This window comes from Salmo trutta, chromosome 28 (assembly GCF_901001165.1).
Source record: "Salmo trutta chromosome 28, fSalTru1.1, whole genome shotgun sequence".
In the NCBI taxonomy this organism is placed as follows: domain Eukaryota; kingdom Metazoa; phylum Chordata; class Actinopteri; order Salmoniformes; family Salmonidae; genus Salmo; species Salmo trutta.
The window spans coordinates 38,509,469-38,581,014 of NC_042984.1; the positions used below are offsets into that span (position 1 = coordinate 38,509,469).

Below are 71,546 nucleotides of genomic sequence, written 5' to 3' on the forward strand. Positions count from 1 at the left end.
ATCACTTACACACATTTACAGCTTTGCAGAGAAAGAAAAAGCACAAGAACCCCCCCTGTCCATGCTGGATGAACAGCCATAACTGCGACATCCGTCCCAGAACAAAACCTTTTCAATACTCCCAGCCCGGCAGCTGCCTTGTCTTGATGTGTCACTTCATCATTTAGCGTATTCGGATGCAATTTAAATATTCTATGAATAACAACAACAAAAAAAGCAACATCCATTATGGCCCAAAACAGTGACTGCTGAGCTGATTTCAGAGTACACAAACGGATGGTCACAATACTTGGAGTGGTTTGGATGCAATAAAGTGGAGGAAAAAGTATCCAATTGTCATACTTGAGTAAAAGTAAAGATACTTTCATAGAAAATGACTCAGGTAAAAGTCACCCAGTAAAATTCTACTTCAATAAAATATTTGGTTTTAAATAACTTAAGTATCAAAAGTAAATGCAATAGCTAAAATATATTAACTATTAAAAGTAAAAATAATTTCAAATTCCTTATATTAAGTAAACCAGACGGAAAACTTTTTCTTTACGGATAGCCAGGGGCAAAACTCAGTGCATGTGTTTAGTGAGTCTACCAGATCAGAGGCAGGATGACCGTTCTCTGTTTAGTGAGTCCTCCAGATCAGAGGCAGTAGGGATGACCAGGGATGCTCTCTTGATAAGTGTGTGAATTTTCCTGTCCTGCTAAGCATTCAAAATGTAATAAGTACTTTTAGGTGTCAGGGGAAATGTATGGAGTAATAAATACATTATTTATTTAGGAATGTAGTGAAGTAAGTTGTCAAAAATATAAATAGTAAATTAAAGATACCCATAACTACTTAAGTAGTACTTTAAAGTATTTTTACTTAAGTACTTTACACCACTGGGTATATACTTAGTTACTGTAGCTAGCCTCATTCACGGCAATAATTCAGCAAACAAGAAAGTTTGATTTTAGTAGGCAAGGGTTTGTATGCACAAAACTTAAACAATGGATGGCTCAACCAGGTTATAGTGTTTTATTAAACCACTTGGGTATATGTTAGCAGTACAGTATTACAAAGGAATAGTAGTGTTTTATTAAACCACCTTGGTATATGTTAGCAGTACAGTATTACAAAGGAATAGTAGTGTTTTATTAAACCACCTTGGTATATGTTAGCAGTACAGTATTACAAAGGAATAGTAGTGTTTTATTAAACCACCTGGGTATATGTTAGCAGTACAGTATTACAAAGGAATAGTAGTGTTTTATTAAACCACCTTGGTATATGTTAGCAGTACAGTATTACAAAGGAATAGTAGTGTTTTATTAAACCACCTTGGTATATGTTAGCAGTACAGTATTACAAAGGAATAGTAGTGTTTTATTAAACCACCTGGGTATATGTTAGCAGTACAGTATTACAAAGGAATAGTAGTGTTTTATTAAACCACCTTGGTATATGTTAGCAGTACAGTATTACAAAGGAATAGTAGTGTTTTATTAAACCACCTGGGTATATGTTAGCAGTACAGTATTACAAAGGAATAGTAGTGTTTTACTATTAAAGGAATAGTAGTGTTTTCTTCAACCACCTTGGTATATGTTAGCAGTACAGTATTACAAAGGAATAGTACCTGTTTTCTTCAACCACCTTGGTATATGTTAGCAGTGGTATTGAAAAGGAGACTGGGAAAAACATTTAGATTCATTTAGGATATAAAAAGTGGTTTCCTGAGTTAAACCAAAAGAGCAGCTTGTGATGGTGTTCCGTCTTATCCCAGATACTACGCTGATTAGCAGATCTGATTGAATAGGGCCCTATATCTATGTTACACCATGCATTATCAACACAAATAGGACTTGGTAGTGGTTGTCCCTAGTGAGATATTCATTCTGCTCCACAAAAAGAAACTAGTGTTGTTTTACATGAACATTGTTGTGATGATCCCAATAAAGTACTTCACTAAATCCCAAGATACTTATAGGAGATGACCCTATCAATTTGCTGGAATTTTATAGTTAAAATCTGCAAGTGACTCCATCTGTTTACTTTCAGGGAAGAGAAAACCATACATTTTGTTTTCCTTGCATTAAGTTTCAATTGGAAAAGCTGCCTTTGAATAACATCAAAAGCCTGTAAGTCTGTACTGTAAGTCCTGAAAAGCCTTCTGAATATTAGATACGCATAAATGAATAATTGTGTCATCAGCATACAGATCTTTTTTTTAAGTACTATACTGTGTTTTTACATGAACATCATTGAGATGATCACAGTAAAGTACTATACTGTGTTTTTACATGAACATCATTGAGATGATCACAGTAAAGTACTATACTGTGTTTTTCTAAAGTACTATACTGTGTTTTTATAAAGTACTATACTGTGTTTTTATAAAGTACTATACTAAATCTTCAGATTACTGCATTACCACGATGATGTTCTGGACTGAGAATAAAAATACTTGATTATATTCTGTTAAATCATATTATACATAGCACACAATGGAGAGAAATAATCATATGTGCAACGTTAAATACGTAGAAATAAAATAGAATGAAGTGCTAAATGAAGACTATATGAAAGAAAACAGGCAGCTAAGAGGAAGAGGAAGCGATTTCAGAAAATGCACGACTTCTGGAAAGAAAAACGGCCCTAACAATAAAGTAAACCCCAAGATGTCCTTCATTACAAAATCAATTCATTCATTACCCTGTACCATTAAGAGCAGCGTCTTTGACTTCAGTCCGGAGTTCTCTCTTGACGATGAGATGGTCACTCTCTTTCTCGTCTGGAACTCCACTGATGATCTGAGACAGAGGTTTACAACCAAAATGAATCAACAAGTACCTCTTACATGACACCCACCATATCAACCTCAAATGAATGGGAATCACTATCCACAGGGCAGGGCTGAGCAGCGTAGGACCTGAGCCTCTAGGTTTGCCTTCGTGCATACCTTTTTATTTGGGTACACATCTGTGAAAAACAACATACCCCCCCCTAAAATGTATTAACAACCCTGCTGATGAATAAATTTAAAAAATGAAGAGCTTCTATCCCAATAGCTCTGTTATCCCAGGTCTAGAGCAGGCCTACCAATCATATATATTTCCTGTTTGTAGTAATCAGATGTAGGGCTGGGCCATATATCATACGGATGGACCCGCATACAGGTATGGGTTTTTACAATACCGTCTATAACGACTTCTTGATACAATATTACATAAATAAGTTCTACTAATTGGACTACTTCACTGTCAGTTTTGGTTGAGTATAAACCAATCAGAAGAGAGAAAGCCCATTAAAACCATGTAGAATTGATTTGGAGCCATCCTAGGGTCCTGCACTACTCATCAGGGGTTGGAACAGATCGTTTCATTCTGAAGAGAACCGTTATTTTTAAAATTCCGTTCCACTGTTCCAATCGGCAAAATAAAGTTCTGAACCGGTTCGAACACCCAAAAAAGTACCGGTGTATATTGTTCCATTCTGTTCCTTTTTTTATTAACCTGTGAAAAATCGACAGTTGTTTACATTTAGTTAATTAACTGACTTCACCAATCAGTGTGGATAGAGCAGGCAAGCTAGTTGTTTACATGCATGATGGACAGACAAGTGTAGCCTATGGCGCAAGATGCAACTATAGAAAAATGCCCGTAACCTAAAAGAACGTTATTAGCTGGTTCCCATGCTTTTAAAATAACGGTTCTGTTCCGGAATACTATGGATCACTTTCATTCCCGGTTCCGTTTCTGTTCCTTGAAAAATGTCATTATTTTCCGGTGTTCTGTTCCCTGAACCGGTTCTAACCCCTGCTACTCATAAAACATATTTTAAACTAGTATTATTCAGAAACATTAAATACAGCTATACCATCAACAATAAGACAAATATTGTGATATACTTTGGCCATATTGCCCAGGCCTAATCAGACGGACGTGCAGCTGGCTGTGGGTTCTCACCGGGTGGGAGGAGAAGGAGATCAGGGAGGAGATCTCTGGTCTGTACAGCTTCCACTTGGACTTCATGGGTCTAACGCTCATGGACGACCCCCTTTCCGTCTCACCAATCCCATTATCTTTTTAGCTGCAGAGAGAAAGAGGGACGTAAGGGCTTTTAAAAAGCTGAGCAGCATAGGCCAATAAAAAGTTAAAGCCAGAGCAAGCCATTACTGTAGGCCAGAAAAAAACTAGCCTGGGTGCCAGTCTGTTTCCGCACTCTTGTCAACTCCTTATGGAATTGAAATTCTTGACAAGGACAATGGAGTAGGAAAAAGAACAAACAGATCTGGGACCAGGCTACAGAAAACTGCCCTGATGGCAGCATCCATGGACTAGCTGTGGAATGAGAGAGACCAGGCAGCATCCATGGACTAGCTGTGGAATGAGAGAGACCAGGCAGCATCCATGGACTAACTGTGGACTGAGAGACCGGACAGCATCCATGGACTAGTTCTGGAATGAGAGAGACCAGGCAGCATCCATGGACTAGTTCTGGACTGAGAGAGACCAGGCAGCATCCATGGACTAACTGTGGACTGAGAGACCGGACAGCATCCATGGACTAGTTCTGGACTGAGAGAGACCAGGCAGCATCCATGGACTAACTGTGGACTGAGAGACCGGACAGCATCCATGGACTAGTTCTGGACTGAGAGAGACCAGGCAGCATCCATGGACTAACTGTGAACTGAGAGACCGGACAGCATCCATGGACTAGTTCTGGACCGAGAGGGATTGTGGCAGGTTATATTGAACTTGACCATTAAGGTGCGTTTTGTTCCACTGAAGATGTTACTTTGACCCCAGTGTGGTTTCAGTTTCTGGCTCTTTGGTCTGATGATGATGATGCTGATCATATAGTCTGTGCTCAGTGCTCTATACTCCGCAGTGCTGTTCTGTGTGGGATAGACGGTCATGCTGTCAGTGCAGAGTTGCACCAAGCCATTCCGTGCTACTGTTAGTGTCAACTCTTACCCTTGCTACCGAAGACTCCGCAAGCTGGACTGGGAGTCCTGGGGCCTTATGGATCCCGGGTCTTTACTGCCCTGGCCGGAGACGGCTATAGATGGAGGAGAAACCATGTCATAACTTTTGATTTATTTAACTAGGAAAGTCAGTTAAGAACTAATTCTTATTTACAATGACGGCCTACCCCGGCCAAACCAATCACAGCCGGTTGTGATACAGCCTGGATTCGAACCAGGGTGTCTGTAGTGACGCCTCTAGCACTGAGATGCAGTGCCTTAGACCGCTGAACCACTCAGGAGACCCAAAGTAAACCAATAAGTAATATAAAGACTAAAGGTGAGATGCTATACTTTATTATCCCCGAGGGGAAATCTGACAGAGCTTCCACATAAACACATAGAATCGACACATAGAAACACATTGACACAACGTACATTGTTAACGCTGTCATCATAATGTACACTGATGTACATAATGTACACATAATGTCCCCACCCACACAAACTGCCATTAGTTCATGCCAGGCAAGGCTGTGACGAGGTGACACATCCACATGATGATGCCCTACAGGCCAGGCTCCAGTCCATTATCATCAGCCTCTGTGTCTCCCCTACTGTTTAACAGTTTTATTGACAGGGGGACAAAGTCATGTTTGTATCTGTTCAAACATAAAAGCTGCGTGTCTCACCACCTCTTGATGCACAGCCAGTTTAGGAGCCAGTCTGGTTCTGGGGTTTCTATGGTTCTCCTTGTGCACCGCATCCTGAGAAACACCAGCGCAGAGATGAGAGTTACGAAACCGGGGAGAGAGGAGACCAGGGAAAGAGAGATGAGACTTAGGAGACCAGGGAGAGAGAGACGAGACTTAGGAGACCAGGGAGAGAGAGACGAGACTTAGGAGACCAGGGAGAGAGAGACGAGACTTAGGAGACCAGGGAGAGAGAGACGAGACTTAGGAGACCAGGGAGAGAGAGACGAGACTTAGGAGACCAGGGAGAGAGAGACGAGACTTAGGAGACCAGGGAGAGAGAGACGAGACTTAGGAGACCAGGGAGAGAGAGACGAGACTTAGGAGACCAGGGAGAGAGAGACGAGACTTAGGAGACCAGGGAGAGAGAGATGAGACTTAGGAGACCAGGGAGAGAGGAGACCAGGGAGAGAGAGATGAGACTTAAGAGACCAGGGAGAGAGGAGACCAGGGAGAGAGAGATGAGACTTAGGAGACCAGGGAGAGAGGAGACCAGGGAGAGAGGAAACCAGGGAGAGAGGAAACCAGGGAGAGAGGAAACCAGGGAGAGAGGAGACCAGGGAGAGAGGAGACCAGGGAGAGAGAGATGAGACTTAGGAGACCAGGGAGAGAGAGATGAGACTTAGGAGACCGGGGAGAGAGGAGACCAGGGAGAGAGAGATGAGACTTAGGAGACCAGGGAGAGAGAGACGAGACTTAGGAGACCAGGGAGAGAGAGACGAGACTTAGGAGACCAGGGAGAGAGAGATGAGACTTAGGAGACCAGGGAGAGAGGAGACCAGGGAGAGAGAGATGAGACTTAGGAGACCAGGGAGAGAGAGATGAGACTTAGGAGACCAGGGAGAGAGGAGACCAGGGAGAGAGGAGACCAGGGAGAGAGAGATGAGACTTAGGAGACCAGGGAGAGAGGAGACCAGGGAGAGAGAGATGAGACTTAGGAGACCAGGGAGAGAGGAGACCAGGGAGAGAGGAAACCAGGGAGAGAGGAAACCAGGGAGAGAGGAGACCAGGGAGAGAGAGATGAGACTTAGGAGACGAGGGAGAGAGAGATGAGACTTAGGAGACCGGGGAGAGATGAGACTTAGGAGACCGGGGAGAGAGAGAGAGGAGACCGGGGAGAGAGAGAGGAGAGTTAGGAGACCGGGGAGAGAGAGAGAGGAGACCGGGGAGAGAGAGAGAGAGGAGACCGGGGAGAGAGAGAGAGGAGACCGTTGGAGAGAGAGAGAGAGAGGAGACCGGGGAGAGAGGGAGAGATGAGACCGGGGAGAGGAGAGATGAGACCGGGGAGAGGAGAGATGAGACTTAGGAGACCAGGGAGAGAGAGAGGAGACCAGGGAGAGAGAGAGGAGACCAGGGAGAGAGAGAGGAGACCAGGGAGAGAGAGGAGACCAGGGAGAGAGAGAGGAGACCAGGGAGAGAGAGAGGAGACCAGGGAGAGAGAGAGGAGACCAGGGAGAGAGAGAGGAGACCAGGGAGAGAGAGAGGAGACCAGGGAGAGAGAGAGGAGACCAGGGAGAGAGAGAGGAGACCAGGGAGAGAGGAGATCAGGGAGAGAGGAGACCAGGGAGAGAAATTAAAACTCCATGGTGAGGATTTAGTTTTATGAATGGATAGACATTGAGAGATCAATTTACATTTTAAGAGTCCCATGTAATTTCAGGTTGAATAAATCAGTAGGTTTCCAAAATGATTGATGTGGATTAACAATGTATGTTTCACAGCTCCAGTGTAGGCCATCCCTGACACATCTAGTTTGAAATGTTCAGCTCACGGCAAAAGAAACCCTCATCTAAATGTGTACTCCAAAATAAAAGCATCTTCAATAACTTATTGGTAACATCTGTCCAACTCTGCATTTTGCTTTTAAATAGGATGCTGTATTAATCATTAAACATGTTTCAAACTTCTGGACTTTGTGTTTCTGTATTTTATATGTTATATTTAAGCAATAAGGCACGTTTTTATGCTGCTCTTACGCACGACGCAATGCGGAGTGCCTGGATACAGCCCTTAGCCATGGTATATTGGCCATATACCACAAACCCCTGAGATGCCGTATTGCTATTATAAACTGGTTACCAACGTAATTAGAGCAGTAAAAATAAATGTTTTGTCATACGTGTGGTATACGGTCTGATATACCACAGCTGTTAGCCAATCAGCATTCAGGGTTGGTACCACCCAGTTTATAATCTTCAATAATCAATGGGTATATATTATTTATAGAAATGACCGCTGAACAGCAGGAAATAGCCAACGCTGAAACAACCCGGCATTTTAAATCACACCCATTCCATATCGTCTCAGAGGACATCCATAGCTTTGCCATTACGCCAACCGAGGTATTACCGACCAAAGCAATAGAACACTTGAGAGGGATGGCGATGGATGGGGTAACAGGCATGAAGAGGGGAGCGGTACCTGAGATGGGAGTTCATGCGTTGCTCTCCTTTTAGCTGGACTGCGCCATCCGCTCTTCTTAAAAAAAGAAAGAGGTTTGTTATAAAGTTAGCAAGAATAACCTGAGTCGAATACAGCGAGGGCTCTGTGTCAACCATGTACCAGGTAACTAACCAACCACAAAGACACCTAGAAGATTTGACATTGATATTATATTGACACGTGAATTACATCAGGACTAAAAGGCTACAAGGGCGTGTCATAATGTGAAGATAAATACTTCAAGAACACATTTAAGTTTAGATGATTCAACTTCTGGTGCTTCAAATCCATTTATCTTTAATACTAAAACCATTGCCCTGTTTATGTGTTTGTTGTGAACCTTATATAAAATAATTAACCGTCTAAAAGATTTAATGGCTGTTTTTTTTACACCTGGATCACTGAAGGCAGAGAGAAAGCTGATAATACCCACATAATGAATTAAATAAAACGTTTATTACTAAATAGAAATCATTGTGAAAAATATTTTAAATTGAACTCGACTTTCCCTTGTCGTCATCTCTCAACATATCTTTCTTCATATCTCGTGTTCAACAAAATGCTTGGCATTTTATTCCCGGCAGTGGGGAGTCAGAGACACAGACCTCAGGGAAAGAGTTGTTTTTGTGTCCCATCAGATAACAGAATGGCTGAGTAACACTAAAGATAGGACTAGGAACATCAGAGCTCCCAAAGACTCCCCCGCTGTGTTGTGTGGGCTTTAAATCAAATCAAAGTTTATTTGTCATGTGCGCTGAATACAACAGATGTAGGTAGACCTTACAGTGAAATGCTTACTTACAGGCTCTAACCAATAGTGCGAAAAAAAGGTATGTGTGTGTGTGTGTGTGTGTGTGTGTAGGTAAGTAAAGAAATAAAACAACAGTAAAAAGACATTTGAAAATAACAGTAGCAAGGCTATATACAGACACCGGTTAGTCAGGCTTATTGAGGTAGTATGTACATGTAGATATGGTTAAAGTGACTATGCATATATGATGAACAGAGAGTAGCAGTAGTGTAAAAGAGGGGTTGGCGGGTGGTAGCTAGTTACCATGTTGTTAACTAGGGGCAGCAGGTAGCCTAGTGGTTAGAGCGTTGGGCCAGTAACCGAAAGGTTGTTAGTTCAAATCCCCGAGCTGACAAGGTACAAATCTGTCGTTCTGCCCCTGAACAAGGCAGTTAACCCACTGTTCCTAGGACGTCATTGTAAATAAGAATTTGTTCTTAACTGACTTGCCTAATTTGATTAAATAAAGGTTAAAATATCTATATATTTTTTTAAGTACAGGCCATGTTTAAAGGCAGTGGACCAACCCCCTCTCTGCCATCAGTGTGCGTCTCTCTCTCACACAGACACACACCTTTCCCAAGTCCTCGGGTGAACCTCAATAGTATTTCCTTGTTTCCTCATCTCAAAGCACATTGGACCAAAAGATCTGGGTCGCCCCCAGACCCCTACAGACAGACAGGGGTACACAGTATGACAGTGAGGGTGAGTTAACCTAGAGGAGCGTCTAGTCAGTTGGGTTAACCTACAGGAGCGTCTAGTCAGTTGGGTTAACCTACAGGAGCGTCTAGTCAGTTGGGTTAACCTACAGGAGCGTCTAGTCAGTTGGGTTAACCTACAGGAGCGTCTAGTCAGTTGGGTTAACCTACAGGAGCGAGTAGTCGTGCTGTTCTTCGCTCCGCGGGTAATATTAAATTTCCTTACATTCCTTACATTACATCAGAACGATTTGATTAGTGTAATGTTAGCTAGTTAGCTACATAGTTGTCTTTGCATCAAGGATAAAGGTGTAGCTAAAGGTGTAGGTGTAGCTTTGAGAAACTAACTTTGAGAACCTAACAAGGTTAGCTAGCCAGCTGTATTCGTTCGTTTGCGCCGTTTTCCAAACGGTGTCAACATCACAACACCACAGCCACTGCTAGCTAGCCAACTTTACCAACTAGCGGCACTGTAGAAACTAAATACATTACAACGGAACGATTTGATTAGTGTAACGTTAGCTAGCTACATAGTTGTCTTTGTATCAAAGATAAAGGTAAACGCAGCCACTGCTAGCTAGCCAACTCTACCAGCTTGCAGTACTGAATCATTTTTAGTCAATAAGATTTTTGCAACGTAAGCTTTCGAGTTGTGTAGTCCACTTGTGTAGCTAGCAGGACTGACTTTGTGTTAGCTAGCCAACGTTTAATTACTTCTGCGTTATGAAAGGAACTAGACACGGACGATCCATTGGTAGTTTGTTGTAACCAAGTATTGGTGCTAACCGTGTGTTTTTGGATGCTAGCATGCTAATTAGCTACGGCGTCATAGGACACGGTGCACTGGGTGGGTTTCACGGAAGAATACTGTACCAAGTTATCTAGCTGAATAAACTAAGTTTGAGCCTATTCCTGGAAACATTGAACCACTGTAGTTTACATCAATTATAATTTCTAAGTGGAAGTTGGAATAGTTATATTTGAGTGTTTCAGCGAATGGTTAGTGAGGGAGGCCCTGCTCTCTCGCTTCCCCAGTTGTTTAGTTAATTTTCTTTCCAATCTCCTTTGCATTAGCGTAGCCTCTCCTGTAGCCTGTCAACTATATGTCTGTCTATCCCTGTTCTCTCCTCTCTGCACAGGCCACACAAACGCTTCACACCGCATGGCCGCTGCCACTCTAACCTGGTGGTCCCAGCGCACACGACCCACCTGGAGTTCCAGGTCTCCGGCAGCCTCTGGAACTGTTGGTCTGCGGCCAACAAGGCAGAGTTCATCTCAGCCTATGCTACCCTCCAGTCCCTAGACTTCCTGGCGCTGACGGAAACATGGATTACAACTGAAAACACTGCTACTCCTACTGCTCTCTCCTCGTCTGACCACGTGTTCTCGCATACCCCGAGAGCATCTGGTGAGCGGGGTGGCGGGACTGGAATCCTCATCTCTCCCAAGTGGACATTCTCTCTTTCTCCCCTGACCCATCTGTCTATCTCCTCCTTTGAATTCCATGCTGTCACAATCACTAGCCCATTCAAGCTTAACATCCTTATCATTTATCGCCCTCCAGGTTCCCTTGGAGAGTTCATCAATGAGCTTGACGCCTTGATAAGTTCCTTTCCTGAGGATGGCTCACCCCTCACAATTCTGGGTAACTTTAACCTCCCTACGTCTACTTTTGACTAATTTGTCTCTGCCTCCTTCTTTCCACTCCTCTCCTCTTTTGGTCTCACCCTCTCACCGTCCCCCCCTACTCACAAGGCAGGCAATACGCTTGACCTCATCTTTACTAGATGCTGTTCTTCTACCAATCTCACTGCAACTCCCCTCCAAGTCTCCGACCACTACCTTGTATCCTTTTCCCTCTCGCTCTCTTCCAACACTACTCACTCTGCCCCTACTCAGATGGTATTGCGCCGTCGCAACCTTCGCTCTCTCTCTCTCCTGCTACTCTCTCCTCTTCCATCCTATCATCTCTTCCCTCTGCTCAATCCTTCTCCAACCAATCTCCTGATTCTGCCTCTTCAACCCTCCTCTCCTCCTTTGACTCTCTATGTCCCCTATCCTCCCGGCCGGCTCGGTCCTCCCCTCCTGCTCCGTGGCTTGACGACTCATTGCGAGCTCACAGAACAGGGCTCCGGGCAGCAGAGCGGAAATGGAGGAAAACTAGCCTCCCTGCGGACCTGGCATCTTTTCACTCCCTCCTCTCCACATTTTCTTCCTCTGTTTCTGCTGCTAAAGCCACTTTCTACCACTCTAAATTCCAAGCATCTGCCTCTAACCCTATGAAGTAGCCATATCTTGGAAAACCAAAGTTCCAAAAACTGGGCCTAATATTGTGTATAAGAGGTCATAAAATAAGTTTTGTGGTGATTCCTATGTTGTTGATGTGAATAATATCTGTTGGTCCGTGGTGTGTAAGGACGAGCAACTAGCCGCTGCACTTGACACATTTATGAAATTGCTTAGCCCAGTTACTAATAAGCGCGCACCCATTAAGAAAACATCTGTAAAAACTGTTAAATCCCTGTGGATTGATGAGGAATTTAAAAATTATATGGTTGAGAGGTATGAGGCAAAAGGAATGGCAAATAGGTCTGGCTGTACAACCGATTGGCAAACATATTGCAAATTGAGAAATCATGTGACTAAATTGAATAAAAAGAACTGATAATGCCACTCCTATTTGCCATATCTTCAATTAAAGCCTATTTCAAAAACTAAAAGCACTGTATTTGGGACAAATCATTCACTAAACCCTAAACTAAATCTTGTAACAAATAATGTGGAAATTGAGCAAGTTGAGGAGACTAAACTGCTTGGAGTGACCCTGGACTGTAAACTGTCATGGTCAAAACATATTGATACAACAGTAACTAGGATGGGGAGAAGTCTGTCCATAATAAAGTGCTGCTCTACATTCTTAACAACACTATCAACAAGGCAGGTTCTACAGGCCCTAGTTTTGTCACACCTGGACTCATGTTCAGTCATGTGGTCAGGTGCCACAAAGAGGGACTTAGGAACACTGCAATTGGTTCAGAACAGGGCAGAACGGCTGGCCCTTGGATGTACACAGAGAGCTAATACTAATAATATGCATGTCAATCTGTCCTGGCTCAAAGTGGAGGAGAGATGGACATCATCACTACTTGTATTTATGAGAGGTGTTGACATGCTGAATGCACCTAGGTGTCTGTTTAAACTACTAGCACACAGCTCAGACACCCATACATACCCCACAAGACATGCCACCAGAGGTCTCTTCACAGTCCCCAACAGACTATGGAAGGTGCACAGTACTACATACAGTCATGACTACATGGAACTCTATTCCACACCAAGTAACAGATGAAAGCAGTAAAATTAGATTTAAAAAACTGATAAAATACACCTTATGGAACAGCGGGGACTGTGATGCGACACAAACATAGACACGTATACAAACACAAGATAACATATGCACTATACACACATGTACACATGAATATGGTGTTATAGATATGTAGTAGGAGACTGAGGGCACAGACTTAATATATTGTGAAATCTGTTATAAATGTATTGTAATGTTTTTAAAATGTAGAACTGCCTTAATTTTGTTGGACCCCCGGATGGGGATCCATAATAAATACAAATACAAATGCATTTTATCAGGTCTTTTTGCTTTGGCGGTCCTTGTTTTTTTAATTACATTTTTCACACACAAAAAACATGAATGCAACTGTTTATGTCAAATTGTTGTGTGTTCTACTTGTAGCCTTGCTTGTCCTGAAAATAAAATGTTAAAACACTTAATATAAGGGCTGGACATGGAGATAAACGGCAGATAAATTAAAAGCCCATTTCTGCTGGGGTTTTAGGACTGGGCCAGTTGTATAGTTCCAAAGGAAAATAGTCTGACAGTCCCAACTGACTAAACAGTCCATCATGTGTGCTTGAACTGACCTCTGCTGGCTGAGAGGAGGCATGGCAGCGGAGACTGGCTATCTGTTCATCCTTGTCTGCGATGCTGGAGAGGAGTTTGGTTAGCTGGACCTCCAGAGCTGTCACCAGGGAGTCCCTCTCTCTCTTTCCTCCACTTCACTAGGTCCTGCTCCTTCTCAGTGAGCTGGGCCACCAGACCTTCCTACAGGGTAACAGACAGTGGTTTCTTAGTAGGTTTTAACCCTATCTCAGTGAGCTGGGCCACCAGACCTTCCTACAGGGTAACAGACAGTGGTTTCTTAGTAGGGTTTAACCCTATCTCAGTGAGCTGGGCCACCAGACCTTCCTACAGGGTAACAGACAGTGGTTTCTTAGTAGGTTTTAACCCTATCTCAGTGAGCTGGGCCACCAGACCTTCCTACAGGGTCACAGACAGTGGTTTCTTAGTAGGGTTTAACCCTATCTCAGTGAGCTGGGCCACCAGACCTTCCTACAGGGTAACAGACAGTGGTTTCTTAGTAGGTTTTAACCCTATCTCAGTGAGCTGGGCCACCAGACCTTCCTACAGGGTAACAGACAGTGGTTTCTTAGGCAGGCAGCCCAATTCTGACCTTTTTAACCAATTATTGGCAAAAGGTCTGATCTGTGTAAATGCAGCCTTTGTCTGTAGAGGGTATTGCAGCTGTATTCTAAGGAAAACCTCTCCTAGGGGATCCCCAGACGTTTCACAATGTTGTTGAACTAGCTCACCTGATTCCCCTAGTAAAAGGGCTTGATGATTAGTTGAATCAGGTTTGATAACTGTGGAATTAGTTCATACATGGAACGGCTGGGGGTCCCCGTGGTGAAGTTGCTTTACCACTTGTGTTTGCTGTTTGGCGTGACGCTTGCGGCCGTCTGCAAACTTCCTCATCTCCTGGTTCCTCTTATCCTCGGCCAGCCGGATCAGAACAGTCTTCTCTTCAAGCCACTTCCTCCTGTCAGCTTGATGTTTCTCAGTACACAGCTAGAAACACACATGATTACTTATACTTGGAAGTACACTTACAGTGGGGCAAAAAAGTATTTAGTAAGCCACCAATTGTGCAAGTTCTCCCACTTAAAAAGACGAGAGAGGCCTGTAAATCTTCATCATAGTTACACGTCAACTATGACAGACAAAATGAGAAGAAAATGATTACAGGACAGAGAAGAGAGCAGCCTGACTCCATGATTACAGGACAGAGAAGAGAGCAGCCTAACTCCATGATTACAGGACAGAGAAGAGAGCAGCCTAACTCCATGATTACAGAACAGAGAGAAGAGCAGTCAGTCTAACAGCATATGGTAATGGACTACCTTGTGTAACTGTCAGCACTATGGTCGTGTCCCAATACCCTTGTTTGTGTTCTAAACAGTAGCCATTTTGGATTTGTTAAAAAAAAATACAATTTTTATAGAATGATATTTAGAAAATCAAGTACTGCTTTAAATTCCAAGATGTCAAACTCATTTCAGCTTTTCATCTTGTAGAATTCTCTGCATGCTATTAAAGGAGATAATAGTAAGACCCACGCGTGTCTGTCAACAGCTGATAATCACATCGGGGGGGACGGGCTGTAGCAAAACGAACGAAAGGCGGGAAACAACGCTTTCGATGACACATTCTCAGCGTAAGTGAGTCTAGTATGATATTACACATTCTCAGTATGGGGGAGTCTAGTATTAGATGACACATTCTCAGTATGGGGGAGTCTAGTATTAGATGACACATTCTCAGTATGGGGGGAGTCTAGTATTAGATGACACATTCTCAGTATGGGGGGAGTCTAGTATTAGATGACACATTCTCAGTATGGGGGGAGTCTAGTATTAGATGACACATTCTCAGTATGGGGGAGTCTAGTATGATATTACACATTCTCAGTATGGGGGAGTCTAGTATTAGATGACACATTCTCAGTATGGGGGAGTCTAGTATTAGATGACATTCTCAGTATGGGGGGAGTCTAGTATTAGATGACACATTCTCAGTATGGGGGGAGTCTAGTATTAGATGACACATTCTCAGTATGGGGGAGTCTAGTATTAGATGACACATTCTCAGTATGGGGGGAGTCTAGTATTAGATGACACATTCTCAGTATGGGGGAGTCTAGTATTAGATGACACATTCTCAGTGTAAGTGAGTCTAGTATGATATTACACATTCTCAGTATGGGGGAGTCTAGTATTAGATGACACATTCTCAGTATGGGGGAGTCTAGTATTAGATGACACATTCTCAGCGTAAGTGAGTCTAGTATGATATTACACATTCTCAGTATGGGGGAGTCTAGTATTAGATGACACATTCTCAGTATGGGGGGAGTCTAGTATTAGATGACACATTCTCAGTATGGGGGGAGTCTAGTATTCGATGACACATTCTAAGTATGGGGGAGTCTAGTATTAGATGACACATTCTCAGTATGGGGGAGTCTAGTATTAGATGACACATTCTCAGTATGGGGGAGTCTAGTATTAGATGACACATTCTCAGTATGGGGGAGTCTAGTATTAGATGACACATTCTCAGTATGGGGGAGTCTAGTATTAGATGACACATTCTCAGTATGGGGGAGTCTAGTATTAGATGACACATTCTCAGTATGTTTGAGTATTGTATTAGATTACACATTCTCAGTATAGCTGAGTCTAGTATTAAATTACACATTCTCAGTATGGGTGTCTAGTATGTTGATATTTGTTGCTTACTGCATACATTTGAACTAAACAGTGTGTTCCAAAGAGTATGTAGGACAATATGTAATTTTACTAAAGTAGTAGGCAAGAACACAGCCTATGTATGGCACACAGAAATACAGAGCAGAATAGTATGGATCCATAGGCTTATGTACCTTTACAGACGTTCGGACAGAGCTTGAGGTTCTCGTCAGCAGACTGTTCCTGGAAAGAGAAAGAGCTGGATCAAGCTCCGCTCAACAACAAGGACACATTTAAAGTAAAACAACCAAGAGTGGGAGTAAAACAACATACCGTTTTCAGTTGCTGTATGGTCCTGTCTTTATTAGCCAAGTCTGCCTGCTGCCGTTTCTTCACTTTCTCCAAATCCTGCAGTTTTAGTTTAAGAGATTTCTCCTCTTCTCGCATGGAAATGATCTTGGGTAGGAAAACAAAAAGGGGAGATACGTTACTAATAGTGATTCCTACGTTATTATAGTGATTCATATAGTATTATAGTGATTCATATATTATTATAGTGATTCGTACGTTATCAATAGTGATTAATACATTATTATAGTGATTCAATCGTTTTTAATAGAGATTCAGACATTTTTAATAGTGATTCAGGCGTTATCAATGGTGATTGATACGTTATGAATAGTGATTGATACGTTATCAATGGTGATTGATACGTTATGAATAGTGATTCATACGTTATTAATAGTGATTCATATGTTCGTGATTCATATATTATTGTGATTCATATGTTATTAATAGTGATTTGTGCGTTATCAATAGTGATTGACACGTTATGAATAGTGATTCATGTTATTATTGTGATTCATACGTTATTAGTGATTCATGTTTTTAAAAGTGGTTCATACATTATCAATAGTGATTCATACGTTATTAATAGTGATTCATATGTTATTATAGTGATTCATATAGTATTATAGTGATTCGTACGTTATCAATAGTGATTCGTACGTTATCAATAGTGATTCATACATTATTATAGTGATTCATACATTATAGTGATTCAATCGTTTTAATAGTGATTCAGACGTTATCAATGGTGATTGATACGTTATGAATAGTGATTCATACGTTATGGACAGTGATTTATACGTTATGGACAGTGATTTATACGTTATGGATAGTGATTCATACGTTATTAATAGTGATTCATACGATAGTGATCCATAAGTTATTAGTGATTCATATATTATTCTGATTTATATGTTATTAATAGTGATTTGTGCGTTATGAATAGTGATCGATACGTTATGAATAGTGATTGATACATTATCAATAGTGATTCATATGTTGTCAATAGTGATTCATACATTATGAATAGTGATTCATACGTTATGAATAGTGATTCATGCGTTATTATAGTGATTCATACATTATTAATAGTGATTTGTGCGTTATTAGTGGTTCATACGCTATGAATAGTGATTCATATTATAGCGAATCATACGTTATTAGTGATTCATACTTTATTAATAGTGATTCATATGTTTTAAAAAGTGGTTCATATATTAATCGGATTCGTACGTTATTAATTGCGATTCATATATTGTGATTCATATATTATTCGGATTCATACGTTATTAATAGTGATTCATATATGATTCCTACGTTATCAATAGTGATTCATACATTTTTAAAAGTGGTTCATACATTATTAATAGTGATTGATGTTATTAGGGATTGTAATTATGAACCTACTATGATAGTATCTGTTGCATAAATAAATATTAAAACAGCTTTGATCTCCATTTGAACTTGCTGTATCTGTTTTTTTTAGTCGAACAGCTTCTCTTTGAGATCAGAAGTGTCATCGTCTTTCCTCTCAAGGTCCAAGCTCAAACTCTTCACTTTGTCGGAGTCAAGTTTAGCCGTCTCCTTCAATCTGTGGTCATGAACACAAGACATGAACTCAAACAGCACTACATTCGAGAGGTTTACCAGTAAGTTGGAGCAGGGGAAAGGAAGAAACATGTAGGCCAATCCCAAAATCGTCCCCTGTGCACTACGCACTTGTGGAGATCTGAGAGGACAAGCGCAATCAATCTTGTAATAGCTACACCTTGCTCCCTGATAGGCTAGGCAGAAGTTTCACCATATTGCTTATGCCAATCAAATCCTCTCAGATTTCCACACGTGCATAGGGCGTAGGTTATGATTTGGGATTGGCACGTAGGCCTCCCCAGTAGCCAGAGTGAAAGGTACCAGCCAGCCCACTAACCTGGTGATGACCTGCTCTCTCCTCTCCAGCTCAGCATTCTTCTGAGTGATGGCCTCTTCAGCCACAGCCAGCAACTCCCTCCTCCTCTCCACCTCCCTCTTACGAGCCTCCTGCACCGTAGCGGTCTCATCCTCCCGCATCTCCTGCGCCTCCCTCAGCCTTCTCGGCAGGCCTGACACCTGCACCTCTTTCTCAAACAGTGTCTTCTCCAACTCTGCTACTCTCTTCGTTTGGGACATGAGCTCGTCGTTATACAACTGGGACACGGTTACAGCCGACTCCCTCTCCGTTTGGTGGGTGTACTGCTTCTCCTCCAGTGCAGCCATCTTTCTCTTCAAGGTCACGACCTCAGCTACAGAGTTCTCGCTGTCGAGGTGGGCCATGGCTTTAGCCTTCATTTCTGCCCTGAGCTGCTCCAAGTTCAATTTCTGTGGGGCCAGATTCTCTTTTAGCACCTCCAGCTGCTGTTCTGAGATCTGCTGTTGGGCCGGTTTCTCTCCCAGCTTATTTTTCTGCAGGGGCCTTTTCTCACTCTCCTCTAGGGCCTTTGGGAATTCTCTTTTCTGTTCCGTCAGCTTGTCTCGGAGAAGCCCACTGTCCTTTTGTACCTCCACCAGCTCCCTGTGCAATCTGTCCATCTCCTCCACTCCTCTCCCCAGGAACCCTAACAAAGACATGGACACTTGTTGAATTATCTTAAAAGGTTTGCAAAGCTTCTGAGGTTTGGTGGGATGTTATTTTAGGTTGACTTGATGCTTAAGTGTCAAACCAAATTTATTAAGCATTAGCCAGTGGAATGAGACTAGGACCGTTGGTTTGTTAAATATCAAAACAACTGGACACATTGCAATTTTGGTCAGCAAACAATGTGAAAAATCAGTCCATTAATAAACCACGTCAATATAGTGAAGACCATTTCCCAGTACATAAAGTGGTCTCTCTACCAATGAGACAATAATTCATACCAATGCTATACAATGTTTGGAAAAGATCTGAGCACAGCATAGCAACAAAAAAAAAAACTTTATTAATAATCAAAATCACATGGAATACAACCCCTTAAAAAACATCAAGCCAGAAATGGGGAACACAAACATGGATACATAAAAAAAATATGATGAAAAGTACTCCAGTCTGAGACTTTGGGCAGCATTAGCTCGAGTGCAGGCATTCACCTCTTTAAGCGGATGTCTTTGCGACCTTTGGCTGTGTTCTCTCTCCCCCCTGCTCTCACCCCAACAAACAGTGGGAGGGGCTTCCCGGCAGTGCTCGGAGCCTAGCCCGTACCCTTCTTGCTGGGGGGCTGGTCCTCCAGGTTGGCCTGGAGGTCCACCAGCCGTTTGCGGCTCTCTGCGCGAGTGCTGGGCCTCTCCCCTCTGGAGCAAGTGCAGCTGCTCTTCAGTTGCAGGATCTCATCCTTGATGCCGTCAAATGTAGTCATCTGTCAAGGAAAAACCCAACCAATGTTAAAGATGTCAAGCATGGCCTACTCAACCAGGAATAAAAATATATATACAAAAAATCACAAAAAAAAAAATCACATTCTGAATATGAGCATTTATAATGTGACATAAGGATGGGAATTTGGAACCTGTCAAGTATAATTTTAGATGTAAAGGAGAAATACTAAATATGAAACAGGCTGATGTCCATTAGCTAGTCAGAACTAAGCACCACTTAACAATCTACATACATCTTTGATCGTGGCTTGGACCTGTTGGTCTACAGTGTGCTGAAGCCTGGTGATCATCTCATCCTTCTCATGACACGTCTCCAGGAGGTGGGAGAATTTCAGCTCCTGAGACTAAGAGAAAACAGAGAAAAAAAGAAAAAAAAAAAAAGTCTGTCAGAACTACTCTGTTAACCGTGAACTAAAACCTAGCGGAATTTGGTTTTATGTAGAACAGACAAACCAAAACAATAAGTCCCATTGCTGGAAAAGAACAAAAACGATTGCACAATACCTTCCTAGCCTCTTCAAGCTGTTTGTTCGATTGCTGCGCTTGTCTGCAATAATGCTCTAGTTCTGAAATTTAACGGAAGACAACAACAACTCAACCGAAGGGAAACCTAGTGAGTTCCATCACAGCCACTGTTATGGGATAGTCAAACCGATCTGGAGTAGTCATTGATGGATAGTGAAAACAGGTGATTAACAGGTTATTGCTGAAAGAGATACGCCTACAGTGTACAGTCATGGCCAAACGTTGAGAATGACACAAATATTATATTTTCACAAAGTCTGCTGCCTCAGTTTGTATGATGGCAATTTGCATATACTCCAGAATGTTATGAAGAGTGATCAGATGAATTGCAATTAAAAAAAATAAAAAAAATAAAAAAAATAAAAATCGCAAAGTCCCTCATTGCCATGCAAATGAACTGAATCCCCCCCAAAACATTTCCACTGCATTTCAGCCCTGCCACAAAAGGACCAGCTGACATGTCAGTGATTCTCTCGTTAACACAGGTGTGAGTGTTGACGAGGACAAGGCTGGAGATCACTCTGTCATGCTGATTGAGTTTGAATAACAGACCGAACGCTTCAAAAGGAGGGTGGTGCTAGGAATCACCGTTTTTCCTCTGTCAACCATGGTTACCTGCAAGGAAACATGTGCAGTCATCATTGCTTTGCACAAAAAGGGAAGGATATTGCTGCCAGTAAGATAGCACCTAAAGCAGCCATTTATCGAATCATCAAGAACTTCAAGGAGAGCGGTTCAATTGTTGTGAAGGCTTCAGGGCGTCCAAGAAAGTCCAGCAAGCACCAGGACTGTCTCCTAAAGTTGATTCAGCTGCGGGATCAGGGCACCACCAGTACAGAGCTTGCTCAGGAATGGCAGCAGGCAGGTGAGAGTGCATTTGTACGCACAGTGAGGCGAAGACTTTTGGAGGATGGCCTGGTGTCAAGAAGGGCAGCAAAGAAGCCACTTCTCTCCAGGAAAAACATCAGGGACACACTGATATTCTGAAAAAGGTACAGGGATTGGACTGCTGAGGACTGGGGTAAAACAATTTTCTCTGATGAATCCCCTTTCCGATTGTTTGGGGCATCCGGAAAAAAGCTTGTCCGGAGAAGACAAGGTGAGCGCTACCATCAGTCCTGTGTCACGCCAACAGTAAAGCATCCTGAGACCATTCATGTGTGGGGTTGCTTCTCAGCCAAGGGAGTGGGCTCACTCACAATTTTGCCTAAGAACACAGCCATGAATAAAGAATGGTACTAACACATCCTCCGAGGGCAACTTCTCCCAACCATCCAGGAACAGTTTGGTGACGAACAATGCCTTTTCCAGCATGATGGAGCACCTTGCCATAAGGCAAAAGTGATAACTAAGTGGCTCTGGGAGCAAAACATCGATATTTTGGGTCCATGGCCAGGAAACTACCCAGACCTTAATCCCATTGAGAACTTGTGGTCAATCCTCAAGAGGCAGGAGGACAAACAAAAACCCACCAATTCTGACAAACTCCAAGCATTGATTATGCAAGAATGGGCTGCCATCAGTCAGGATGTGGCCCAGAAGGTAATTGACAGCATGCCAGGGCGGATTGCAGAGGTCTTGAAAAAGAAGGGTCAACACTGCAAATATTGACTCTTCGCATCAACTTCATGTAATTGTCACTAAATGCCTTTGACACTTATGAAATGCTTGTAAATTATACTTCAGTATTCCATAGTAATATCTGACAAAAATATCTAAAAGACACTGAAGCAGCAAACTTTGTGGAAATTAATTTTTGTGTCATTCTCAAAACTTGTGGCCATGACTGTATGTGAAAGCGATATGAAACACTGGTGTAGCCTAATCCTGTTCCTGGGGAACCCAAAGCGGTGTCACATTTTAGTTATTGCCTTAGCATTACACACCAGATTCAAATAATCAACTCCTCAAGCCGTTGCTTATGCTGCGTTCATAACCATGTGGGAAAGTGGTAATTATCTGAACTCGTTGAAAGCCGATTGGCTAAAATGGCCAACAAGCTGCGTCAACCATCAACTCAAAGTACAGCTATCATGTTTGTAAAAAAAGTACATTTTTAAAAAATAATGTATTTTTACAAATGTTTTGTTGTTGCATTTAAAATGCTTTTACCGAGGTAATTTTCGTTGTAGGTGATGTCAGAGGTCAGCATGTGTGAGAAGACAGAGCTCAGGGATTAATCATTGTTTCCCACTAGGTCTTACCAGTTGGAGGGCCGGTCAAGTGGATTTTTACCCCCAGTTGTATGTGATAAATACCACCTTCCCACTTGGTTATGAACACAGCATTATTGTAAATAGGTATAGTGCTTGGGCAAAAAATGTAATGTGCACCCTTTGGATCCTGACAACCACGATGAAGAAACACTGGGATATAAAAAAAATGTAAATAAGGCAACTGGTTGTCAGTTAGCTACCATTGGTTTTGACAGTGAGCTGCTCCTGGGCTTGGCTCAGCAGCTCCGAGAGATCATCCACTCTCTTCTCCAGATTGGAGATAGTTTTACTACTGAGTTGGGTGACCACCAGATATGTCTTGACCTCCTCAGCCGCCTTCTTTATGCCTGCCAGGTCACTGCACATGGAGTCAAACATCCCTCCCAATGACGAGCTGTCCTCCTACAGCAGAGAAGACATACGAGTCATTTTGGAGACGCTATTATCCAGAGACACTTACAATTAGTGCATTAATCTTAAGATAGCTACGTGAGACAAGCACATAGCGCTCTCATAGTAAATACATTATTCCTCAATAAAGTAGCCATCAGCAAAGACAGCACTAGTAAGCAAAGACAGCACTAGTAAGAAAAGACGAGCTAGGTTTTTTTTGTCAGCGCAGTTTGAACACCAAGGTAAAGGAAGAGAGACATGGCTACATCATGAAGGTTGACACTTCATGTCCAACATATCTAGACAGGATGAATTACTGTGGCTCGCTCTACTCTGTCCAACTCCTCTTGACTGGTGTTAATGTTCACTAGATTTCTCAGGATCTCTAGACGCTTCTCCTCAACATTCTTCTCCTCTTTAGCCAGACGCTCCTTGTAAGACACAGAGAGATATACATTTATTTTACCTTTATTTAACTAGGCAAGTCAGTTAAAAACAAATTATTATTTACAATGACGGCCTAGGAACAGTGGATTAACTGCCTTGTTCGAGGGCAGAACAACAGATTTTTACCTTGTCAGCTCGGGGATTCGATCTTGCAACCTTTGGGTTACTAGTCCAACGCTCTAACCACTAGGCTACCTGCCACCCCAAATATTTTAGCTAGCTTGTTCAGTTATATATCAAAAGACATAGAAAAACATTTACCTTTAAAAGCTCCCCTACTACGTAAAGTGTTTTGAGTACCTCAGTTGGTAGAAAAGCACTATATAAAACAAATCCATGTATTTTTTAATAAGCAACCAAAAACAACAAATAAATGACTGAAACAAGGCACAGAAGAGCTCACTTGTAATCGGTCTGCATTTCAGAGAAGAACTCTGAGAACTCATTGGTGACCTCGTTACGGATCCGGGATTACAAAGCAACGTTTTCGGACCTCTCTTTCTGGAGCTGTTCCCAGAGCTCCGTCAACTGGAGTAGCTGGCTCTGAAGGGTTGACAGACATTTACCTCTTGTAGACAGACGTCATTGAGCATTACGTGACACTTTAATTCTAGGTTAACCGGAGATGAACTTCACATTAATAGGGTCCCAGAGTTTAGACCATTTCACCCGATGAGCGAAACTCTGGTCCGTTTACTATTAGCAGGCCTAAATCTTCCCCAAATGTCTAAACAATCAAATCAGGACCTGGAAATGTAGGTTTTTTAGCATTGATGAGCCAATTGGATTTTCTGTGTAGAAATCTAACAAAAACTGCCACAGAAGTAGTTAGGGGGAGAGACTTGCCTCATAAATGTCTTTATTGATGAGAACCTTTTCGTCATCGTCCACTTCCTGCATGGTCTCCATCACGCTCTCCTCTTCTGTGTCGTCATGCTCCCGCACGTCCTCCGGACTGGTCTCCCAGCCAACCAGGGAGCTCCTTCTCTTCTGACCCAACAGGTACTTCCTGTCTGCGTCGTTGATGATCATGGACAGTTCCCGGGCCGACCTCTTGGTGACAAGGTGGGGGACGGTCTTGGTGGTCAGCACCACTACCTTCTGAGCCACGGCGGAGAACTTTAGCACGTTGAGCGTCTCGTCGTACATGGAGGCACACTGGTTGACGTTGACTATCATGCAGGCCTTGCCCCGCCCACAGAAGAAACCCTGTAGGTAGTGGGTCAGCTTGCTCTCCCTGAAGGGGACGTGCTGTGGTAGCCTAGCAACAAGGGTTTGATTACATTTGTCAGTAATTAAAAAAAGAAAAAATAAATAAAATAAAATAAAAAAACTACTATAAATCCAGTACATCTATTACATCGAAAAACGTGACTGACAGAATAAGAAGTCCGACTTATTTCCACTGTGGTTCTCATCAGGTCAGAACATCAACAATTCCAAGCTGCTGATTTGTATCCCCCCCGACACTTTGTAAAATGTATAATTACATAACCATTAAATATTTTTCAGAAAGCAGACATTCAAGGCTCACTTGGATTGCTGGCTTTGCCGTAATGTGTTGATGCACTTGCCCAGTGTCATCAGGGAAGTGTTGATGTTCCCAGCCTCTTTCAAAGGCTCCTCTTTATTCTGAGTTTTAAAACAACTCTCAGATCCAGCCAGGTCACACAAGGACAGACTGAACATAAAGAAACCCTGCCTTAATACACACACATCCACACATACTGCATAGGGCTTCTAAGGATATCATTTTTGTGCAAATTAATATCCATTTCACTTACTCGCTGATAGAGTTAACACGAGGAATCCTAGCATCTTCCAGCCGCAGGATACGAACAGAAAATATGCTGTGGCTGAGCATAGGAACAGATTTCTATAAGAGCACAGCGGTCGATCTACTGCGCTGTGTGAACTTGGCTCATGCAAGTTAGTACCAGCCCAAAGAAAGATTCAAATCATTCAAAAAGGGAAAGGATTGACGTGCTTAATAATCACCTCCTGCTCGATAGGAGGTTGAGCTTTGTGCTGGCGAAGCTCTGGTTCTTCTTCCCTAGCTTCATCACCTTGTAGGCCTCCTCCGCATTGTTCACTTGTACCCACTTCAGACCTGAAATCACACACAGGAACGTACGCATGCCTGTGTAACAGTGTAGGTTCCGTCCCTCTCTTCGCCCCAACCCGGGCTCGAACCAGGGACCCGTGCACACATCAACAACTGACACCCCACGAAGCATCGTTACCCATCGCGCCACAAAAGCCACGGCCCTTGCAACGCAAGGGGAAACCCTACTTCAAGTCTCAGAGCGAGTGACGTCACTGATTGAAATGCTATTAGCGCGCACCACCGCTAACTAACCAGCCATTTCACATCGGTTACACCTGACTAAGTCTCATTGGATAAATATAAAAGGCTAAGTAATGTCACACAACCTGCAGCCGATACCTTTTACAAAGGAGTTGCCTTTGACATCCTGCAACAGCCGCAGTGTGGTCCTCTTCTGGGCTCCGATCGGTAAGGGCTCCAGCAGGTTGTGGATGTTCTCGTTGTAGATTTCACAGAAGGACACCCAGACGGAGAACTTGGTGTGCTTCAACAACCAGACTGAAACGTTGTTCCGTCACAGTCCCCTCAATGTCACTTAGTGTGGACCCTGTCAGAGAAACAAGTGGTGCTGTTAGCCTGTTACAAACCTCTGGTTGGATAGAAGTCTATTGTAAATGGCTAATGATACACCAAACTACCAGAGAGATGGCGACATGTGGGATGTAACAATCATGTCTAAATGCAGGACAGGACTATGCATTGTGGAATGATAATATAAATAATTTGGTCCCATGTAGCACGCGGGGCTCTCCACGGCAACCTTTCTTTAAAAAAAAAAAAAAAAAAAAAGGAGCCAGTGTGCGACTAAGTTGAAAAACAGGCGTGCACAAAGAAATGCAGGAGCACAATGAAAAATATTTGGAGGTAATAAAGTTAGAAGCCTTCATTTTTCTAGGCGCACTAAATGCTAAATAAAAATACAGATTGCAGAGCAAAATATTTAGGCGCATGTGAGTAAAATGCTCACAATGTAGAAGCCTGCAACGCCAGAATAGTGGGATCAATTCCCAGGACCAACCATATGGAAAAATGTATCAACTCTTGACTAAGTTGCTTTGGATAAAAGCATCTGCTGAATGGCATATAAAATAATACATCTCCTTGCCTTCCAGGGTTGTCTTGTTGGTGAAGCGTTTCTGGTTATCACTCTATGGGGGAAGAGCAATAAGGGACGTCATTTAATATAAAATACTAGAACCAAAGAACAACCTGTTGAGTAATGCAATGGCTTTTATCAGGTCAATGAACCAACCCAGTACCTCCTTGAGGAGCATGAAGAGATTTCTCTTGTTAGTGGCCTCTTCACTCTGCTGGTCTTTAGTGAGCCTGATGAACTCTCTGCATCGCTGTGGCTTGATAGTCATCTGGTTGTAAACACGCCCCTCAATGCTGTTGAAGATGACATTCAAAGACCTGGGGAGGATCCCTGCATTGGCCTCTGGACCTAAACACCAACAGGTGTTGAGGATCTCTTCATTTCTCAATCACTTTGTCTCAGTGTTCGTTAGCAGGAATTTCCCATAAAGAGCATGTCAGTTCATACATTCAACAGCTTTTTGATTGCGATAGAAACTTAGAAGCACCATCAGAGGATTTAAGTCTCAACATAAAATACCAGCAATGTGAAAATCCTAACAGTGAATCTGTGCCAACTCAGGTTGGACCTCGTATTCTAACAGTGAATCTGTGCCAACTCAGGTTGGACCTCGTATTCTAACAGTGAATCTGTGCCAACTCAGGTTGGACCTCGTATTCTAACAGTGAATCTGTGCCAACTCAGGTTGGACCTCGTATTCTAACAGTGAATCTGTGCCAACTCAGGTTGGACCTCGTATTCTAACAGTGAATCTGTGCCAACTCAAGTTGGACCTCATGTACAAGTTGGATGTTACACCAAAACGTCACAGTTTGCATTTGTCCAACTCTGCATGGGCAAGAAAATAATCAAGAAATCAAACCTAGAAAAGTGAATGCCTTTCCCACATTTGTCACTCCATATGTGAAAACCAGAGAATTTCCGCCTTCCAGAACCTCCTTGACGAGACCTCTCACTGTGCCGTCAAACATCTCCCTCTGAGTGGTTTCTGGCCCTAAGACCTGAGGACAAAAATAAAAAGAACGTGGTTGGAAGAACCTTCATTTTCTGTTCCTAGGAAAAGGGTAATGTGTGTCTCCAACAAACCCTGCTGACTGACCTGTGAGAATTGAAACCGTTGAGCCGATTTGTCACAGGGCTGTGCTGAGAGCGAAGTCCTTGGAGCCTTAAGGAGGACCGTGTCCGGGAGCTCGATGGAAATGCAGTCCTTGAATGTGTACAGGGAAAAGACAGCAAGTCATAGTCAAAGCTCAGTTATTATGTTTCCAAGTCTCTTGTTAATCGGAAGTGTATGCATGGTGGTGAGGTAATGGGTATCTATATTGAACACAAATATAAAAACGCAACATGTAAAGTGTTGGTCCCATGTTTCATGAGCTGAAATAAAGGACAGCAGATTTTTTTCCATACACATAAAAAACATCTCTCAAATAGAGTACAAATTTGTTTATATCCCTGATAGTGAGCATTTCACCCTTGCCAAGATATGCCACACCTGTCAGGTGGCTGGATTATCAAGAAGCTGATTAAAATAGCATGATCATTACAGCTGCACCTTGTGCTGGGGAAAATAATAGGTCACTAAAATGTGCAGTTTTGTCACAACACCACAGACGTCTCAAGTTGAGGGAGTGACTGCAGGAATGTCCACCAGAGTTGTTGCCAGAGAATTTGTTTATTTCTCTACCATAAGCCGCCTCCAACGTCATTTTAGAGAATTTGGCAGTATGTCCAACCGGCCTCACAACTGCAGACCATGTTTAACCACGCCAGCCCAGGACCGACACATCTGGCTTCTTCACCTGCGGGATCGTCTGAGGGGGGTGCTGCAGAGTATTTCTGTCTGTAATTAAAGCCCTCGTCTGGAAAAAAAACAATTCTGATTGGCTGGGCTGGCTCCCCAGTGGGTTTGTCTATTCCCACCCATGGTGGCCACTTGCAGTCATGTGAAATCCATAGAGTCAGGCTAATTAATTAATTTCAAATTCACTGATTTCCTTAAATGAACTTTAAGTAAAATCTTTGAAATTGTTGCATATTGAGTTTATATTTTTGTTCAATATAGATGGTTCATGTGACAAACTGGGGTGTATTCATTACACCAAAAAACATTTTGCAACAGATATCATATTTCAAACACTTCAACATGGCATAAAAGTTGTTGGGTTCTTAAACAGAAGTTGTAGTTCATTTGAATTGTATGGTTTCCACTAGGGCTGGGAATTGCCAGGGACCTGAAGATATGATATTATCATGACACTTGGTGCCAATAGGATATGTATAACAATTCTCACGTTTCAATGTGTATTGCGTTTTGATGTTCCAAACATATTGCTCACCATGTCTGCTGCAGAGGGACAAGACAGAGCAATCAGAAGACGCATTTTGATCCGTCATGGAAATTAGTGCTGAAAACAAATTGGCTCCTTATTTAAAAAGATGGAGAACAAGCTATGAAGTGAAATACTGGAGTTTTGGTGCAGGTACAGCCAAATAGCGCAAACATAATATTGCGACAGTAAAAACGATACATGTAGAAATGTTTATCCCGATATGCAACTATCGATTTAAATCCCGATATGTAACCATCGCCATTCCGAATAGTCTGCGAAGTGTTTGAGCCTATCTATAAATTATCGATTATTCTGTGCGCTAAAGTTAATGAATACGCCCCTGCCTGGATTTCAAGTCCGATGGGTGTGTGTGTTGTGTTGAGTTCAATTACCTGTGATTCGCCATTTTCACTCTCAGCTGATGTGAATGGTCGAATGCGAAGGTACACCTGCAAGTGTTCATGCTCTTCCAGGCAAGACTCCTGTGAGTCTATGGAATTAAACTCAGAAAATAGGTTTTTCTTCAAGTCGTCGAAGTTAACGTCCCGCTCCACGCTTTCCAATTTGTTGTAAAAACACGATTCCATCATCCTGTGTTTAATAATGTTGTGGGAGATAGAGACAGCCAACGTTAGATGTTCAGCAAGCACACCTTCTACATGCTAGGCAGATCACAGCACTAATGTTAAATCAGCACAATAAGCAAGTGGCTTTGGAGTAGAAAAATGTTGGCATTAACTTAATAAACTCCTTGGTATGTGCACTGACAGCGCTGTGTTATAGCTAACATTAGCTAAACCAGAGAGAGGAAGAGACGAAGTCAATAATAACGTATTCTTTAGCTAAACCAACATTCAGACGATGGCAACGGTAGCTAACAGAATAAAGAAACATGCATAACGCTACCCTGTCCGAATGATTAAAAAAAAACATTCAATTGACTTCAGGCTTTTTTGTTTTTGTTCTACTTACGTAACAGAACTGATTCCCCAAATATTGATCGCATCAGAAATCCTTCTTCAGCCCAAACTGTCGCGGTCTTATATTTTTAAATTCGACCAATCGGGAGAGGAAGTGTTCATGGATGCGAATAAAGTGGGGGTTTTCTTCCATAGGCTCCAACTGCGACGTCATTCCTCAGCCTCTATGCTGCCACCCACTGATATGTCATCTCTCAGTGCAGCTCTCAGGAAAAGTAGGGGTGTCGAAAGCAACCATATAAGGAGAAATGGGGGGGATTTCGAATAGAGTTTTAACACTAGAAGCGCTGGAATTCCATAACTACTAAACTCAGCATAAAATAAAAAGGTCCCTTTTTCAGGACCCTGTCTTTCAAAAGATAATTCGTAAAAATCCAAATAACTTCACAGATCTTCATTGTAAAGGGTTTAAACACTGTTTCCCATGCTTAATGAACCATAAACAATTAATGAACATACACCTGTGGAACGGTCATTAACACACTAACAACTTACAGACGGTAGGCAATTAAGGTCACAGTTATGAAAACTTAGGACTCTAAAGAGGCCTTTCTACTGACTCTGAAAAACACACAAAGAAAGATGCCCAGGGTCCCTGCTCATCTGTGTGAACAAGCCTTAGGCATGCTGCGAGGAGGCGTGAGGACTGCAGATGTGGCCAGGGCAATAAATTGCAATGTCCGTACTGTGAGACGCCTAAGACAGCGCTACAGGGAGACAGGACAGGCAGCTGATTGTCCTCGCAGCGGCAGACCAGTGTAACAACACCTGCACAGGATCGATACATTCGAACATCACACCTGCGGGACAGGCACAGGATCGCAACAACACACAGTGCTGTTCGCTCCAGCTTGCCAAGCACTACTGTCCAGCAAAGACGTGGGGAGTAGATACCTAGTAGACAATATCAGGGTGACAATCACAGTAAGCACACGCATACAACTCATGAAGCAATAGTACACCCATCACTAATACTAACGTCAGTTTTATAACTGAAAATGTACAATTATTTGTGTAAAACTAACAGTGAAATACGACTCATACTCTTGCAGTACGGTAGCTGAAATGTACGCTAGCTGCGTGGCAAGAAAAGGAAGAAAAAACACACCTCAATCAAAACCGTCTAACCACAAGAGTTTCTGAACCCAGAGGTGCAACACAGCGAGACTTCCGGGAACGCTTTGGAAGCAAACCAAGCAGTCCAGGCATGAGTGTGGTGTTAGAGAAGTCAATGAGAGAAGTGAAACGTTCTTCCTTAGCGGTTAATTTTCTCGAAATCTAAAAGGCACAACCTAGATGCGAGCTAATGTCTTAAGTAGTTGAACTTGTTATTACTCCAACCTCGTGAGAGACAAACTGACACGTCTTAATTTTTGTCAAAAACAACTATGGAAGGAGTATTTTTGCTTCCTTTCCTTTATAACGTTTCTTCCTTCCATCATTTCCTAGTTCCCTTTTCTAACTCACTTTCCTTTCCTAGTTCAATTTTCTAACTCACTTTCATTTCCTTTTATTCTAGATTCCTTTTGTCTCCTCGTTTCCTAGCTTCCTTTCTATCTCCTTTCCTTGAACTCTTTCCTTCCTTTCCTCCCCTCTTTTAATTTCCTAGCCCCCCTATCATTTCCTAACTCCCTTTCCATTATTCCTGTCCTTGCTCCCTATCCTTCCCTAGATTCCATTCCTCTCCTTCTTTCCTAGTTACCTTTCCCAGATCTCAATTCAGGATTGTGGAAAAAGAAAAATCGCTATTGAGGCAAAGATCAAAGTAAATTAAAGGAATGGGAGTGTACGGTGTGGGGTTATTTTTCGGTTTTATGCTTCTGCAGATATTGAATGTGCAACTATAATTGGAGTCACGGAATTCCAATTTGAGCAGCAGCAGCTGAAAAATGAGCTCCTACAAATATTGAAATTTACATGGTTTTTAGAGTGAAGTACATCGGAAAAAATCAAAAAGAAAACTGCAAGACTGAATAGGAGAAAAAACAAGCAACAAACAAAGAAGATAGGCTTTTGAAAAAAGTTACTATTTTTCATAAAATTGTAGTTATCTTAGCTAGCTGAATTGTTTACCAGTTGCTAAGCAGTTGCTAGGGACTCTTTTGGAAGAAGCTAGCTAGCTAAGTCTAAGAATAACAAAGAATATCTAGTTAACAGAAGAAAAGAAAGAGAAAATCAGGACAGAAGAAAAAGGATATCAAAGTGAAACAGTTCTCTAAAGACACAAGAGACAATAATACAAGAAACAACACTTCTGTAGCTTGTCAACTATGTGTCTGTCTATCCCTGTTCTCTCCCCTCTGCACAGGCCATACAAACGCTTCACACCGCGTGGCCGCTGCCACTCTAACCTGGTGGTCCCAGCGCGCACGACCCACGTGGAGTTCCAGGTCTCCGGCAGCCTCTGGAACTGCCGGTCTGCGGCCAACAAGGCTGAGTTCATCTCAGCCTATGCTACCCTCCAGTCCCTAGACTTCCTGGCGCTGACGGAAACATGGATTACCACAGATAACACTGCTACTCCTACTGCTCTCTCCTCGTCTGCCCACGTATTCTCGCCTACCCCTAGAGCATCGAGCCAGCGGGGTGGTGGCACTGGAATCCTCATCTCTCCCAAGTGGACATTCTCTCTTTCTCCCCTGACCCATCTGTCTATCTCCTCATTTGAATTCCATGCTGTCACAGTTACCAGCCCTTTCAAGCTTAACATCATTATCATTTATCGCCCTCCAGGTTCCCTTGGAGAGTTCATCAATGAGCTTGACGCCTTGATAAGTTCCTTTCCTGAGGATGGCTCACCTCTCACAGTTCTGGGTGACTTTAACCTCCCCACGTCTACCTTTGACTCATTCCTCTCTGCCTCCTTCTTTCCACTCCTCTCCTCTTTTGACCTCACCCTCTCACCTTCCCCCCTACTCACAAGGCAGGCAATACGCTTGACCTCATCTTTACTAGATGCTGTTCTTCCACTAATCTCATTGCAACTCCCCTCCAAATCTCCGACCACTACCTTGTATCCTTTTCCCTCTCGCTCTCATCCAACACTTCTCACTCTGCCCCTACTCGGATGGTATTGCGCCGTCCCAACCTTCGCTCTCTCTCTCCCGCTACTCTCTCCTCTTCCATCCTATCATCTCTTCCCTCTGCTCAAACCTTCTCCAACCTATCTCCTGATTCTGCCTCCTCAACTCTCCTCTCCTCCCTTTCTGCATCCTTTGATTTTCTCTGTCCCCTATCCTCCAGGCCGGCTCGGTCCTCCCCTCCTGCTCCGTGGCTCGACGACTCACTGCGAGCTCACAGAACAGGGCTCCGGGCAGCCGAGCGGAAATGGAGGAAAACTCGCCTCCCTGCGGACCTGGCATCCTTTCACTCCCTCCTCTCTACATTCTCCTCTTCTGTCTCTGCTGCTAAAGCCACTTTCTACCACTCTAAATTCCAAGCATCTGCCTCTAACCCTAGGAAGCTCTTTGCTACCTTCTCCTCCCTCCTGAATCCTCCTCCCCCTCCCCCCCCCTCCCTCTCTGCGGATGACTTCGTCAACCATTTTGAAAAGAAGGTTGACGATATCCGATCCTCGTTTGATAAGTCAAACGACACCGCTGGTCCTGCTCACACTGCCCTACCCTGTGCTTTGACCTCTTTCTCCCCTCTCTCTCCAGATGAAATCTCGCGTCTTGTGACGGCCGGCCGCCCAACAACCTGCCCACTTGACCCTATCCCCTCCTCTCTTCTCCAGACCATTTACGGAGACCTTCTCCCCTACCTCACCTCGCTCATCAACTCATCCTTGACCGCTGGCTACGTCCCTTCCGTCTTCAAGAGAGCGAGAGTTGCACCCCTTCTGAAAAAACCTACACTCGATCCCTCCCATGTCAACAACTACAGACCAGTATCCCTTCTTTCTTTTCTCTCCAAAACTCTTGAACGTGCCGTCCTTGGCCAGCTCTCCTGCTATCTCTCTCAGAATGACCTTCTTGATCCTAATCAGTCAGGTTTCAAGACTGGGCATTCAACTGAGACTGCTCTTCTCTGTGTCATGGAGGCTCTCCGCACTGCTAAAGCTAACTCTCTCTCCTCTGCTCTCATCCTTCTAGACCTATCTGCTGCCTTTGATACTGTGAACCATCAGATCCTCCTCTCCACCCTCTCCGAGTTGGGCATCTCCGGCGCGGCCCACGCTTGGATTGCATCCTACCTGACAGGTCGCTCCTACCAGGTGGCGTGGCGAGAATCTGTTTCCGCACCACGCGCTCTCACCACTGGTGTCCCCCAGGGCTCTGTTCTAGGCCCTCTCCTATTCTCGCTATACACCAAGTCACTTGGCTCTGTCATATCCTCACATGGTCTCTCCTATCATTGCTATGCAGACGACACACAATTAATCTTCTCCTTTCCCCCTTCTGATAACCAGGCGGCGAATCGCATCTCTGCATGTCTGGCAGACATATCAGTGTGGATGACGGATCACCACCTCAAGCTGAACCTCGGCAAGACGGAGCTGCTCTTCCTCCCGGGGAAGGACTGCCCGTTCCATGATCTCGCATCACGGTTGACAACTCCCTTGTGTCCTCCTCCCAGAGTGCTAAGAACCTTGGCGTGATCCTGGACAACACCCTGTCGTTCTCCACTAACATCAAGGCGGTGACCCGATCCTGTAGGTTCATGCTCTACAACATTCGCAGAGTACGACCCTGCCTCACACAGGAAGCGACGCAGGTCCTAATCCAGGCACTTGTCATCTCCCGTCTGGATTACTGCAACTCGCTGTTGGCTGGGCTCCCTGCCTGTGCCATTAAACCCCTACAACTCATCCAGAACGCCGCAGCCCATCTGGTGTTCAACCTTCCCAAGTTCTCTCACGTCACCCCGCTCGTCCGCTCTCTCCACTGGCTTCCAGTTGAAGCTCGCATCCGCTACAAGACCATGGTGCTTGCCTACGGAGCTGTGAGGGGAACGGCACCTCCATACCTTCAGGCTCTGATCAGGTCCTACACCCAAACAAGGGCACTGCGTTCATCCACCTCTGGCCTGCTGGCCTCCCTACCTCTGAGGAAGCACGGTTCCCGCTCAGCCCAGTCCAAACTGTTCGCTGCTCTGGCACCCCAATGGTGGAACAAGCTCCCTCACGACGCCAGGACAGCGGAGTCAATCACCACCTTCCGGAGACACCTGAAACCCCACCTCTTTAAGGAATACCTGGGATAGGATAAAGTAATCCTTCTAACCCCCCCCCCCCCCTTAAAAGATTTAGATGCACTATTGTAAAGTGGTTGTTCCACTGGATATCATAAGGTGAATGCACCAATTTGTAAGTCGCTCTGGATAAGAGCGTCTGCTAAATGACTTAAATGTAAATGTATAATTATGGTTTATAATATATCAGAACTTAAACAGGACAGCATAATGGGTAGACAAAGAGAACATTGTGTAACAAGGTGTAGGCAGCTGACTTAGTGATAGGAGGTTGTGAAACCAATCAAGGGGAGCATGTGAGGAACAGATAGAATGGCGAAACAACTGAATAAGTCAATCACTGGAAATTGAGTGGTTGCTGACTCTTGAGTATACACTAAGAAGATAAGATCCAACGCCTGGCAACGTGATGAGCCAGGAGGTTGGGACCAACCTGCACGCCAACGATAGGCTGGAGTAAGTCTAAACCACACCCAGCCTCTGCTAGTATTAAAGAAGAAATTTGTGGTTGAATAGTTAGATCTCTGTCTGCCCTGCGGGGTGTTTCAGTGAGCCCGTATATACGAACATCATATTTACCATTCAAGAGTTTGCATTAATTAAAGTACAAAGAAATGAGTAGTTACTCTGTACTGACTATTTTATTCCAATACCAGATTGAATTGATGCAACCCGACAACGGCTAATATAATAATCAGAAATAAATAGTTATCGCACATGCAGTAGTAGGCTAGTAGCAAAGGTTGGCTTGTGGGAGAGGCTGTACGGACACGCCTGGTTCCCAACATTGATGAATTGCCGTATTGTCGAACAGTGAGAGTTGACTGGGGTTCAGTCAGTTCAGCCAGTCGTCCAAATGAGCCCTCCCCAGCTAGCTAGCTTATGCTTGTGGCTAGAAACTTCAGTGAGAATTTCAGGAGGGGGGATGCTTGTCTGCCGAAGTTGGGACTGGGTACAGACTGGGTACAGACTGGGTATAGACTGGGTACAGACTGGGTAATCACCACCAGCTTCCAACTGGCTCATTCATTCTAGGCTAACCAGGGCTAGCTCCTTTGTTCCAAGATCGCCAGGAACAGTCGGGGGTGGAGGGGGGCTGTGGAGCCATATTATCCTGGCGACACTAATGGAAGGGGGGTAGGCTCTGCACACGGAGCTAGCTGGAGCTCGGCAGCATCATTGCTGCTGGGCTTGGTGGCGGCCTCGGTGGTGTAATTTGATATCCATCATGGCAGATTAGCTGGTTGGAGCTAAATAGGCTAATAACAATCATGCCTTTTACTGCTAGCTAAGAAGCTAACTAAATTCTGTAGTGACGGGGCATGAGGCAGAGTTGAGTGAAGCAGCTTCAACTGTAAACTTGAACCGTCCTTATAAATCTAAGTCAAATATTACAGACAGAAGCATGTCTTTATTCATGTAGCCTACCACGTTATTCACATAGCCTACCACAGATAATTTGTTAATATATATACACTACCGTTCAAAAGTTTGGGGTCACTTAGAAATGTCCTTGTTTTTGAAAGAAAAACACATTTTTTTGTCCATTAAAATAACACCACATCAGAAATACAGTGTAGATATTAAGGTAGGCCTTGGAATACATCCACAGATACACCTCCAATTGACTCAAATGATGTCAATTAGCCTATCAGAAGCTTCTAAAGCCATGACATCATTGTCTGGAATTTTCCAAGCTGTTTAAAGGCACAGTCAACTTAGTGTATGTAAACGTCTAACCCACTGGAATTGTGATACAGTGAATTATAAGTGAAATAATATGTCTGTAAACAATTGTTGGAAAAATGACTTGTGTCATGCTCAAAGTAGATGTCCCAACCGACTTGCCAAAACTATAGTTTGTTAACAAGAAATTTGTGGAGTTGTTGAAAAACGAGTTTTAATGACTCCAACCTAAGTATATGTAAACTTCTGACTTCAACTGTAGATATTCCATAAAAAAAAAAACATCTGCCGTTTCCAGCTACAATAGTCATTTACAACATTAAAAATGTCTACACTGTATTTCTGATCAATTTGATGTTATTTTAATGGACAAAACATTTGCTTTTCTTTAAAAAACAAGGACTTTTCTAAGTGACCCCAAACTTTTGAAAGGTGGTGTAGGGCACTCAGGGAATTCTGATTCCCATCACATTTGCAACACCGTGCATCCTCAGACTCTTCAATAATGATATTCCGTTTTCAAAGACCTGGCCAAACGTGTTACATTCATGACATTGAAGTGGCTTTTGTACATAAGCTCACACCGCGTCATATCTCATATATCCCACCTTTACATGGGTCGGGAGAACTTCTTCATCAAACATCAATAATAGAGAAAGGTTTTCCTCCTTTCCATTCACAGTGCGGGTTAGACGACGTGAATCAACTATTCCTGGCATGTTCATCTTAAACCATGAAACCTCAATATCGGTGCCCTATTCTGATAATCATACCATTCCACTTCATGCGTCGATAATAATTTTGTACATCCACAGTGCTTTCTCCTTTTGTTCTTTTGTCCCACGTGAAATCAACATAATACCACTCTTGGTCACTCTGACTGACTCCACTTCTCCCAATGCATCCTTCACCATCTTTGTGACTGCAAACTTGGTCCCCCCCCAAAAAACATCCTTGCTCATGAATCACACTCTTAATAAGTAATGAGGGATTTATCATACAGAGACATCTTGATATTAAACTTTAGCTCCATTCTTAGATGTTACAGTATTCCACTAATTTCCTCTATCTGCATTTTCTCCAACAGAATCAAACATTGCTTCTGTTTCTGTCATTTCTATCCTCCTATGTGCTACCTCCAAGCGCCTAGCCCAATAAACGCCACCTGAGTATTGTTCCCCCTCGAATCAGGGACTGATTTAGACCTGGGACACCAGGTGTGTGCAATTCATTATCCGGTAGAACAGAAAACCAGCAGGCTCTGGACTTGGTAGGGTAAGAGTTGAATACCCCTGAACTAGTAGCTAGCTGGAAAGGGCTTATCAGGACCACTGAATGAACCGGATCTATTCCTCTCCACTAGACTCTCAACTGCACCACATACCTCATCAATTTGGGTACCAGGCATGTCTGTAAAGCTTCACCTCTTTCTTTCTTTCTCTCGGAGGACCTGAGCCCTAGGACCATGCCTCAGGACTACCTGGCATGATGACTCCTTGCTGTCCCCAGTCCACCTGACCATGCTGCTGCTCCAGTTTCAACTGTTCTGCCTGCGGCTACGGAACCCTGACCTGTTCACCGGACGTGCTTGTTGCACCCTCGACAATTACTATGATTATTATTATTTGACCATGCTGGTCATTTACGAACATTTTAACATCTTGACCATGTTCTGTTATAATATCCACCCGGCACAGCCAGAAGAGGACTGGCCACCCCTCATAGCCTGGTTCCTCTCTAGGTTTCTTCCTAGGTTTTTGGCCTTTCTCAGGAGTTTTTCCTAGGGAGTTTTTCCCAGCCACCGTGCTTCTTTCACATGCATTGCTTGCTGTTTGGGGTTTTAGGCTGGGTTTCTGTACAGCACTTTGAGATTTCAGCTGATGTACGAAGGGCTATATAAATAAATTTGATTTGATTTGATTTGATTTGAAACAGGACACACAAAGAGAGTACAGTAGAAACTCTGTGGAATAGATATCTGACTGCATGTGCCAGTGGCCAGAGAGAGGGGGCCGCTGCATCCCAATTAATGATTTATGCTGAACAAAAATATAAACGCAACATGTAAAATGTTGGTCCCATGTTTCATGAGCTGAAATAAAAGATTCCAGAAATGTTCCATACGCACAAAAAGAGTATCTCTCTCAAATGTTGTACACAAATTTTACATCCCTGTTAGTGAGCATTTCTCCTTTGCCAAGATAATCCATCCACTTGACAGGTGTGGCATGTGACAAACCTGATTAAACAGCATGATCATTGCACAGGTGCACCTCGTGCTGGGGACAATAAAAGGCCACTCTAAAATGTGCAGTTTTGTCACACAGCAGAGTGCCACAGATGTCTCAAGTTTTGAAGGAGGGTGCAATTGGCATGCTGACTGCAGGAATGTCCACCACAGCTGTTGCTAGATAATTTAATGTTAATTTCTCTACCATAAGCCATAATGTCATTTTAGAAAATTTGGCAGTACGTCCAACCAGCCTCAAAACCGCAGGCCACATGTAATCTCGCCAGCCCAGGACCTCCACATCCAGCTTCTTCACCTGCGGGATCGTCTGAGACCAGCCACCTGGACAGCTGATGAAACTGTGGGTTTGCACAACCAAAGAATTTCTGCACAAACTTTCAGAAACCGTCTCAGAGAAGCTCATCTGCATGCTTGTCATCCTCACCAGGGTCTTGACCCGACTGCAGTTCGGCTTCAACCGGTTTCAACTGTACCGGACAGATGGCAGAAAGAGTGTATGGCGTTGTGTGGGCGAGCAGTTTGCTGATGTAAAAGTTGTGAACAGAGTGCCCCATGGTGGCGGTGGGGTTATGATATGGGCAGGCATAAGCTACGAACAACAAACACAATTGCATTTTATCAATGGCAATTTGAATGCACAGATACCATGATGAGATCCACAGGCCCATTGTCGTGCCATTCATCCGACGCCATCGCCTCTGTTTCAGCATGATAATACACAGCCCCATGTAGCAAGGATCTGTACACAATTCCTGGAAGCTTAAAATGTCCCAGTTCTTCAATGGCCTCCATACTCACCAGACATGTCACCCGTTGAGCATGTTTGGGATGCTCTGGATCGACGTGTACGACAGCGTGTTCCAATTCCTGCCAAAATCCAGAAACTTCGCACAGCCATTGAAGAGAAGTGGGGCAACATTCCACAGGCCACAATCAACAGCCTGATCAACTCTATGCGAAGGAGATGTGCAGGCAATTGGTGGTCCACCAGACACTGACTGTTTTTCCTGATCCACACCACCATTTTTTTTTAAAGGTATCTATGACCAACAGATGCATATCTGTATTCCCAGTCATTTGAAATCCATAAATTAGGGCCTAATTGAAATAAATTAATTGACTGATTTCCTTATATGAACTGTAACTCAGTAAAATCTTTGATGTTGCGTTTACATTTTTGCTCTGTGTATAATAATGGAGGGACACATTCTAAGCATGAGACAATATGTAAACATTGTGACTTTTAACACAAATCAGCTACCTTGACCACTTTTCCCAACAACGTAGACATAAAAACTTAAAGGGTATGACACCTTGGTCTACTTCTCTGCTATTCAAATGTGAAGAACATAAATATCTACTACCAATCAACAGGAAACAGAACAAAAACGTAATTGTTGCCAGCAGCACAGTTACAGTCACCAATGCTCTAGATAACATGAAAACAGCCTGATCAACTCTGCTAGGGCGAGTAAAATGGTCAGAGAAAGGTGTTCTCTCATTTGTGTCTGGAAGTAGCTAGCAAGCTAGCCAACTTTAGCCAGTTAGCTTGGGTGCAGTTGTGAGGTCAGAAAGCTCGGATCAACCCGACCCGTCCAATGTGTGCTCTGAATTCTCCTAGAGCGAAATGTAAAAACTGACAATCTGACAAAGCTCTGAATTTACAAACACACCCTAGTTTAGCTAACTTTCCACAGTTAACTACCATTAAACTTTTCTGAACTTTCAAATTATAACAATGAGGAGCACATTCTAAGCATTAAATAACGAGTAACCAATGTGACTTTTGACACAAATCAGCTACCTGGACCACTTTTCTCAACAAGGTGTTGCACATTGAAAAAAAAGGTAAAGAGTATGACACCTTGGTCTAATTCTCTGATATTCAAATCTGAAATCAGAGCACTACTTCAACAATGCCTCCTTGTCTTCTGTACATTGTTATTACATTTTGCATATACCATGGTGTTATAGTAGGAAAGTGTATACAAGTTTAGTAGTCTGAGTGTAGTTATTTGTAATTAATAATGCACTCTAACTGCCCAACAATCTAAAGTAATAAGGTCGATAGACTACTCTATCAAAAAAATAATATATTATTTTACTAAATGTAACTTGGATTAAATGTAACCAATTGGCTTAAGTAAAACATTTTAAACTTCTTCCACTAAAACAAAATACTTGTAAAGAATACCACACATTTTTTTCATGGAAATGACCATGTAGTTTTTAACTCGTGTCGCTGCTTGGGTAGTATACGTAGTATTACATAGATACGCCCATCGTGAAGTCTGAGGAAGTCAGCTAGATAATCTAGCTCTGCATTTTAGTTTAGCTGTCTAGCTAGCTCATTTAGCTACAAACCAAATAATAATCCACATAAATAGTTATTATCAACGATGGACAAGCTTCGTAGTATGATAGTGGGGCGAGAAGACAACGAGGAAACGGGTCTCACGGCGCAGGTAAACACGGCAAGAACGTCGTTACTTTACCAGTCAGTGTTATGATGAAACCTTGGGTTGTCCCTACCCTAAACTTAACCCCTACCCCCATGACCTTTACTGAATTAACCCTAACCCTGTGTACATTTCAACTTGGGGATAGGGACGTCCCAAGGATCCCGGATAGCTTGCCAAAGCAAAACCTTGGCGAGTCAAGTGGTGATTTATTGTATTTATTTATTTATTTTAGAGTGACGGTGCATTTCCGTTAATCACGTCAATGCATCATTTCAACGTTGTTCGTCACGACTATTTCAGCGATACACTTTGTACCTTCTTGTCGTTGATACACCTCATATATGTGTCGCCTGTGCTGAAATAGTTTGGGAGCTAGACCAGTGTGTCGTGACTCGGCGGTTTTATCGTTAAAAAACAAAACAAAAAAAGTCCTCAATTGAAACTGATAACATTTGTGAAAACATGCCCCAGTTGGACTAGGTAACGCTAAACAAGGTCGGAAGGTTTAAGTCAGGGGTGTCAAACGTCCGGCCCGTGGGCCGGATCAGGCCCGCAAAGGGGTTTAATCCGGCCCGCGAGATGATTTTGTAAAGTATAAAAATGAGCTGCAATTTCTCAAGAAAATAAACTGCTGTTCCAATTGCATCCACTGGATGGCGCAATAGCAATTGCGTTAAGCAAGCAAACGATTTATACCGGAGCAGAACAAGTAGGTCAAGCAAGTGCAGCCAGTCCGGATGAGCTACTTTGTTTTGCCCGCGATATTTATTACGGCTTCTACTTTTCACATTATTTGCTTTGGCACCCTCATTGCCCCAATATGTCTCTGTCAAAAAAGAGAAAAGTGGACGCGGGTCTGGCGGGTCTGAAGAAACAGCAGTCTGTGTTTACTCACAGCCGAGACATCAGTGACGCTGCAGTGAAAGCTAGCTACCTCATTGCTAATGAAATCGCAGTGGCTTCAAAACCATGTAGTGAGGGTGAATTTGTAAAAACATGCATGATGAAGGCAGCGGAGATTGTGTGCCCTGAAAAGCGCCAGGCTTTTGCAAATATCAGCCTGACAAGAAACACAGTTGCAGACAGGATTTCCGATCTTTCAGTGGATTTGGACAGCCAGTTGAAGCAAAAAGTAAAGTCATTTATTGGGTTTTCAGTTGCAATTGATGAAAGCACGGACATTACAGATGTTGCACAACTGGCCATTTTCATCCGCGGAGTTGATGACACTTTGACCGTCACCGAGGAGTTCGTGGAGTTGGTACCGATGACAGATACAACGACAGCAGCTGATATTTTCACCGCACTCGTCGGCGCGCTGGACAGGGTCGGAGTGGAGTGGTCCCGCGCTGTCAGCCTGGCTAGAGATGGTGCGCCCTCAATGATCGGGAAAAAAGGAGGCGTTGTGACAAAGTTCAGAGAGAAAGTGCAATCTGCAAATGGAGGACGTGATTTTTGGACTTTTCACTGTATTTTGCACCAGGAGGCTTTGTGTTGCAAGTCATTAAAGATGGATAACGTCATGAAGGTGGTCATCCAAACTGTTAATTTCATCCGATCCAGAAGCCTGAATCACCGTCAGTTTGACAGCCTTCTCAGAGAGAAAGACCACATCTATGGCCTGCCATACCACACTGAGGTAAGATGGTTAAGCCAAGGTGCTGTGCTTAGGCGTTTCTTTGATTTATGAGAAGAAATTGAACAGTTCATGGAAGAAAAGGGCAAACCAGTGTTAGAATTTCATTCCGCAGAATGGATGCAGGACCTTGCATTTATGGTGGATGTTACAGAGCACCTGAATAACTTGAACAAACAGCTGCAAGGGCGCAACAAAGTCGTCACGCAGTATTATGACAGCATACGTTCTTTCAAGTTGAAGCTGTCATTGTGGGAGACGCAACTCGCCGGTGGTGATGCAGCTCACTTCCCCTGTCTGAAAAATGTGTGCGCGACCCAACATGTGGCAGACATGAAGCGGTTCAAAGATAAAATAACGGGACTGTTACGGGAGTTTGAGCAACGCTTTCAGATTTTTGGTGAACTGGAGAAAGACTTCAACGTTTTTTGCTCACCATTCACCGTGAATCCCTCTGATCTGCCCGTCAGCTTGAAATAATAGACTTGCAGTGTGACTCGGATATGAAGGGCAAATTTGCCGCAGCTGGCTTGGACACATTTTATCAGAATCTCTTGCCAGGTTACCCCAACTTGACAGCCCTCGCTGCAAAACTGTTGTGCATGTTTGGAACCACATATCTTTGTGAGCAAGTTTTCTCTGTAATGAGCATAAATAAAACAAAGCTGTGCTCAAGGCTCACGCACAAGCACTTGAATCACATCCTGAAGTTGGCTGCCACTCAGGATGTGACGCCTGATATTGATGCGCTGGTGAAAGCTAAAAGATGCCAGGTATCAGGAGACAACTAAACTATGCAACCCCACTTAAAGTGCTGCATGAGACACCCTGATATAGTTCTGTGATCTGTGATATACTTCTGTGAATCACTGAGGCATTGTGTGTTTGTGTGTTCTTTTTCTTTAGAATTTTCAAATAAACTTGAGGTGTTTTATGATTAATAGTGATGTTGTGCTTGTACTATTGTGGACACACTGTCCTCAGGCTCCAGCTTTATGTTGATCGTATTAAAACAATGAAAACAATCTGAAGTTGTTGTTTTTAAGTTATATATACCATGATTTTACCGGTCCGGCCCACTTGGGAAAAGATTTTACTCCATGTGGCCCCTGAGCTAAAATGAGTTTGACACCCCTGCTCTATATGAACTGTTCTCAGGAGGGGCACACAACTGTCTCCTACCCTCTGATATGATATGATGTCGGTATACACAAATATGTTGTAAAACCCTGCATTTATATCCGCAGGGAATGGGGCTAATTTATCTTTTATATCCGTCCATTTATTGGGAGCCATCCCCAACATGTAGGCTAAATTACTGGTGTTCTTTATACCCCTATCCGCAGTCCCTGAGATTTGTACACGTTTATGAATAGGGTTGTAACTCAAGAGTATTTCCGTATTGTTCTGGGTTAGGAGTTCGTTCAACTCTGAGACGATCCTGTCGATGGTTCTATAGAAACCTTTTTTATCTTTATAAGTTTCGCAGGTTCCGATATCCTTTTGCAATAAAAATCCCGGTCCTTATCCTTGATATTATACCAGCTGTGGGGGTATGTAATCTCGCTGAGACCTTCTTCCCAGGCCTCGGATAACTCTATAGGCTTTGGAAAATTGGTTGTATAATTTGAATTTGGTTATTGCGATATATATATGCTGACGCATTACTGGGGAGGGTCAGGTAGAAGCCGCTGTGTTCCATGATGCACTCCTGTGTACACGCGAATGATGTTGTATTTATCATGCCTGAGGGTTTAAGTTAACCCCAGATGCCTCCACCACATCGTGTTCTAAAACCCAACTGTTGAACTTTTGGGGCCAGTTTTTCCAATGGACCAACACCCATTTTTTACCCTTTTCTCTCTTATGATCTAGAATCTCCTCCACGTGAAAGACTTTGTCTTTACCCATCTGTACCTTCTGTAGTTCCTTCTCACAAAACGATCCCTCTATAAGCTCCCCGTCATAATCTTTTAACTTGTAGACAGGGGGTACGCGAGGTAGACATTCGGTAACGGTGAACACCTCATCGCTGTAACCTTGCTCATATTTTTTGTTGAAAACACCCCTCAACTTGGATATACGTACCAAGTCCCCCACTATGAATTTAAAATCTTTTTTTTTCTTACGGCGAAGGGGGAACAAACCATACAGATTTTTAAAGACTTGAAAAGAGTTTTCAGAAGAGACCTCTGCGGGCTTCATCCTTATACTCTTATGGTAGCTGTAGTTGTAACCCTTTACTAAATCTTGAACTATATCGATATATCTATGCGTGTTGTGAGCTGTAAAATATCTTCACATCCGCTCTTTCAGAGTTCGGTTAAAGCGTTCAACAACTGAAGCTTTCAAATCCGAGCCTATAGCAAAATGTACTATATTGTGCTTCTTCATGAGTTTCTGAAAAGTATTATTAAAAAAGTATTTTCCGTCATCAATCTGCACTTTCTTGGGGACTCCTTCCTTCAAGATAGCGTCAAAGGCCCTGGTCACCTCTGCCCCGCTCTTATTTTTTAAGACCCTTACAAATGCCATTTTAGAGAAAATATCTATAACCGTTAGCATGTATCGATTTCCATCATTTTTATCTGCAAGGGCCTGCATGTCACATAGATCCGCCTGAAACTGGGACAAGGGATGAGTAGAAAAAACTGTATTTCTTGGAAATTGTTTTCGTACAGGTTTATGCAGAGTATAAGCATCCTGCTCGGCTAACCACTCATTCACTTGAGCATTGCCTAACCGGCTGTCACGTCCTGACCAGTAAAGGGGTCATTTGTCATTGTAGTATGGTCAGGGCGTGGCAGGGGGTGTTGTTTTTGTGTGTTTTGGGGTTGGTTTATTTAGAGGGGATTTATTCTAGTTTTCATTTTCTATGTTCGTTTTCTATGTGTGGCCGAGTATGGTTTCCAATCAGAGGCAGGTGTCTTTCGTTGTCTCTGATTGGAAGCCATACTTAGGCAGCCCTTTTTTCCTTTGGGTTTGTGGGTGGTTGTTTTCTGTATAGCCTGTGTGCCTTACGGAACTGTTTCGTCGTTTGTTTATTTTGTTTGAGTGTTCTCTTTAAAATAAAGAAAGAAGATGAGCACTATACCCGCTGCGCCTTGGTCTGTCCCTTACGACGCTTGTGACACCGGCTACCTGTTTCTTCGGCTATAGCTCTCTGTAAACGCACCTTACCCCCATAAGACCCCGGGTTAGAGGGGCTATAATACACGTTTTTCAACATCTGCTCCGCCATCCTTCTTGCCTCTCTGAGGTACAATAACGTTAATGAGCCACTTCCAAATAATGGCAACATTTCATTTTCATTTTGTATTTTTATTTTTGCAAACATCAAGTATTACGTATACAGACAATTCAGGATTCGTTGCAGGATACTTGTCCCCGTTTTCTCAACGATCCAAGCATGCAACACCCTGTATGTTTGGTTTAGATTTACAGGCTTGTGTCGCTGAATTTTTAAAACACACACATCCGCTATATACGTATATAAACAACAAATATGATACATGTTATAATTAAACGGTGTTTCAAACAAATAAAATAAAATCTTAGACAAGGTTGTTTCTAGTTCTTCAGAATCAACCACAAGACGGGAGACCAGTTGTGCCCATTGTAGACTCTCGCCCATATGTCGTACATGATTCATGATTTGCTCCATTTTTAGCACACGCTCTACATTAGCCCAGGTATTATGGGTTGTGCAGAACGATATATTGTTCACTTTATTTTCAATAATCTGATGCATCACATTTGTAAGTTCTCTCAAAATAAAAAATGTATTTATTCTCTCTAACATCGTATGTATATAGTTCCCTATTGCTTTACATCTAAATAACAAATATGTATTGTCATTCGTTCTCTTGGGTTTTGTTGAGCCAGAAAGTCATCACATCATCCATCACAGCTTCCCTGTATTTGTTGTCGTCCACCAGGGTGTGTCGGATTTCTTTGAGTTTCTCGTGGATCTAGATCGCCTCCTTCAGTTCATGTAGGAAAGCCTCAGTTACCCCGTAAACTCTGGGAATAGACGGCACAAGACCCATAGACTCCAGGGCTCTGACCAGCGAAGGTATAAACCTGCAGGACCACAGTCTTTTCACCAGCACATCAAAATGGTTGAAGAAGTAGTATTTTGGGGGCTCTTATAAACACGGATGCCGGCGCTGGCTGGGGTGATTGATCTCACAACCGATTGATCTCACAACCGCATTTTTCACGTATATACTCTCCAATCACCACGTTTAAAAGTGTGGCTACAGAGGCCTTGATGGTGTCCACAAAAATAGTACTGACCACCCAATCAAACACATCCTCAGGCTGTGTACATGTAGGGGGTGTCGGGGGTCTTGGCTGGGGGGAGTAGAATGGTTGGCTGCGAGGCATAGAGTCCTTAGGGTCTGGCCCCCATGACGTATACCAGTCCTGGTACCAGTCCTGGTATGTTGTATGAATATCCATGGTATATGCGGAAATGCGGAAATGAAGAGCCGGAGGAGTTAAGGGCACTCCTTTTATTGTTGAACCAGTCCTTTGGGGGTCAGGGCATGGTTAACGCAGCCGCGTACTTAGTTTTCTTCGGGGGCTGACCCTTCTGAAGATGGCCCTTCTTGGGGTTCCTTTGAATCATAATCCTCAGGATTCGTATATATTATGCACTTCCTTAGCTGAACAATGCTCTGCCACTGTTGGCTCTGTACAAAAAGAGCGTCCAACAACTCTAACATTTTTCATTCCATTAGATCCCAACTTTTAAAAGGAATAAGCATGCGCAATCTGAAATCCCCAGTCAGGCCACCATCACGAATGTTTTGGTTGCGGGTTTCCTCGTTGCTGATATAGAACTCCACGCAGCCACAAGGAAGTCCATTTTTCTCTGTATTTTCACCCTGTGAAATACTCTTCCTGAGGAGTCTGGGGTACCTTCCCAACGGGTCTCGTAGCCCGTGAACAAGCTGTGTCCCGAACTGATAACTCTCAGTTCGGGACACACAACCTTGCGAAAAACCGACCAGTCTTCAACCCCGTAGTCCACTCCTAAAGTCTGGTCTGTATATTCTTCACCTTCGGCTACGGTATAGAGTTTCACTCTACAGGCCTGGTAATCATACTGATACCCCCAGTGCTGTCCATTAGACATCATCACTTGATCTTTCAGGGCAGTTGCGGGTGGTATTTGGGTTCTATACATACTTAGAAACCGCTTTTTTGGCGCATCGTATATTGTTGCTTTATACTTGGTCTTTTCTCTATGTTTCAGCCGCGGTCCTGCTTCCGTTGTTACGGTCATCACTGCTTTGCCACTGATCACAAAATCCATGTTTATTTTTTAAAATCTTGTTTAGTGTTCTGGGGCCGCATGTGTTGTTCTGAGGTAGTTGTTTGGGCTATTTATAGATGGGCTATGTACAGGTGCAGTGATCTGTGAGCTGCTCTGACAGCTGGTGCTTAAAGCTAGTGAGGGAGATAAGTGTTTCCAGTTTCAGAGATTTTTGTAGTTCGTTCCAGTCATTGGCAGCAGAGAAATGGAAGGAGAGGCGGCCAAAGGAGGAATTGGCTTTGCGGGTGAAAAGTGAGATATACCTGCTGGAACGCGTGCTACGGGTGGGTGCAGCTATGGTGACCAGCGAGCAGAGATAAGGCGGGACTTTACCTAGCAGGGTCTTGTAGATGACCTGGAGCCAGTGGGTTTGGCGACGAGTATGAAGCGAGGGCCAGCCAATGAGAGCGTACAGGTTGCAGTGGTGGGTAGAATATGGGGCTTTGGTGACAAAATGGATGGCACTGTGATAGACTGCATCCAATTTGTTGTTGAGTAACTGCGGTAATTTATGTCTGAGATTACACAATCTAATATGACCCATGGCCCTTTTAGCCATCTCTATTTAGAACAACAAAACCATCCATAGAACGTATTATATGCCAGTGAAACTGAATATCATACACTCAGAAATATAATTATTCTGCTGGAGGTGTAAATATATTTGCATATATTATGGTCTTGTGAACGGAGGCTGAATTTGGGAAAAGACTATATTCTTCTATCTCAACATGTCTACAGATTCTCCCTGTTTTTATTTGCTTGGAAATGTTGATACTGGAGACTGTTGTCAATTTAAAAGAGCTCAACAGTACTATCAGGCCTATGATATGAATTAAATGGAGGATGTACTGTTTGTGTGTTAATGTGTTGGTGTATGTGTCTTTACATTTTTGTTACTTTTGTTTTCCAACCCTTTCCCTTGAGACATAACAAAAAAAGATGGGAAGGAAGTTGTGTTATCAAAATCGAATCAAATCAAATGTTACATGCGCCGAATACAACAGGTGTAGACCTTACCGCGAAATGCTTACTTACAAGCCCTTAATCAACAATAGAGTTAAGAAAAATATTTACTAAATTAACTAAAGTAAAAAATAAAAGAGCAACAATAAAATAACAATAGTGAGGCTACAGTATATACAGGGGGTACTGGTACCTAGTCAATGTGCGGGGGTACAGGTCAGTCGAAGTAATTGAGACAATATGTACATGTAGGTAAGGGTAAAGTGACTAGATGCATAGATAATAGATAATAAACAGCGAGTAGCAGAAGCATAAAAAGGGGGGGGGGGGATAGTCCGGGTAGTCATTTGATTAGCTGTTCAGCAGTATTATGGCTTGGGGGCAGAAGCTGTTAAGAAGCCTTTTGGACCTAGAGTTGGTGCTCCGGTACCGCTTGCCGTGCGGTAGCAGAGAGAACAGTCTATGACTAGGGTGGCTAGAGTCTTTGGCAATTTTTCCTCTTCCTCTGGAGAGAGTTGCGTTATTGACTAGACTGGTGGGGGTCGGGCGTGCCGGCGGCTTATGCTGGTTGGGCGGTCTGGATGAAATTTGATATAGAGAATGCTTTGATAAATATAATCAAAAGTTACGTCTTTGCACTTTATTTGTAAGAGTTCTTCATTTGTTAGGCTATTAGAGGTGCAACACAATATTGATTAGTGAATTATCATTGATCTATTTCAGTCTTGTCAATCACTTAAACATATTTAATAATGATCTCTTAACTAGCTTGATGACTGTGGTCATTTTTGCTTACTTTTTGTTGTTCTAAATAGAGATGGCTAAAAGGGCCATGGGTCATATTAGATTGTGTAGAAGTGCAGGAAATGAACTTGAGATGCCCAAAAAAATTGAAGGACCCCCAGACCTCCTCCATGTTAAAAACCAAAGTTGCGCCCGTGGGTCAAGTTAATGGAAATATAGCTTGTGAGTTGTCTGAGTGGGGAGGGGAACACTGAAAACGATCTGGTATTGGCATAGGTTTGGAACTGTCTATGTTATTGGTCTACTAACCAATTTACCACATGGTGATGTCACCATGAAAAGCTGAAACTCCCCCCCATGTAAACCTGCTGATTTTGGTCTCCGAGTGGCGCCCAAAGGCATTGCATCTCAGTGCTAGAGGCGTCACTACAGATCCTGGTTCGATTCCAGGCTGTATCACAACCAGCCGTGAATGGAAGTTCCATAGGACGGCGCACAATTGCCCCAGTGTCGCCCGGGTTAGGGTTTGGCCGGGGTAGGCCGTCATTGTAAATAAGAATTTGTTTCTAATTGACTTGCCGAGGTAAATAAAGGTTAAATAAATATAAAATAAAAGAAGGTCCTGTGTAAGATTGTATTTTCAACCAGTAAATAACAGTGATGAAATTGTTTCACACTTTTACAGTGTTAGTTTAATCAGCACCTCCATTAGGGCAAGGCAAGAGTGCATGAAAATCTAGTATGGAATTACATTTTATTTCACACTGGAAGCAAACAGAGTAATCTAAGAAAACATGTTAAGGTGTTGTCGTGACATGACTATCATTAATGTGATGACTACTATTTATCGAATAATTACCTACTACGTTTAATTATTACTCGATTAAATTAATCATGTAAAAATGAACTCATTAGTAATTTGGGGCACCACGGGAAAAGTTTATTTAATGAGTTACCGTCTCCTGAATTAACTCAAGAATATATAGATATCGCACCAGTCATCAATTAATAATTTCTTCATATTAGTCTCATTCTGAACGTCGTTGACTTCTTGAATCTGCACAAACCCGAGTCTTAATAATCATTCCATACCACACAAATTGATTTGATTATTTTTGGTTAGAAATGTAATATAATGATAACAAGTCCCTAGCAGACTAATACAATACGACACTTGTTACACAAGATGGAGATTTAAAGAGAGCAAGAGAGAGAGTGCGAGAGAGAAAGAGAAACAACACTTGGATTCACTTGTAAACTACGCTTAGTTTAGCCCTAATACTTTGCCCCGAACTGCCGTTATTTTGGGTAAGAAGTAATGTAATGATCTATTTATGTGTTGAAGGTATCTCTGTTGGGCCCTCTTCGGATGGCCTTGTCTTTCGTTCTCAGGTTTAAGTCTCTGATTGTCCACAAGAGGTCACAATGTCCTTAGTTGTCTGTTTACTTGCACTCGTTCTGGAAGAGTGGTCTCCTGAGGACGGCTAAACTGTCATCGTCAAAACATATAGATTCAATGGTTGTAAAGATGGGGAGAGGTCTGGCCGTAATAAAGAGGTGCTCTGCTTTTTTGACACCACACTCCAAAATGCAAGTTCTACAGAATCTAGTTTTGTCTAATCTTGATTATTGTCCAGTCGTGTGGTCCAGTGCTGCAAGGAAAGACCTAGTTAAGCTGCAGCTGGCCCAGAACAGAGAGGCACGTTTTGCTCTTCATTGTAATCAGAGGGCTGATATAAATACTATGCGTGCCAGTCTCTCTTGGCTAAGAGTTGAGGAGAGACTGACTGCATCACTTCTTCTTTTTATAAGAAACATTAATGTGTTGAAAATCCCACATTTTTTGCATAAACTTACACATAGCTCTGACACACATACTTACCCCACCAGACATGCCACCAGGGGTCTTTTCACAGTCCCAAATCCAGAACAAATTTAAGAAAGCGTACAGTATTATATTGGGCCCTAATTGCATGGATCTTCCTTCCATCTCATATCGCTCAAATAAACAGCAAATCTGGTTTAAAAAAACAGATAAAGCAACACCTCATGGCACAATGGATCTACCCTATTTGACCTAGATAGTTTGTGTGTATGCATTGATATGTAGGCTGTGTGCCTTTCATTTTTTTTTTAATGTAGTTCTGTCCTTGAGCTGTTCTTGTCATTCTGTATTATGTTTCATGTTTTGTGTGGATCCCAGGAAGAGTAGCAGCTGCTTTTGCAACAGCTAATGGGGATCCTAATAAAATACCCAAAAATACCAGAGTGGTGATGAAAGCCGTGTAGGGCATGATGATTTGAAGCGAATAACTTGAAGGTCCTACTTAAATTCACATTCTTAGATACAGTATTCAACCGTAGCAGTTACACAACCGTAGCATTGATTGTTAAGAGGTTCCTTTGTCTTCAACCTCGTGTTGTGTTTTCGGAGTGGCGACTATCTTAGCCCACACTGCAGCTGTGGTGCTTTTTAGTCAGCTATGTTAATTCTTAACTCAAATTCTTTATACCCTCGGGTAAAAATGGGTGCGTTTACGTCAGGCTGACACGCTCTCCGGGTTCCCTGGGGCGTGGCTAGTTACGAGGCAAGGTTCCACAATTTACTATGATCTCGTTAGAGAACTGAAATCACAATCTTATCGTCACAAAAACATTCTCTTTATCCTGGATATTTTCCACCCAACATAAAGTATGTAAACATGATATACACAGTATGAAAACTCTTCAAGTGACAATGTTTTCGTTATAACGTCTTCATGCAACTTTTAATGACGTCACAAAACAGGCATCATTCCCAATATTCGGATGTTAAAATCTATTGTCCCAGTGTCCATGGTTTGTTGTTGTAGTTTTGGGCGGAAAACTCTTCATAAGATCACCCAAACTAGGCCCCAAAAGGAATCGTCTGCTGCTTATGGTTTACGATCGACGTGAGGTGTCATAAAACCCCCACATCCATCCCTCTCCACCTCTGTGGGAGAACGAGAGCTCTGTAGAGCTGATCCACTGTAACCTGATCTTTTGGATCCTCACTGTCAGGGATTTCTTCGTCGTCAGACGATATAGCGAAATCATCGTCGGAAAATAAGGACCAATATGCAGCAGAGTTGAGATAGTTCATTTTGAACGTTTAATAAACTCAAAGATGAACATACAAAATAACAAAACGAACTCACGATATACTGACAGTCCTGTTAGGCTCACACATGCTAAACACAAAACAATCTCCCACAAATACACAGACAAACACACCCAACTAATATAGGACTTCCAATCAAAGGCAACACCAAACAGCTGCCTTCAATTGGAAGTCCACCCCAATTAACTCAACATAGAAACAGATTACCTAGACTAAACATAGAATTACATAAACAAGGAACAGTGCCCAAAAACCCCGGAATACATAAATCAAATGCCCTTTTTAGAAAAAACCACCACCCCGAACCACATAAACCAAATACCCTCTGCCACGTCCTGACCAAACTACAATAACAATTAATCCTTATACTGGCCAGGACGTGACAGTACCCCCCCCCCCCCTAAAGGTGCTAACCCCGGAAGCACCTCAAAAATAACAAAAACCCCAAACAACAAAAAATCCCCCTAAACTAAAGGGAGGGAAGGGAGGGTGGCTGCCGTCAACGACGGCACTGTGCTACACCCCCCCTCCCCAAACCACCTATATCTGGAGGTGGCTCTGGTTCTGGCAGTTCCGGGCAGACGACCCACCCCGGCAGCTCCGGGTAGACGGGCCACTCGGGCTGGGCCGGAAGACAGTCGGGCCACTCTGGCAGACCCGGAAGACAGTGGGGCCACTCTGGCAGACCCGGAAGACAGTCGGGCCACTCTGGCATCTTCGGGCAGTCTGGCATCGCCGGGCAGTCTGGCATCGGCGGGCAGTCTGGCATCGCCGGGCAGTCTGGCCACTCTGGCATCTCCGGGCAGTCTAGCCACTCTGGCATCTCCGGGCAGTCTGGCCACTCTGGCATCTCCGGGCAGTCTGGCCACTCTGGCATCTCCGGGCAGTCTGGCCACTCTGGCATCTCTGGGCAGTCTCGCCACTCTGGCAGCTCCTGACTAGTGGGTGGCTCTGGCGACTCCTTACTGACGGGCGGCTCTGGCGATTCCTCACTGACGGGCAGTTCTGGCGACTCTTGACTGACGGGCAGTTCTGGCGACTCTTGACTGACGGGCAGTTCTGGCGACACTTGACTGACGGGCAGTTCTGGCGACTCTTGACTGACGGGCAGTTCTGGCGACTCTTGACTGACGGGCAGTTCTGGCGACTCTTGCCTGACGGGCAGTTCTGGCGACTCTTGACTGACGGGCAGCTCTAGCGGCGTCGGACTGGGATAACGCACTTGAAGCCTGGTGCGTGGTGCTGGTACTGGACGTACCAGACTGGGAACACGCACCTCCAGGCTAGTGCGGGGAGCGGGAACAGGACGAGTCGGACTGGGCTGACGCACTTCCAGACTGCCCGGAGATGCCAGAGTTGCCAGACTGCCCGGCGATGCCAGACTGCCCGGCGATGCCAGACAGGAGCTGGAAACCCAGGGCTATGGAGGCGCACAGGCGGTCTTGATCTTACCTCCTGCACAACCCGTCCTGGCTGGATGGAACTAGTAGCCCTGCACGAGCGGGGTGCTTGTACAGGGCGGACTGGGCTGTGCAGGGGCCTGATGGTAGCCGTGCGTAGAGCGGGAGTTGGGTAGCCTGGTCCTCGGAGGCGTACCGGTGACCAGATGCGCTGCGCAGGCATCCTCCTACCAGGCTGGATGCCCGCTCTAGCACGGCACCTGCGAGGGGCTGGAATAGCGCGCACCGGACTGTGTGTGCGTATGGGTGAGATAGTGCGCTCCTCAGCGAAACATGGCGCTCACCACCTCACACGCTCCTCCATATAACCACGGGTAGCTGGCTTCCGGCTCTTCCTAGGCCTAGCCAAACTACCCGTGTGCCCCCCCAAAAAAATGTCTTGGGGGTGCCTCTCGTGCTTCAACGCCAGTCGTGATCCTCGGAAACGTTCCCGGTCCTTACCAGCCATACTCCATGGGCCTTCTCCGGCCATAACTTGCTCCCATGTCCATTTCTCCCTTTTGCTCAACTCAAATTCCCTCTGCTCCTTCTTCTGCTGCTTGGTCCTGGTTTGGTGGGAGATTCTGTCACGGTTGTCGTCAGACGATATAGCGAAATCATCGTCGGAAAATGAGGACCAATATGCAGCAGAGTTGAGATAGTTCATTTTGAACGTTTAATAAACTCAAAGATGAACATACAAAATAACAAAACGAACTCACGATATACTGACAGTCCTGTTAGGCTCACACATGCTAAACACGAAACAATCTCCCACAAATACACAGACAAACACACCCAACTAATATAGGACTTCCAATCAAAGGCAACACCAAACAGCTGCCTTCAATTGGAAGTCCACCCCAATTAACTCAACATAGAAACAGATTACCTAGACTAAACATAGAATTACATAAACAAGGAACAGTGCCCAAAAACCCCGGAATACATAAATCAAACGCCCTTTTTAGAAAAAACCACCACCCCGAACCACATAAACCAAATACCCTCTGCCACGTCCTGACCAAACTACAATAACAATTAATCCTTATACTGGCCAGGACGTGACACTCACAGGAGAGTCATGACACTGTTTTGTTTTTCCAACTGATATTCAACATGACAACAATAAATGTATGTATTGTTTTGGAAATCATATAAAATGCTAGTTAGTATAGAGTCCTTACATGACCCTACTCCATAATCCAATATGTAATTCATATACAGTAATTATATTTTGCTTCGTAGTAGCCTAGTGGTTAGAGCGTTGGGCCAGTAACCGAAAGTAACCGAAAGGTTGCTAGATCGAATCCCCGAGCTGACAAGGTAAAAATCTGTCGTTCTGCACCTGAACAAGGCAGTTAACCCACTATTCCTAGGCCGTCATTGTAAATAAGAAATTGTTCGTAACTGACTTGCCTAGTAAAATAAAAAGTATTCAGTTTCCCATGAAATAACACCATGCATAGATCCTACTGAGTTTTCTCAACCACACTTCTACCTACACTACCGGTCAAAAGTTTTAGAACACCTATTTATTCAAGGGTTTTTCTTTATTTTTACTATTTTCTACATTGTAGAATAATACTGAAGACATGAAAACTATGAAATAACACATATGGAATCATCTACTAACCAAGAAGTGTTAAACAAATCCAAATATATTTTAGATTTTAGATTCTTTAAATAGCCACCATTTGACTTCATGACAGCTTTGCACACTCTTGGCATTCTCTCAACCAGCTTCACCTGGAATGCTTTTCCAACAGTCTTGAAGGAGTTCCCACATATGCTGAGCATTTGTTGGCTGCTTTTCCTTCACTCTGCGGTCCAACTCATCCCAAACCATCTCAATTTGGTTGAGGTCATTAGATGCAACACTCCATAACTCTCCTTCTTGGTGGAGCCTGGAGGTGTGTTGGGTCATTGTCCTATTGAAAAACAAATGATAGTCCCAATAAGCCCAAACCAGATGGGATGGCGTATCGCTGCAGAATGCTGTGGTAGCCATGCCGGTTAAGTGTGCCTTGAATTCTAAATAAATCACACACAGTGTCACCAGCAAAGCACTCACACTATAACACCTCCTCCTCCATGCTTTACGGTGGAAATACACATGTGGAGATCATCTATTCACCTACACCGTGTCTCACAAAGACATGGCGGTTGAAACCAAAAATCTCAAATTTGGACTCTAGACCAAACGACAAATATCCACAGGTCTAATGTCCATTGCTCGTGTTTCTTAACCCAAGCAAGTCTCTTCATATTATTGGTGTCCTTTAGTAGTGCTTTATTTATTTAACACTTTTTTGGTTACTACATCAAATTACATTTTATTGGTCACATACACATGGTTAGCAGATGTTATTGCGAGTGTAGCGAAATGCTTATGCTTCTAGATCCGACAGTGCAGCAGTATCTAACTGGTAATATCTAACAATTCCACAACAAAACCTAATATCTAACAAATTCCACAACAGAACCTAATACACACAAACTAGTAAAGGAATGGGATAAGAATATATAAATATAAAATATATGGATGAGCAGAGCGGCTAAGATGCAATAGATAGTAAAGAATAGATAGTGTAGGATACAGTATACAATATATACATATGAGATGAGTAATGCGAGATATGTAAATATTCTTAAAGTGGCATTATTAAAGTGACTAGTGTTCCATTTATTAAAGTGGCCAATGATGTCAAGTCTGTAGGTAGGGGTGGCTGTTTAACAATCTGATGGCCTTGAGATAGAAGCTGTTTTTCATCTCTTTTTCTGTTTTTCATGATTCCATATGTGTTATTTCATAGTTTTGATGTCTTCACTATTATTCTACAATGTAGAAAGTAGTTAAATAAAGAAAAGCCCTTGAATGAGTAGGTGTTCTAAATATATAGATTCTACAGAACCTACTGTATTGAGTATTCCCAACACCACTTTTACCTCTGCACATAGAATAGTTGTTTCTCTAAACATTGAACATTGTATTTTTCGATAGTGGTCTTAAAAAATGTTTTCAGAAGCATATTTGTAATTGTTTTCATAAATTCCTCCCTACATTTGCTTATAAGCACAATACAAATGGACATTGATTAAAATGTAATACACCATCTTGATTGACTTATCCACGTTGCAGTTTTCAATCGCGGGCTTTTATTTTGACGGTTTCCTCATTACCATACAAAAGAGACGTCAGCATTTGTGCAGCTGGCAAAAATACTGGTGGACGTTTAACTGGCTTAGGAACAAATTGCGTGTTGTGTTTGGTACATCTTTTGTCGTTTCTTACCTAACACATGACCTACAATTTACCCAGTGTACTGGCAGTGGTGGAGGGAGCAAAAGAGGAGAGTTTGCGTCCGAGTGCAAGCGGGGCGGCGAGTGACTGAAGTGCGCCAGGGAGGGAGCGCTGTATCGGTCAGCCATGGGTTTCCGAAAGAAGAACAAGAGTCCGGCGGTGCTGAGCCACGAGTTCGTGATCCAGAATCACGCTGATATGGTTTCGTGTGTGGCTATGGTCATTCTCCTCGGCCTGATGTTCGAGGTACAATGTTAAATCCTGGGATGTATGCTGTATAGGTAGGCAAATAACTAGGTTGCAGGCATCGTCTCAACTATGATGACGAGGGGGCTGGGCGCAAGCGTCTCCCCTTCTCATGTGTCACACTGATTGCACACGGGGAGGCCCACTGTTCAAGCTAGTGGCTGCCTGGTCAGCTGGCGTTTCACACAACCTAGTTCGCTATCTAATATTGCCAAATGGATTGCTAGCCAGTTAGCTTTGAAATCTATCCACATTACAGCAAAAGACGGGACTTGTTTTCATTAACCACCCAACCTCTGCCTAACACATTTTACTGTTGTTGACTCTAACACACGTTTGCATCAGGAAGAACCACCGTTGTTACAAACTGCCGTGTCAATACCATTTTGCTACATGAGAATTTGCATGCACATCATTGCTTCCCATCTTATGTCCTTTATTGTAGGTGACAGCGAAGTTTGCCATCACGTTCATCACTGTCCAGTACAATGTGACTCAAAGTCTTGGTAAGTTTACATTTTGTCTTTGTATCTATTTTTAAAACAAGATAATTGGACTGTATTACATTATTTAGTACTTGTGTCCAGTACCTTGTCTTTGAAGCCTTGGGCCATGTTTTTTTGTTGTTGTTCTTTGTGTGTTATCAGATGAGAGGGCTGAGCCAGTGTACCTGTACGGTCCTAAAGACATGGCCACTGTGTTCTTCTACCTGCTCATCGCTGTCATACTCCACGCCTTAATACAGGAATACATTCTGGATGTGAGTGGCTATGCACACAGACCCTGACACACTGTGTGACCTGAGAGAGAAAGCGGAACCTCTGTATAGGTCCTTGCTCTACAGAACACATATGTCACTGTGTGTGTGTGTGTGTGTCCCTTCTTTTCCATCTCTCTGTGTGAGTCATAAAGTAAGGTCTGGCCTTCTCTCTCATCAGTCTTATCCTTCTCACCCTCTTAGCCAGTCAAATAGCACCCCCCCCCCCCCCCACGTCCACTACACAGCCCACAACAAATGATAACTGACACGTTTCCCAGCTTCTCATGTCCTATTCTCTCTGATTTCAGAAAATGAATAGGCGGCTGCATCTGTCAAAAACCAAACACAGCAAGTTCAATGAATCGGGACAGCTTGCTGCCTTCTACTTGATCTCCTTCATCTGGGGCTGCAGCATCTTAACAGCGGTAAAAAGGCCAACGAAGCACTGCCAGGGAACATTGTGTGACACGACGAGCACTCCATCCCGTTGTGTATGTTCTTTGGCTCACACCTTCTCTTCTTTTCATCTGTTAGGAGGAATTTGCAACAAATCCTACTTTCCTATGGGAGGGCTATCCACACACCCACATGGTGTAAGTAAGGATTTCTACATTCATTTTACACCTTCAACTCACTCGTTCATTATTTCAACAATATGTCAGTAGGACAGGGTAAGAAATCTATTCATCACTACTTGTTCTTGTTTAGAGTTACCAAGCGTTCTTGAACGCCAGTTTTCTGGGAAGGCTCGGCTGTTTGAGTTGGCACATCGGACAGGCCTTGCTTTCCCAGGGTGCATTGCAGCCCCAGTATTGCGTGTGGGGAGTACACTTCTGCTGTAATGGGCTGCCTCATCAAATCCATGTTAGATGTCAGGTTCCCCTGAAATATTTATTAAGAACGTGATGTTTTACTCAAGCTAGACACACAGCGACAGGTGTCTCTCTCTTCCCATCCTTTCCAGATTTGTCATTGTGTTACGAGGCATCTTATTTATATGCATTTTAATTTGGGGAAATGGAATAAGCAGGTATGCATAGATTGTGAACTGAATATTTTCTCCCAAATTACATTTTTATTATTGATGGACTTTAATGTACCATCAAATAACATGTTTGTAAAATGCAGGTAACAGGATTGGAGTTATCAAGGTCAAACCTTCCAATCATATCCACTCCTTCTGCCTGCCTGTAACCTGTCCTCTGCAGCTTTCAGGTGAAGTTCTTCTACATTTGCCAAATGGCCTACTGGCTCCACGCCCTTCCTGAGCTGTACTTCCAGAAAGTGCGAAAGGTAAGTGTCCATGGTCGCACCATGGGTTAGGTCCTAAAGATGACCCATCTGTTATTTTAAACACGGAAGGATATGTCTTGTTATACTGTAGTTGTGCTATGTCTTGTGACTAATTCCCTAATGGTTCAATATACACTGCTCAAAAAAATAAAGGGAACACTTAAACAACACAATGTCAATCACACTTCTGTGAAATCAAACTGTCCACTTAAGAAGCAACACTGATTGACAATACATTTCACTTGCTGTTGTGCAAATGGAATAGACAACAGGTGGAAATTATAGGCAATTAGCAAGACACCCCCAATAAAGGAGTGGTTCTGCAGGTGGGGACCACAGACCACTTCTCAGTTCCTATGCTTCCTGGCTGATGTTTTGGTCACTTTTGAATGCTGGCGGTGCTTTCACTCTAGTGGTAGCATGAGACGGAGTCTACAACCCACACAAGTGGCTCAGGTAGTGCAGCTCATCCAGGATGCCACATCAATGCGAGCTGTGGCAAGAAGGTTTGCTGTGTCTGTCAGCGTAGTGTCCAGAGCATGGAGGCGCTACCAGGAGACAGGCCAGTACATCAGGAGACGTGGAGGAGGTCGTAGGAGGGCAACAACCCAGCAGCAGGACCGCTACCTTCGCCTTTGTGCAAGGAGGAGCAGGAGAAGCACTGCCAGAGCCCTGCAAAATGACCTCCAGCAGGCCACAAATGTGCATGTGTCTGCTCAAACGGTCAGAAACAGACTCCATGAGGGTGGTATGAGGGCCCGACGTCCACAGGTGGGGGTTGTGCTTACAGCCCAACACCGTGCAGGACGTTTGGCATTTGCCAGAGAACACCAAGATTGGCAAATTCACCACTGGCGCTCTGTGCTCTTCACAGATGAAAGCAGGTTCACACTGAGCACGTGACAGACGTGACAGAGTCTGGAGACGCCGTGGAGAACGTTCTGCTGCCTGTAACATCCTCCAGCATGACCGGTTTGGCGGTGGGTCAGTCATGGTGTGGGGTGGCATTTCTTTGGGGGGCAGCACAGCCCTCCATGTGCTCGCCAGAGGTAGCCTGACTGCCATTAGGTACCGAGATGAGATTCTCAGACCCCTTGTGAGACCATATGCTGGTGCAGTTGGCCCTGGGTTCCTCCTAATGCAAGACAATGCTAGACCTCATGTGGCTGGAGTGTGTCAGCAGTTCCTGCAAGAGGAAGGCATTGATGCTATGGACTGGCCCGCCCGTTCCCCAGACCTGAATCCAATTGAGCACATCTGGCACATCATGTCTCGCTCCATCCACCAACGCCACGTTGCACCACAGACTGTCCAGGAGTTGGCGGATGCTTTAGTCCAGGTCTGGGAGGAGATCCCTCAGGAGACCATCCGCCACCTCATCAGGAGCATGCCCAGGCGTTGTAGGGAGGTCATACAGGCACGTGGAGGCCACACACACTACTGAGCCTCATTTTGACTTGTTTTAAGGACGTTACATCAAAGTTGGATCAGCCTGTAGTGTGGTTGTCCACTTTAATTTTGAGTGTGACTCCAAATCCAGACCTCCATGGGTTGATAAATTGGATTTCCATTGATTATTTTTGTGATTTTGTTGTCAGCACATTCAACTATGTAAAGAAAAAAGTATTTTTAATAAGATTATTTCTTTCATTCAGATCTAGGATGTGTTTAAGTGTTCCCTTTATTTTTTTGAGCAGTGTGTGTGTATATATGTGTATATGTATGTATGTGTGTGTGTGTGTGTGTGTGTGTGTGTGTGTGTGTGTGTATATATATATGTGTATATATATATATATGTGTGTGTGTGTGTGTGTGTGTGTGTGTGTATGTATATATGTATATATATATATATATATATATATATATATATATATATATATATATATATATATATATATATATATATATATATATATATATATATATATATATATATATATATATATATATATATAAATAATTTCATGTTCTTTATTATCATCTTACACTGATACAGCAGTCATTAATAAAGGCTCTGTCCTGCTTGTTTCTCAGGAGGACATTCCCCGCCAGCTCTATTACGTTTTCCTTTACGTCTTCCACATCACCGGTGCCTACGTCTTAAAGTGAGTGTGTTTTTCGTGAAGTGGTTAGATAAGAGGATACGTGGACTATTAGAGTGGAGCTGCCGTTCGGACGTGTTTCCGCTTGCACTTTTTATTTAGCCTATATTCCATGGCCTTGAGTGGGCCGTTCCGAATAATTGAATGAAGCAGCAGAACCTCTTTTCAATCCGAGAAAAGGGTTTGGTATGGCAGAGGGGTAAAACGCACTCCATATCTGGGTGTTCCTGTCATTGCAATAAAGTGTGTATGAGCAGCTGTGGATATTCCCTTATCGCCTCGTGTGTGAGGTGGCCTGGTTTAGTGTGATGGGACTATGCAGACAACAAGGGAGGTATTCAAACTATACCAGAGGGATACCGCAGTTAAAACAATCCCCTTATGTAATATATCCCGAAGAGAGTTTGTGTGCTGGGTGGGGGAGATGGGTGGGGTTAGTTGTAAACATTTCCTTACTTTGTCCTCAAAATACAGGCAGTCTTTTAAACTTACTACACACAGGTCACGTCTGACAAACTAATTTGTTCTGTGAAAGTGGCTATGGAAAGATTTAGTAGTAATAGCAGACGGTAGAATCATCAGTAGTACCTCTAACTGTTTTTTGCTGACTTCTGAACCTTGGCCCGATATTATGTAATGGCCCTCTGTCATCTCTCCTTCGATACCGCTGGTCTGGAAGACGGGGTAAAGGCAGCACAGGGCATTCATTTGATGCTAGTGCGCCACACATCTGTTCCTGATCACCGGGCATGACCGACGGGAGTCTGGAGAAGGAAGGAGGTCGTTCAAGACTATTTGCAAATCGCTTCAATGTGATGTATCCTGTACCCCTGTTGGGGCTGGCTGACTTTTCTCCATGTCCTCAATCGGCCTCAGGGTTGACATTTTCACTAGTGTAGCAGAGCAGCACTCGCAGTGGTGCTGTTGTTACCAAATAAAACAACTGCAATATTTCTAATAGATCGGACACCTACTACTGAACAATATTGAAGTACTGCAGCTTATAATTGCATGCATCAGTTCTAGGCTGTTTTGGTAGATATGTATAAATCATTGCTACCATCTGCGTGTCTTTAAAAAACAGTGCTTCCTGCTGCAAATGTGAATAATATTGAGTATTTCAGTGCTGTTAATCCCTGGACAAAAAATGGCATCTGAAGTTCTGCTATGTTTCACCTGGTGCTGTGCTGACTTCCTGTTTCCTGTGTGTTCACTAGCCTCCACCGGCTGGGCCTGGTGCTGCTTGTACCTCACTCCCTGGTGGAGCTCCTGTTCCACGCCTCGCGCCTGTTCTATTTCAGTGACGAGAACAAGCAGAAGGGGTATGGGTTGTAGAATATGCATACAGGGTTTTGGAATTTAGTTTGAATTATCACCATCCTTCAGCAACTCACTCGTGTGATCCAATGGGAGCTTTTCCTATGTCGGCATCCACTGATTTTTGGTTTGAATAACTTGGTAGTGATGGTGTCTTACATCGGGGTTTCCCAAACTGTCCTGGGGCCACCCCTGGATGCACGCCTAGTTTTTAACCCTAGCACTACACAGCTGACTCCAATAACCAACTCCTCATCAAGCTTTGATTGATTATTTCAATCCACTGTGTAGTGCTAGGGCAAAAACAAAACTTGCCCCAGGATAAAGTTTGGGGAAACCCTGTCTTACATGAGCCTGTAGAAGATGTCACTGCTATTGCCGTGGTGACTTGTAACCCCCCTTACCCCCCCGATTCTCCTTTCCCAGTTTCACTTTGTGGGCACTGCTTTTCATCATCGCACGCCTCGTCACCCTCACCCTCTCCGTACTGACATTCGGCTTCGGACTGCCCCGTGCAGAGAACCAGGGATTCTCACTGGCGGAGGGAAACTTTAATGTGCTCACCGTTAGGCAAGTCATGTTCCTTTACGTCACTTTTTAATTTGCCCCCTCTCCTCTTCTGATTGGGGCCTTGAGCAAGTTAGAGGAAAAGTTCTATCTAAAAGAACAGAAAGCCTGCTCATGGCTGGTCCTCATGTTTCCTTCCCTGACTCAGGATGACATGCCTGGCTGCCATTTGCCTCACCCAGGCCTGGATGATGTGGAAGTTCATCAACTTTCAGCTGAAGAAGTGGAGGGAGCACAGCCAGAGCCAGGCTTCCAAGGTGAAGGCTATCAGCCCAAAGAGCAAGCCCCACAAGAAGGACCCAGCCTGGGGTGAGTCCCCCACTGCTGCCTACTCTAAACACCCACCTCCAGCCATTTGTAACTCTGTGACGCAAATATGTTTCTGACGTTGTTCTTGTTCCTTTTTGTTTTGTTAGGAGGTTCTGCCAACGGTGTGCTGAAGTCTGATGACAAGACATCACCACGGGCAAGAAAAGCCTTGTAGAGATGAAGGAAGATAACTTAGGGGGCTGCTCTCAATGTGACACTTTTCACCACTTAACTTTTTTTTTTAACTTACTGTTTGCCAAAACAACCACTTAAGCGCACAAAGAAACTGTAACTTAACCATCTCTTGAGTTAGAACTGTTAAAAACTAGGTTCTATGTTTTGATGACCTGATACGTTTGTGTTCAGTCGTTCTTTCTCAGGATGTAATGTAGGTCGGGCATGGTCGACTGGTTAAACGCTTTAACTGGATAGAATGGTCAAAAAGTGTCCTTTTTGGAGAGGACTTCCTATTGCATCCATCTTTAGGGCCTGATTCTATCAAACTTGGTAACCGGTTTTATGAGGAAGTCAAATAAGCACTGTCCAATTTGCATTGCAAGAGTGCATGTCAGGATTCATGTTCTCAACTGAACATGTAAAAGAAAGAGTGGGGAAACGTTGGGCGTAAAGTTTTGCCTTTTACCTGGCTGTTGGTTTCGATTTGAATAAGGACCTCACCATTAACTCATAAAAGGTGTCTGTTTACAACCTGTATTGTTACCTGCCTTTTGCCATATGAAACCTGGGCTATTATGGGATTGAGGGCACTGTTTGTCATTACTAGCCCCGTCTCACTGTCAGATTTACCAACTCTCCATCAGCCATCTTCTGATTTCAACTGGCCTTCATCCAGGAATCTGAACTCCTGACGGGACATACTGTCTTTATCCATGCAGAACTAGATCTCTTGAGCAAATTAGGCATTCATGTAAGAGTAGGATTTGTGCAGGAGTTCAGGTGAGGTTTGTGTGTTTTCAGTTCAGGATTTCGATCCATGATATCTTGGTTAACAACGGCGATCCTTTCTGCGCTCAAGTTATTGTTAAGCTTCAAGGGTCAGGGTTAGGTTTTGACGTGCTGTCATGTTTGAGTTTGCATATCTCAGAAGCATTCAGTGGTCTTTTTTCACATCTGCTGGTAGAGTTTTGAGTTATTTATTTCAGTCGTATCTTGCATTTTTTTTATATCACGCTTTGGCAACTCTCTAACCAGCATAGACAAGAGGTACAAAGTGAAACGCTTTGTCTCAGCGCTCAATCCAAATGATACAATACTCCTTTAAGTGTCCTTAAAATGTCAGTGGCGCGAGCTGTGAAATTCTCCTTGGGTTTCCTTTTCTGTTTGCCTTTTTTATATCGGGGTATATGATGGCAGGCAGCTGCCTCCGGAAACACCCACCTATTATACTGTACGTCCCATTCTCAGATGGGAGAGGTGTGTGTTGGTGCGTGTTTGAGCCTTTGTGCAGTGTTACCTGTGGTAATGCTTCTGTTGCGTCCGTGAGGAAGTGAACGCTCCGTATGAGTCATGCTTTCGTCTTTTGCTTTTTTTTCTTGGTGGGAAAAAAAAAGTTGTTGCCCTTGTGGCATTATAGAATGCGACAGAACCAGTTTATAGACTCCCCTCGTTTCCTTTAAGTCCTCTACCATGTATTCATTTAACCCTTGTTTGTTCATTTTCTAAAGGCCTTTGTAACGAAGACGATGATTGATAACTGAGTATATTCTATATAAAGTTAGTTGTTGGATGCTTACAACCTCTGGCCCTTCCTTAACCCTGTCCTGTATGAAAGAGATTCTGTGACTTCTTCTGTTTTCCAAATTTGGGGTGACGGGGGCTTCTTGCTCCACCTTTCCAGTGATTTGGACATTTGCCTTTGGACACTTATGTCCTACTGTAGACCCAATGCTGTTGCCACAAATGGGCCAGGTTACCAGTCCTGCTATGGTGAACCAGTGTGCCTAATCTCAACTCTGTTTCACCAACTTCTCTGACTAGCGTTATAGTTGGCTCAAGCATATACTGGTCTGGGACCAGGCTACTTGTTTGGTAGGTTGCGTAGTGTTTTTTTTATTTGGGGGGGGGGGGGGGGCAGGAAGTACTTGAGGAGTCATGACTAGTTTAGTCCTCATAACGCTCTATCTTAAGTTGAGTATGGATGACTTGTGTTCTGTTATGTGGCAATGTCTCTGAGGAGGAAAGGTGGAGCAGAGGACTTTTTCTACCAGTCTGTACTTTATTGTATCTGTTTAAAATCTACATGAATCTAATGCTACACTGTACTAAAAATTGTCAGATTTTTTTTTTTTACTCTATTTTTTATAGAGTTGAAGAACTTAAAGTTCACCAATATTCAGCACACAGATATAAATATACGAATATTATTTTGCATCCACAGTGGCATGTTTTTATACATCAAAAGACAAAGCTTGCTCCCCTTTTTAAGTCAGGGTTCACATTTCAGTTTCATCATCCTAGTCTTTTTCATAGACTAGGATGTATATATTGAGTAGAGTAAATAAGAACCACTCTGCCATAAGATGATGCTCAGAAAGCACTATACGGAAACTGTCTACTGTAGTTTTATTGTATTTTACTGTCCATGGCACTAGGTAGCAAAGCTACTGTTTGATCAGCAAGGATCCTGATATGTTTGTTCTATTTAAATCAGTTGGTCGTCCTACTCTTGCACTAGCCTGATCCCAGACCTGTGTGTCTGCTTCAGCCAACTTCTCTACTAGCATGACAACCATAGTCAGAGAAGTTGACTAAGATATTAGTATCTGATCAAGGACCAGGCTATTGCTGTCCCTGTAAAACAACATATTTCTCTTCACCTAGCTGGTGCATGGCACTAAAACATCTAAATATATACAATGCTTTGAAGTGATAATTACAATAAAGGAAAGATGAGCATTTTGCCCTTCATCCATTCCGTTATGAATTGATTTGACGTTGTGATACTAAATGAGGGGCCAAGTAACAGGAGTTTCTCTATCCAGGTTAGGACGCATGCTAACCCTCTCTGACTTCTCACTGCTACAACCGCTATTGAAATATACAGTGTAGTGAAGCATAACACCGATGGATGCCGCTGTGTACTGTCAGCATGTTGGGTTGCAGCCTAGCGCGAGTCTTGACTGCTATGACCATTTGATCTCTGGTAAGGTGGCAATGGGCCAACACAATGCAAAGACCCATGCTAATAGTTTATTAGTGTATGTCAGCCCTTTAGGTGGCAACAACCATTTGCAAATGCGTCAATGGGATGTGCACTCCTTCATAGCAGCCAGGTACACAGAAAAAAACATGGTTATGGTTCATGCACTGTGCTTGTTTTGTGTTATTTTGCTGCTTGCTTCTATTTTTTTTTGTGTTTTTTTTTTAGAAATGTGTTGTCTCTGAAATGCTCTGGAATGTATTTATGCAAAATCTTGGTATTTCTCAAGTTTCTTTGTTTGTACTTATTTGATGTTTGAATAAAGCCTTTGATTATCTGGAGTGATGCTGTCGCCTTTAGTGTGATTTGTTACGTAAACTAAAGGTTGAAGTGTTTCTAAATATGTCGGCGGGGCAGTCATTTTAAAATACTCATTACTGTATTAGAATGAGGAATGTCTTGTCAGTCGTACAGCAGGGGTTTATGAGATGCCTTTCAACTGATGTTTATATTGTCTGCCCTCCCACTGTTTTTCTTAGTGGGGGGGGAGTATTTGATCCCCTGCTGATTTTGTACGTTTGCCCACTGACAAAGGATGTCTAATTTTAATGGTAGGTTTATTTGAACAGTGAGACAGAATAACAACAAATATCCAGAAAAATGCATGTCAAATGTTATAAATTGATTTGCATTTTAATGAGGGGAAATAAGTATTTGACCCCCCTCTCAATCAGAAAGATTTCTGGCTTCCAGGTGTCTTTTATACAGGTAACGAGCTGAGATTAGGAGCACACTCTTAAAGGGAGTGCTCCTAACCGCATCTTGTTACCTGTAAAAAAGACACCTGTCCACAGAAGCAATCAATCAATCAATCAGATTCCAAACTCTCCACCATGGCCAAGACCAAAGAGCTCTCCAAGGATGTCAGGGACAAGATTGTAGACCTACACAAGGCTGGAATGGGCTACAAGACCATCGCCAAGCAGCTTGGTGAGAAGGTGACAACAGTTGGTGCGATTATTCGCAAATGGAAGAAACACAAAAGAACTGTCAATATCCCTCGGCCTGGGGCTCCATGCAAGATCTCACCTCGTGGAGTTGCAATGATCATGAGAACGGTGAGGAATCAGCCCAGAACTACACGGGAGGATCTTGTCAATGATCTCAAGGAGGCTGGGACCATAGTCACCAAGAAAACAATTGCAGCGCCCGCAGAAACCCTGCAGCGCCCGCAAGGTCCCCCTGCTCAAGAATACATATACATGCCCATCGGAAGTTTGCCAATGAACATCTGAATGACTCAGAGGACAACTGGTGAAAGTGTTGTGGTCAGATGAGACCAAAATGGAGCTCTTTGACATCAACTCAACTCGCCGTGTTTGGAGGAGGAGGAACGCTGCCTATGACCCCAAGAACACCATTTCCACTGTCAAACATGGAGGTGGAAACATTATGCTTTGGGGGTGTTTTTCTGCTAAGGGGACAGGACAACTTCACCGCATCAAAGGGACGATGGACAGGGCCATGTACTGTCAAATCTTGGGTGAGAACCTCCTTCCCTCAGCCAGGGCATTGAAAATGGGTCGTGGATGGGTATTCCAACATGACAATGACCCAAAACACACGGCCAAGGCAACAAAGGAGTGGCTCAAGAAGAAGCACATTAAGGTCCTGGAGTGGCCTAGCCAGTCTCCAGACCTTAATCCTATAGAAAATCTGTGGAGGGAGCTGAAGGTTCGAGTTACCAAACGTCAGCCTCAACCTTAATGACTTGGAGAAGATCTGCAAAGAGGAGTGGGACAAAATCCCTCCTGAGATGTGTGCAAACCTGGTGGCCAACTACAAGAAACGTCTGACCTCTGTGATTGCCAACAAGGGTTTTGTCACCAAGTACTAAGTCATGTTTTGCAGAGGGGTCAAATACTTATTTCCCTCATTAAAATGCAAATCATTTTATAACATTTGTGACATGCGTTTTTCTGGATTTTTTTGTTGTTATTCTGTCTCTCACTGTTCAAATAAATCTACTATTAAAATTATAGACTGATCATTTCTTTGTAAGTGGGAAAACGAACAAAATCAGCAGGGGATCAAATACTTTTTTCCCCCCACTGTATGTTCATCTTTTAATTGGTGTACCATCACACTCTTGCTTAATTTTCACTACATGGATACCAATTTTAAACTTCTGCAGAAAAGGCTCACATTTCTATTTTAACTTAATCTCAAAATAATTTCCTTGATGATTTTTGCCATCCTCTACTTGGTGGGTCATCAAAACATCAACGGAAAGCAAGGTTGTGTGTGTGGCTCCGTTGGTAGAGCATGGCGCTTGCAACACCAGGGTTGTAGGTTCGATTCTCAAGGGGAATTGGAACGGATTATGTTTTAGATCTCTGAAGATCAAAGGGAAAGTTATTTCAGACAAACAGGTTGACATTGTGTGTGAGGACAGAAAGAACAATGAATAAAATACTGCCGCTTATAATTTGGATTATGTAGGCCGTTTTGTAATGCTCCTTCCGATTGCAAACGATGTTCGGCAATGGTTCTCATTGTTCATGTATCTTGTTAAATAACAGGTAGCTAGGCAAGTAGTTGATTTGTAAATGGTGAGCAGAGAATACCAGAAAAATATGAGCCATTTGTTTTCAATATGTGAGGGTTACATGTTAAACAGTGAAAGTTACATTGAAACTGTATTGTAGCCGTTACAGTACTTTGGCCTAAATATTTCTGTACCTTAAATAGTATTAAATGTGTGTATTGTGTTAGATATTGTAATAATATGCCTTTACAATCTCCACGCATTACTTCCTTGATCAAACAAAAAGCTACAAAGGAGTTTGCAAAAGCAGAGACAGGCTATTAGCAAGGCTAATGGTTAGTCAATAACTAATAGTTAAGCACATTTGAATCTGGAGCCTTCTAATTTTGTCATTTCAAATCAACATTTTGAATATGTAATTTTAAATCAACATTCTAATATGATATTTCAAGTACTGTAGGTATAACTACACATTCCCCTACATATTTATTTGGACAGTGAAGTTAACTTTTATACTCCGAGCATTTTGAATTTTGAGATCAAATCTTTTATGAGGTCGACAGTACACCTTTTATTTGAGGGTATTTTCATACATACAGAATCAGTCAAAAGAGTGTGCAAAGCCATCAAGGCAAAGGGTGGCTGCTTTGTTTAACACTTATTTTTGGTTACTACATGATTCAATATGTGTTATTTCATAGTTTTTGATGTTTTCACTATTATTCTACAATGTAAAAATCAAGAAAAACTCTTGAATGAGTACATTTACATTACATTTAAGTCATTTAGCAGACGCTCTTATCCAGAGCGACTTACAAATTGGTGCATTCACCTTATGATATCCAGTGGAACAACCACTTTACAATAGTGCATCTAAATCTTTTAAGGGGGGGGGGTTAGAAGGACTACTTTATCCTATCCCAGGTATTCCTTAAAGAGGTGGGGTTTCAGGTGTCTCCGGAAGGAGGTGATTGACTCCGCTGTCCTGGCGTCGTGAGGGAGCTTGTTCCACCATTGGGGTGCCAGAGCAGC

At 43.2% G+C, this 71,546-nt stretch overlaps 3 protein-coding genes and 1 long non-coding RNA gene across 10 annotated transcripts; 1 reads left to right on the top strand and 3 right to left on the bottom strand.

The window, feature by feature from the left end:
• Positions 1–1,000: 1,000 nt before the first annotated feature.
• Positions 1,001–2,567, bottom strand: LOC115166168 (uncharacterized). Its single transcript, XR_003870283.1, has 2 exons — positions 1,575–2,567; positions 1,001–1,491 (listed from the first exon to the last, which is right to left on the bottom strand). It is a non-coding gene; the product is annotated as an uncharacterized LOC115166168 (long non-coding RNA).
• Positions 2,568–4,978: 2,411 nt separating this feature from the next.
• On the bottom strand, positions 4,979–24,060 carry LOC115166167 (kinesin-like protein KIF20B). Of its 7 annotated transcripts, none has more exons than XM_029719921.1 (15): positions 23,954–24,060; positions 23,421–23,535; positions 22,911–23,112; positions 20,474–20,535; positions 20,203–20,313; positions 19,797–19,950; positions 18,510–19,173; positions 18,051–18,173; positions 16,568–16,690; positions 16,429–16,477; positions 14,409–14,555; positions 13,571–13,751; positions 8,123–8,179; positions 5,642–5,716; positions 4,979–5,044 (listed from the first exon to the last, which is right to left on the bottom strand). In XM_029719921.1, the coding sequence occupies exons 1-8, from the start codon at positions 23,968–23,970 to the stop codon at positions 18,065–18,067; spliced, it is 1,434 nt and encodes a 477-aa protein (XP_029575781.1). In that variant the 5' UTR covers positions 23,971–24,060; the 3' UTR covers positions 4,979–5,044; positions 5,642–5,716; positions 8,123–8,179; positions 13,571–13,751; positions 14,409–14,555; positions 16,429–16,477; positions 16,568–16,690; positions 18,051–18,064. The 7 variants fall into 7 exon arrangements, with proteins under 7 accessions (XP_029575781.1, XP_029575778.1, XP_029575779.1 ...); XM_029719918.1 differs by having other exon boundaries at positions 17,990–18,173; XM_029719919.1 differs by having other exon boundaries at positions 8,123–8,176; positions 16,568–18,173.
• Positions 24,061–24,107: 47 nt separating this feature from the next.
• LOC115166379 (kinesin-like protein KIF20B) lies at positions 24,108–47,758 on the bottom strand. The gene is made up of 8 exons (XM_029720287.1): positions 47,518–47,758; positions 26,917–27,101; positions 26,763–26,805; positions 25,997–26,155; positions 25,549–25,660; positions 25,335–25,406; positions 25,085–25,231; positions 24,108–24,811 (listed from the first exon to the last, which is right to left on the bottom strand). Exons 1-8 carry the CDS (start codon positions 47,756–47,758, stop codon positions 24,379–24,381), a joined length of 1,392 nt encoding a protein of 463 aa, XP_029576147.1. The 3' UTR covers positions 24,108–24,378.
• A 10,324-nt stretch (positions 47,759–58,082) lies between these two features.
• Positions 58,083–68,307, top strand: LOC115166169 (translocating chain-associated membrane protein 1-like 1). Its single transcript, XM_029719923.1, has 11 exons — positions 58,083–58,458; positions 58,904–58,964; positions 59,106–59,218; positions 59,527–59,643; positions 59,753–59,811; positions 60,427–60,511; positions 62,546–62,616; positions 63,831–63,935; positions 64,357–64,500; positions 64,646–64,806; positions 64,914–68,307. Exons 1-11 carry the CDS (start codon positions 58,339–58,341, stop codon positions 64,979–64,981), a joined length of 1,104 nt encoding a protein of 367 aa, XP_029575783.1. The 5' UTR covers positions 58,083–58,338; the 3' UTR covers positions 64,982–68,307.
• Positions 68,308–71,546: the final 3,239 nt, after the last annotated feature.

What these genes read in the sequence shown, in the direction of transcription:
- LOC115166167 (XM_029719921.1), bottom strand. An exon ending in AGCTTGAAGAGGCTAGGAAG is followed by an intron (nt 20,314 to 20,473) that starts GTATTGTGCAAT and finishes GTTTTCTCTTAG; the next exon opens with TCTCAGGAGCTGAAATTCTC. An exon ending in TCCAAGCCACGATCAAAGAT is followed by an intron (nt 19,951 to 20,202) that starts GTATGTAGATTG and finishes TTTCCTTGACAG; the next exon opens with ATGACTACATTTGACGGCAT.
- LOC115166379 (XM_029720287.1), bottom strand. Translation starts at nt 47,758, where the DNA reads ATGGATATTCATACAACATACCAGGACTGGTACCAGGACTGGTATACG. An exon ending in AACCTCCTATCGAGCAGGAG is followed by an intron (nt 25,407 to 25,548) that starts GTGATTATTAAG and finishes TCCTATGCTCAG; the next exon opens with CCACAGCATATTTTCTGTTC. An exon ending in CGGCAAAGCCAGCAATCCAA is followed by an intron (nt 24,812 to 25,084) that starts GTGAGCCTTGAA and finishes CCTTGTTGCTAG; the next exon opens with GCTACCACAGCACGTCCCCT.
- LOC115166169 (XM_029719923.1), top strand. Translation starts at nt 58,339, where the DNA reads ATGGGTTTCCGAAAGAAGAACAAGAGTCCGGCGGTGCTGAGCCACGAG. An exon ending in TACAGGAATACATTCTGGAT is followed by an intron (nt 59,219 to 59,526) that starts GTGAGTGGCTAT and finishes CTCTGATTTCAG; the next exon opens with AAAATGAATAGGCGGCTGCA. An exon ending in TTTAATGTGCTCACCGTTAG is followed by an intron (nt 64,501 to 64,645) that starts GCAAGTCATGTT and finishes TCCCTGACTCAG; the next exon opens with GATGACATGCCTGGCTGCCA.